This window comes from Cryptomeria japonica, chromosome 11, assembly GCF_030272615.1.
Source record: "Cryptomeria japonica chromosome 11, Sugi_1.0, whole genome shotgun sequence".
NCBI classification, from domain to species: Eukaryota; Viridiplantae; Streptophyta; class Pinopsida; order Cupressales; family Cupressaceae; genus Cryptomeria; species Cryptomeria japonica.
In genome coordinates, this window is record NC_081415.1 from 592,205,450 (window position 1) to 592,277,538 (window position 72,089).

The following is a 72,089-nucleotide window of genomic DNA, read 5'->3' on the forward strand; positions in this document are numbered from 1 at the left end:
TTACACCTCTATTAACTAATGCTTCCAAATATTTTTTAATGGATACAATTTTCTTGGAGGTTTTTAAGAATTCAAGAAATCTATCATGGTGAAGTTTGATTATGAGACTTTTGGAGAGTCGCAACAGGTATGGAGCCTCCATGCTTCAACACTCCTCTACAAACAATCTTTTTGATCTTCCATACTCTTCAACACTCTTCTCCAAGTATTTTAGGATTTGTCATATTTTTTCCTAGTGAAAATTCTACCTTTTCAGAATCTTCCATTCTTCATTTCAAATTTCTTTCCCTTTTTCTTTCTTGGAAGCACCTACCTTGGCATGCTCAATAGCACCCTCATTGACACACTCATTCCTTTTCTTGTCCACATTTCCCATCCCCTACGATGTCTTCTTTCCTCACCATTTGGGCTTGTCATGTTAACTATCTTTGCCAATTCAATGTTTTCCTTAATATCTCTTGATCTCTTCTTATTGTTGGATTATTGTCATTGGTGTCAAAGGAGATAGTTGTTGAAGAAAAAAAAAAAGGAAAAATGTATTCTATCAAAAGGTAGTATAGCTTATTTAATCAATGGAAGAAATAATATTAAACAAAGTTCCTTATTTTATGCTTCCTATCCTAATTGACCCCACTCTACATTGGCACCCAAATTATTATTTTTTTATTGCATTGAAATAAAATGTTTTGGGTCAATCTTCCCCATTTATAATGCCCATTCCATTGATGCATTTTAAATAAAATAGATTTTTTCTTGCTCAACCCTCTAGGTTTGAGCACCCTCCTTATGCATGCAAACAACAAAAATAATTAAAAATATGTAATATTTTTCTTGGCCAACCTACTTGAAGAAGTGTACCTATATGGTGAAGGAGTGTATTAGTTGGTATAAATAAGAGTCCATTTGGAGATCTTTCAATCAAGAAATTAATTGAATATCATTCCTATTCAATTTAGATTTGAGAAAAACTTAGAGAAGATCTAAGGAGCATACTTGAGAAAATATTATCGACGAATTACCGCAAACCTTATGAGCAAAAATTATCAAAAAATATGAGCAGATTCTGAATTTCATTATTGTAGACCTATAACGAAAAGTATTGAAGTTTGTGAGTATATTTCAAGAAGCCTTTTGAGCAAACTTGTGGAGGTGGATCATATCTAATTCAAGAAGATTAAACAAATCACTTTATCCTTTTGGAGGTTGGTGCCTCATCATCAAAGAGATTGGTGTCTCTTGTTGAATTAGTGCTCAATTGTGGGGACTAGTGTCTCTAGTTGGTTGGTGGATATGATTCATCAAAAGGGGATTGGTGTCTCCTATGGGTTGGTGCCTACAAATATTGTAACAAGTTTTTAATATTTTATTGCAGTTTTCTCATGCAAGGGTCTCCACAAAAAATGTGTGTTCTTCTTGTCCATCTACTTTCTTGATCTTGTATTTGTGGTTGATTAAGTTTTGAAGTATTGCTACTGTGATCAATTAATTTTTTTAGAAGTAAAATTTTGTTATCATACTGATTCATCCCCCATCTTAGTATAATCTTGTGCTCTTCAATTGGTATTAGAGCACTAACAACTACTAAAAAAGGACATGATTCTCATCAAACATGGCACCATTATTTAATGGGAAAAACTATGCCTTTTAGATCATAAGGATGGAAGCCTACTTGAACGCTTTAGGATATTTTTTTGGCAATGGTGGTAAAGGGCTATACACCCCCGTCAACTCCCCCAATAGATCAAGCTAGGAAGAAAGAAAGTGAGAACAATGTCAAATCCAAGCATGCAATTTTGTGTGGATTATTTGAATTTGAGTTCATGGCATTTATGCATTGCAAATCAGCTAAGGACATGTGCGATAAGTTGAATAAAATCTATGAAGGATATGTTAAAGTGAAGAAGGTGAATCTTCAAACCCATTAAAAAATAATTTGGAAGCCTTGAGATGAAAGAAGAAGAAAACATAGCCTCTTATTTTCTTTGTGTTTATGAGATTGTGAAAAAAATAAGAAGACTTAGTAAAGAAGTTGATTAAATCGTAATTGTTCAAAAGGTACTAAGGCCTTTGCTCTTAAGACTTTATTCAAAAGTTTCAGCAATTGAAGAAATGAAAGATATAGATACATTGACAAAGGATGAATTACATGAAATCCTTAATGCTTATGGAATGAGGATTTATGACAAGCCATCAAAAAGAGAGGCAACCTTTAAATGATCAAGAAAGGGAACTTGAACAAAGTATGTGAAACCAAGTGAGAGTTCATGAAATGAAATAGATGAAGAAGAAGCTCACTTAATGATAAAGTTGAAGAAAGGATCCAGAAAATATCATGGTAAGTTACCATTCAAATGCTTTACTTGTGGTAAAATATGACCTTTCGCTTCTAAATTTCCATAGGATAAGAATGAAGGTAGCTAATATGAAGAGGACCACTACATAAAGAAAGGAAGAAACATCATAAAAAGAAGAACCACAAGAAAGGTCGATATAAAAAGAACTTTTACAAATATAAAAATATTGTTTATTCAAAGAAGGCCAATAGCTCATTAGAGAGAAACATCAAAGAGAGTTCAAGCAATGATGGAGAAGAAACACTCTCCGTGGCAATGGAAGTAGAGGATTATAAAGACAAAGAGAAGGGATTAAAAAAGGCATGCAATGATGATGAAGATAAAGTGGGTCTTGAGGAGGAAATCTATTATGCTTACAAAGAAAATCAGAAGCTCAAGAAAATTGTTTTGAAATAAAAGGAACAAATTCAAGAGGCTAGTAAAGCTCAAGAAAAACTAAAACAAAATCTTGACAAATTAAATAAGATAATTGTAGAGAAAAGTTCAATTAGAAGAGGTGAAATGGATTGAGGAGGTTATAAGAGATTAACTCAAGGTAAAGGAGTGTAATTGTGAAAAAGTAGAGCTCGAAATTGTTTCTTTAAGAAAGGAGTTGGCGAAATCCATTGAACAAGTGAATCAATACTTGAAGTTTTGACAAAAGCACTAAAATATTGGATTATATTATCAATTTGCAAAGGTGACTATTTATTAAGACTGGTCTTTTTTTTGTTGAAGATCAAGAGAAGACAAAAAAGGCTACAAGTTATAAGACTACAGATCAACCTTAGAAGCAAAATGAAGGAAAATCGAAAAGCTACATCAAGGCACTCAAGAGTTCCACCAAAAGGGATATCAACAAAAAGGAGATTGAGGAGGAGGAGAATAAAGTCCCACAAAAGAACAATCCACCTCCAAAGGAAAACAAGGACAACTTCAAAGGGCCCTTTCATCAAAGACAACCATATCTAACCAAGTTCTATCATTCCTTTCCTGCCTATTACTTTTTATGCAACAATTTTGGTCACAAAGCAATAGATTGTGAATTCGTACAAGAGATAATCCTAGTTTCACCAAAAGGAATTAATATTCATTTTCTCCTCTAATGGAATGCAACATTATATGTTACAAATACAAAAAATTTGGGTACACAACATATTTTTGCATAACTATTTTTGTTGAGCCTTTGAGACAAAACAAGGAGGATGTTCCCAATGAAAGGAAGGATGAATCAACTAAGGTTTAGAAGAAAAACTAGCAGAAAGAAAATAAAGAAGAATACATGTTTGTTAAAACAACTCTACATGCACAAGATAAAGGAGATATATGGTACATTGATAGAGGTTGATCAAGGCACATGACAAGTGACAAAAATAAATTTCTTACCCTCGAACAAATGGATGAAAATACAATAAAATTTGGAGACAACACTAAGATAAATATAAAAGGAAAGGGGACTATTAGGCTAGACAATGAAAAACAAAAACTAAGAATGTCCTATATGTTAAAGGGTTGAAGCACAATGTAAGTTAATTGTGTGATCAAGGTCAAACTCTTACATTTCATCATGGAGGATGTGAAATCAAGAAGGATGATAAATTGATAGCAAACACATATAGATCATCTAATAATCTCTATATCTTCAATGAAATCAAAACCAAAAAATGTGTCATGGGGCAAGAAGACAAGAACTACTTATGACATGGTAGAATGAGGCACTTGAACTTTGAAATCTTGTCAAAATCAGTCAAGCCGTGAAAGACATGCCAAGGCTCTCAAAGTCCGCAAACGTCATGTGTAAGAAATGTCAACTTGGAAAACAGACTAGAATGAGTCTTGAATCAAAGGAAAACTTTGCAGCAAAATTGTTGGAGTTTATACATATAGATCTTTGTGGTCCAACGAGAAAAAGAAGAATGAAAGGAGAAAGATATTTTATGTTATTAATTGATGATTACTCTAGAATGACTTGGGTTACATTTTTAAAAGAAAAATCTAAATCTCTTGACAAGTTTAAGTCATTAAAAGCCTTGGTGGAGAAGGAATTAGGTTTGAAAATCAAATGTCTTGGATCAAATAGAGGAGGAGAATTCACCTCTAATGGTTTTGTATATTTTTGTGAAAAGCATGGGATAAGAAAACAATTTTTCAGTTGCAAGAACTTCACAACAAATGGAGTTGTGTAAAGAAAGAACATAATATAGTCCAAGAAATGGCTAGATCTATGTCAAATGAGTCAAAGCTATTTGATAATTTTTAGAGAGATGTGGATCACATGGAAATGTTGATGATTCATGACAAAAAAAAGTACAAGTGAAGGAGCATTCTTCCTTGGTAATAGTCTTGTATATTGTGTAAGATCCCCAAAAGAGTCTTGCCCAAGTTTTTTCTTGCAATCTTCTTTTCATGGAATTTTATTTATGAAATATGCTCATAAAACTAATTCATTCAAACTGAAATTTTTTGCAGCCTAGATTCAAAACATAAATGTCTCCATACATTCACGGAAATACAGAAATAAACTAATTTGCATAGAGGGTTTATCTCACATTGTTTGCACAAATAATCAAGAGGAAACTACAAATGTTCCTATATATAAATTTGTGTTGTGTGTTTATTACAATCCTGATAATACATGAACAAAAAGATTACAAACAATATCTTAAGAAGGTTCTAACCCTAACTCTTGTTCATAACCCTATTATGTGCAACAAATGTAGAGAATGAGGTTGTATCCCTTCTGATTGTCGTAGTCATGTCAAGACTCCATGCCTAGAGAGAGGCACATTCCAATAACTCCAAAATCGCTACCCTTGCTATTGTAGAGTTGATTCAATCTCCTTTTATTGCTTGCAATGCTTCGCATGATTCCAAGTAACATTCTATAATCCTTCAACAATGATTATTATTCTTACTCGCCCCTCTGAGTTTGTATGAAAATGCAAAGTAAATCAAGAAGGTGATTTAGATTTAATCCAGCTCTATTGTTGATAAAACAACTCTACATGCTATTTAATCCACTCAATAGTCTTCATCTCTAGTTAGATTTCAATATGTGGCATCCATGAAGTGAAAACCAAGGACCAATGAAAGATTGAGTCATGTCAAAGGAAGGATTCCTTCAATATTATCGCATGTGTTTATATTAGAGAGCTACACCAAATCACCATCCCAAAATATAGTAACCTCACCTTATGAAAGAAACTCATGCAGCCAGCCTTAAACCACATACACTAAGCAACATATTAACTCTAGAGAATGTCAGTCAACTTTGAGTGTTTAACACTTTTAAGCCTAAAAATCAAAGCTTAATGTGTATGCTTTAAATCGTCCGAACCCATGCTCGCACCCATCAAATATGAATCCCGTAACAATATAACTTCTCTACCTTAGGGATATATGCCATGAAATTGCACCATCAACATTCTCACATCATAAAGACAAAGCTGTGCCAAAGGAGTAACTCGCACCAGCAAATAAACCCATTTACAATCACAGGAGATGAGAGCCGCTACACAGAGGAAATCATGCCCACCCTAGCTTACGATTTGAGTGTAGAAATAGCGAGTCTTTCTTTTAAGAGTCAAGGCCAACGATATCAAATCCGATAATATATGAGTGTAGAAATCGATTTGTATAAAGAAAATGATATTCTTTGTACAAAACTCTTCATAACAACAGGAGTCTTTATCATAGTTTCCTTGGCCACAAACAATGACCATGTCTTCCTTCAATTAATACTCAATTTCAATGCTTATTGTCTTCTACTCTCCAATCGACACAGTTGAAATACTCTTAACGCCAAGCTAAGAAAAAGAGTTGAGCCAGATTAGAAAGAATCAAACCTTATGATGTTCATGCCAAATGAAAGGGAGAATCAATCGGGAATATTAAAAGCCCACGCCAACAAAGTATAATATCAATATCTAACCTCCAATATGAATAGGTGTCTATAATGTACTAACCTTCATAATTAATACAGGTATTGATATATATCATAAGGGCGAATGAAAATTAAAGGCAACTTAGTTATTTTTCTTTAATATATTCCTCTTTCCTCATGCCAGAATATAATTAGCCACTCCTATAAACTATTATCAATTAAATAAACCTTTTAAGTGATGTTATTCGGAATTAATCCATAATGTTTTCAAATATTTGAATAACATTTAAATTTCAATATTAAAGTATCAATACTTTTTTAAATGAAGCACACAAGCACCCAACTCAAAAAACTTTCATAAATTGAATTGCAAATACGATAAACTCAAAAAATTGTCTTCGCTGAAAACTTCACAATTTTCAAAACCAACCTTTAGACTCTAATGTGAAATCTAAGTGACTCCAACCAAACACCAACTAGGGAGGAATCTTTCACCCCTAAAATTGATCTTCCTAGGAGGGTTTGCCTCTTGAAGAGGCTAAGCCAGATCAAATCCAAACTCCAGTACAAAAAGGGTTACAATCACAAAAAAATAATAAACTCAACATGCTTCCAAATGAGCCTCTCGCTACTCTTTTACAACCCATTCAAGAAATTTTTCAAATTCTCCTTTTCGCATTTCCTCTATTTTCCATGTTTTCCTTTCTTTTTAATTGTATACTTTAACTTGGGAAATAATAAAGTGCCCCCCTTATAGTTTCTCATTGACATAAAAGTGGTCACTCAAAACTTAGAAATTAATGACCTTATTAAATAATTAAAACATAATTTTAATTATTTCATTATATTTCTAGACTAGATAGAAGAGGACATTACATACTAGTTGAGTAAGAAACAAGCTACAGTTATTTTATCTACAATAGAGGTGGAATACATTGCAACAACAACTTGTTGCACATAGGTTCTCTAGATGAAATGAACATTGAAGGATATTAAGGTTTAGTATGAGCATCCCATCTCCATATTCTATGACAATACAAGGGCAATAAATATTTCAAATAATCTGGTTATAAACTCCAGGACTAAGCATATTCCAATCAAGTACCATTTTTTAAGAGAGCAGGTGGTTGATCAACAAATGAAGTTGGAGTACATTGCTACAAAGGAACATGTTGTGGACATCTTCACAAACTTTCTTAAGAAAGAGACTTTTGACTATTTAAGGGAGAAATTGGGAGTGATATCACTCGTCTATTCACTAAGTTCTTTGATGCAAGCATATGTTCAGGGAGAGCTATTCATTGTCTTATATTTTGACCCCAGAAAGCCTTTGTCATTGATTTGGTGTTGCATTACTCCTTTATCTCATCTCATGGTAGTTATTTGGTATCTTCTTTCTACTAATCACATCCATTCAGAGAACCCTTACCTTTCCATTCTCCATCCCTTTGGTGCCTAACCCCTTCTCACAAGGCTAACACCAAGGAGATAGTGCCATAAATTATGAGAAAACTTTCATCTCTTCTTTCAATTCTTCTATCCAAATTGAGTTTTGAGTTTTTTGTTTTTTCCCTAACTTTCCTCTGGCATAACCTAACCAAGGTCCTGGAAATGGAACCAATGTTAGCAAGTAAATGGGGGAACACAAACCAAAGTAGTGAGCCCTAAATAATTTGTGTTGTATTTATACTACAAACACATTTATGTGAGAGGAGTAAGGAGGTAGTCTAGATTATACAATAGCTAATTAATAAAATGAAATAAACAACACATATTGCCATAAATAATAGCACATGATAGATATAACTCCAAATATACGTATATTATTGTATGTCATATCAATGTGCATATGTTCAAAGATTCACATTTCTTATAATACTTATATATCTCTTCTATATCTTTCTATCTTTTTTGTCTATGTTCTCATGTCACCCACATGGATATTTCATATATCTTCTCTCATACTATATTACAATGTATGTTCTCCTATACAAATATGTATTCGAAGGGACATAGTCCTTATATACTACTAATATGGATGACGCCTCCTTAATTAGGAGATCTGCAACCTCCTTGTGGTGGTTTGAAGTGGGATGGATCTGCCTTTTCTTTGCTAATAAGCAACAAGAATCTAAATGTTCTCTAGGATTACCATTTTCATCATAGTTTTCTTTTGAATCATGTGTACTAAATGCATCTTATTATAAATCATATAAATAATGTGTGGAACCTAGTGATTAGTGAGGAGAAAGTGGGGGTTGAAGACATGTTGGTGGAGAGGTTGGTAATGTGATGATTTGAGCTATAGGATTTGGATTATCAAGAAGTGATGGGGAGAGAAGAATAAGAGAGAGATGTAGGATTGAATGCATCAAAAGAGAGGCAAAGAAGAGGGTGGTAATAAGGGATAAGTGGGGTAGACAATGGTGAAAAGGATGATGATTATGAGATCAAAAGGGTAGGAAAATTATAAGAAAGTGGAGAAAGAGGAGAATAAGTGTTAGAAATTAAGATCTTAGGATACTAAACATTATAAACAAGATATAAAATAAATGCATTAAGAACCATACAACCATAAATTAACACATTACATAAGCTATACATGGGGGAAACCCTTTCGAGGAAAAAAACCATATAATACATCATTTTATTGAAACACTTACAAATTAGTCTATCATAAAATACACTAAAACTTGGGGACACTCCTCCAATACTTCCACATGACCAATAATATCTCTTCTTTGTAGTGATACAACTCACTACAAATCTCCCAATTTGTGCACCTATCAAATGAGAGAGGTCTTGCTTAAATATAGGACGAAGGGTGACTTCACTAGTCATCCTTTTCAATAACCCTCATTCATAAATAATTATCAATCTAATAGTTATTAGATTATAATGATTTCAAATCGAATATGCTTATAAAGTATATAAAATGTAAGGTTTTATAACCCTATATTATAATATTATATACAAATGTTATAAGGGTATGACCCCTAATAATATTATGTTCTAACACTCCCCCTTAATATTGATAGGGGCTTCAAATGTCAATTTTAATAAAAGAAAAAATGAAGTACTCCAATAACTCTTCTTCTTTGACAATGATAAATAGGGACACAGATATATGCCAACATGACAATCGTGCATTTTGGACTACATGAAAGTCATCTTCTCATAATATACAATCCCAATGTTTTAAAAATGATGCTATGGTGTCTTAGAAAAAATTATATTGGACCTGCAATCTCCTAAAATTAACCTTTCCAAGTTCATTGCATAGTGCTCGTAGGTCTTAATACAATGCTTTTACATGTGGGAGATTTACAAGGAGAAGAATTTACAATATATGCCCATAGGACTTAATACAAGGTGCTTGTAGGACTTAAAACATCTGTCAAACTTACAATAATGTGCCCATAGGACTTAAAACATTTTCTCTTAGGACTTATGATAATATGCTCATAGGACTTAAAACAAATGACTTACTAATTGCCTACTCGTAGGCCTTAAGGACTTATTAATGCCTACCTACAGGCTTTAAGGACTTATTGATGTGTACCTGCAAGCTTTAAGGACTTACTAATGCCTATATAGGTCTTATTTTATGCCTATTAGGACAAACTTAATCCTCCCCATAGGGCTTTTAAGGACTTAATAATGCCTATATAGGTTTTTTATGCCTATTAGGATTTACTTACGCCTACCTCTAGAATTTAAAACAAAGGATTTAGCCACTAGGTGGTGTCATTGACATGCACACTCCCCCTCAATGTCATAACCTAAAAAACCAATGACTACGCAAAGGTTTTAATAAGGATGATAAGATTCCAATGTATAGCATGTGCCCATGATCTTCAATGTGCTTTTATGATAGAACTGGAGAGAAATTTTATGATGAAATACTTTCACTTTAGTAAGGTCTCCATGATCTTCAACATGTCTTTCCCTCATCAGAAATAATACTTTGTAAAGAGTAAAATAACTTCAAGTAAGATGGTATTTTTACATGTATCCAACTAGAATTCTTTCATAATTTTTTTAGGTCATATTGATTCTTCAAGAGATACTTTCATATTTCACCCTTTTGATTCAAAGACACATAGAAGATAGTCTTTTTATTAAAGTATTGCACATCCATGTAATAGCACCTGCACCATATGTTTTGAGGGAATAGTCTCACCGAAAAAGAACCAATATAGTTAGTAACATAGTAATAAATCAAACTTGATTCTTGGTCCAAAGAGAAAACATAATATTATGAATTTGCCATTCCCAAAAATCATGTAATATTTCTCATAAATTTAGAATATAATCCAATGATTAGTAGCAAGGAGATAAACATATATTTTCATGAGCATAAGCATGAATAATTAGAGAAGTAGATATACTACTACATATAGTAATGATCCATAAAAAAATTTAAGCAACTGGTTAGCTATCCTTTCTAGGTTTTCTCCTTGGACAATTTATAAGGGTGATAGCCACCCATTATAAATAGTATGATTAAAAAAATGGATCAAATACAAAATAGAATGACAGATCTCTTTGATCTCCAAAAAAGATGCTAGTGAGCAATCTATCAATTTTGAATTTACTTATGCATATTTACAAGCCTATACATTTCATAGAAAATAATTTATAAAACACCTTTATAAGGGAATTATGAAGTATCAACACTTATAATAGATGATCTAGGAAAGTACAAGTCTACACCATCTCTTATAACATTGTAAAAGCAAAACCCCTTAAGAATATTCTTCATATTTACATAATCTTACATTAATCACAGGCAATGTGCTTTTCTTATATTGACCACTTTTAAGGATAATATTATTTTTATGTATGTGAAGTGTGCAAGTTTGGTGGAGACTCCTAAAGTATTTGACAACATAAAGGAATGAGACATCTCATAGATTACATGGGGTTACTCGTGAGACATTCACATTACTTCATAAATAATAGGTCATAGAATTTAATAATTAATGCACAAAACTATGTTAAATATTTGTAATTTAATTTATCATTTTCTATGTTTAAAAAGGTTCAATTCCCAAAAGAGGGGGGCCATACATATTGGGTCACTATTGTTTTATAAGATATGTAAGATGATTCTCTAAAATATGATTCTCTAACATCCTTATAATAATATCCCCCTTGCTAGGAAAAGAATAATCGACCTTATTCGTGAGTTTGATTAGATCAAATATTCAAACTACTATGTATCAAGTTCTATGTATTTATAAGATTTAAATTCTAAATACAAAAAATGCTCCTAACAAGGCTTAGCTAATATAACTATTTCAATGCATATTTGTCAATAAATTTGTACTCTTTATGCATTGTCATGTTCATTACACTAGTGATTTCCGTGCCAAATGAGATTTGAGATTAAAGACCCTTGAAAGTCTATAAAAAATATTCTCATGAAAGGTTTCAAGATTGACCAACTTGTATTTGAGTTAGCAAGTGATGGTTCTTAAATCTCTTATGTTTCAATGCATAAACAATGAATCAATAATAGGCTTTCATTGACAAAATGTACAATAGTAGGTTTCATGAGCATCATTTTACAAATGTGTATGTGTCTCATCAACCCTACAAAATAGATTATTAGTAAACACCATGAAGAATTTATTGGTTCTTAAAGTGCTCAATGGAAGCATTATATACCATAAGGGAGGTAATAAAACTGGATCCCTCTACATTATATACCTATTTTTAAAAATGGGCCTATAAATATTATCTATCATTTCAAGCGTTCAATGTTATGAGCTTAGAGTGATTATGTGACCTTCCAAAACGTAAAAGGTGATCTTGTAATATGTTAAGGGAGTAAATTCAAAACAATATAAAGGCATTGTACCTAATTATTCCACAACCTTAAATTCTTGCCAATCTCCACAATATACATTTATGGGGTTTGTTTTTTTACAATGTCAATGCATATTCCAAACTCCCACAATTTATTAGTACTCTAAAAAAAAGGAGGAATAAAATTACCCTTTCTTTTTCTTTTGTGATAATAGTCCAAAAATTTATCACATGTTAGAAATATTTATAAGATAACTCAAGATTTAAAAATACATGTATAATAATAATAATTTAGATTTTAAAAATTATAATAAATTGTACTCTATGTATAGAGTGAAAATGGTTTTATCTTTATAGTGAAAAATAAATCACTTAAAAATATTTTTTTACTTTATAGTGAAAAAAGAATCACTTAAAAGTAATATTTAACTTTATAGTGAAAAAATAATTACTTGAAAGTATAGTAAAAAATAAATCACTTTAAAAATAATATTTAACTTTATAGCGAAAAGGAATCACTTAAAAGTAATACTTAGCTTTATAGTAAAAAATAATTACTTGAAAATATAGTGAAAAATCACTTATTTTTATTTGTTTTAACAATAAAAATCAACCATGAGCAGGAAGCAAAGCATAGGTACAAGGGGTAAGGTTTCGGGGGAGTTTGGTGTAGCAAAGGGTCAAGCTGAGGGTGAGGATGATCTTGAAGTGGATGGTCTTAGTGATGGCAAAATTTTATCTTTCGTTTTTTCCTCTTTTCCTTTTTGCTCATTTTGGGGTTTTTGTGGCGGTGTGGTTCCCTCTGCCAGTAGTGGTTTCTTGGTTCATCTACTGGTTGCAAAGGAGCTCACTTTTTCTCTTGCCAGACTTGGCGTAGTTGGTGAGGTGGTGGGTCAAGGGACCTTGCTTGTTAATTTGTGCCTTGTTTTTGTTTATGGCTTTGGCGGAGGTTTCGTTATGTTTGTGGCTGTGTAGGGGAAAAAGCGAGACTAGGTTAACATGCCCTAATCCTACCTTTTGACACACATTACGGAATACGAAAGAGCCTAGAGATATCGCACAATTGGCTACTTCTTTTTGTGAAAGAGAGAGCCACGGGATATCTATTAGGATTTCTATTCCCTTGTTGAAATTGGAAGATCAAATGATGCAAGTTCAATCCCTAACCCCAAAGTGCAAGTATGAACTAATAACAAGATTACAGAATTGAACTTAAAATGATGGAAAGCTGTAAATACAAGGATGAAATAAGAATGCAGGTGCGTACCCAGAGTTAAAATCTGACTGAAAATGTTCGGGACGGGGGTGCGGGCGCCACTGTCCTGATTCTGCCCCTAAAACTGCTCCGGAAACTGTTGTTTTTGCACTTTGGAAAAAGCTGTCAAAAATGCTGAAAATGCTGTCGGACCAAGGCGCCCAGCGCCCCTGTCCCAAGGACCAGGGTGCCCAGAAGGGACCAGGGCGCCCAGCGCCCCTGTCCTGGCAGGACCAGGGTGCCCCACGCCCCTGTCCTGGTCTTTTGTTCTGAAATTTGGTGGGAAGGTCGGTCTCAGTCTGCTTCTTCCGGATCTGCAACCTGCGGCGTCGTCCGAGTCCCGAAACCTGCAATAATATCTGAAAAGGGGAAGGGGCGGCTATATAGGGTTTTGCCTTAGTCAAACCCCCGCTTCGGTGATTTCCACCTCCACGAATAGCCAAGTTGTTTTGTAAAATGTATTGTGTGTGCAGACCTAGTGTGTGTGCAAGGTCCAAAATGCAAGAAAGCGAACTAGAGCAACCTAGAAAGTAAACCCTAATTGCTTGTAAATGATAATGTAAATGCTCTAAATCAAGATACAAAGTGATCTAAAGCATGAATAAAGGATATATTGAAGCTTATGCAAAGACATGAAAACAACATGAAATCATACCCAACCCTCAAGGGAGGAGTACAAGCCAATCTTCAGTCGGTAATCTCCTATTGTTCTTCAATGTCTTCCAAGCCCTAATTGGATGATTGATAGATGCTTGATAGAATGATGTTGAGTGTTGTTGAAGTCTTCAAAGATCTGCTCTTTCGCTGCATAGAAGGTCCTTTAAAGCCAAATCCGATCCTTTCCAATGAGGAAAGAGAGCTTTTATGTATGAAACCCTAGGTTGTAAATTCGTATTTTGGCCGACCTAGAGATTGAATGTCCCGAAGTTACAGGTGATTTCGAGATGTTTTGACCCCCGAAATCAAGCCCCCAAGTTCAAAATAGGATCTAATTAGGGTTTTTGATTAAATGATGTATAGGAGGAATAAAATGAAAAGGGCACACTTTAATGAAAGGGCCCAACTTTATGATATGGGAGATGATAAAATAGGACCTTAGACCTAATTAATTTAATTAATTAAGTGCTAAAGGGGAAATGCAATGCAAAATGCAAAATGCGCCAAGGCGGGTGCTAAACTAGGTGTGAAATTGTACCACCCTAGCAAGTGCGTACAATTTACGACGCTACAGTGGCCTTTGCATTGGGTTTGTTCTCTCCCTCTTGTGTTTTTGTGTTTGTCTTGATCATTGCTTATGTGGGGGTGGTGTTTTTTGAGGAGGGTCAACATTTGACTCGGGTTTTCTTTGCTCTTAACCTTCATGTTGTGCCTCGTCTTCTCTCTACTAATGTTTTGGTTGGTGTAAGAGTTGGAATATATGTTGAGGGGAAGGATGTTGGCTTCAAAGTAGAAGTGTTATGCTTTCCTTTGTGTTGGGGGTTGTTGATGAGGTTGTCAATACCTGGGTTCTTATTGGTGATTTTTTTGTGTTTTGTGTGGTGGAGGGATTTCTTGTCCTTGGTTCTCCCTGGTCTAAATTCTCCTTAGGGTGGTTTGGGTGTGGGAGGGTTTTTGCGGTGGTGAGTTTGTTCCTCTTTTCTTTCGTGATGCCCTCATTACGGTTTTCAATCCTTTTCTATTGTTGGGAGGATGCTTTGGTTTGTTGTTGCAGAGCTGGTGTTTGGGACATCCTTGGGTTTCTCCTTTGTTTTTTGGTTGCCCCTAAGTTTGTAGAGATTTTTTCTATTGTTCTTTGGAGTTTTTGGTTAGGGGCTTCCTCCTATGTCTAGGGTATGAAGTTTGTTCTTGCAGGTTTTGAGCAGGCCTTGTTTATGGATGCTCTTATGTTGAGGCACTTTGTTTATTTCCTCCTGGCTTCCTATCATGTGGCTCCTATCGATGAGGAGTGATCTCCTATGTCCTATGGAGGTGGAGATCTTTGATATGGATAAGAGGGAGGCTCTCCACTTTTTTCTTCCCTTTTTGACCCTATAAAGATGGGTACATCTTCTTTTAGGGTGGAGAATGGTAGTTTGGAAGTTGTTGTTGTGGATACAAGTGTGGCTTGTTTTAGCTCTTTGTTTTGTTGGTTTCTTCCATTACTGACCCTATTGATGTGGGGACATCTTCTATTGAGGTGGAGATGGACTTTGTTAGTGTGGTGGGGACAGGTTTTTCAGGGGTTGTTGTTGAGTCTTCCCTATTGGTTATGGTAGCCACTCTAAAACCCATTTTGTTGGTTGGGGGAGCCTATCAAAACCCTCATATGTTGTTATTCAAAAGGTTTTGGGAGCCTTTTCAAAACCCAGTTACACAAGTTTATCTTTCGTGTTTTGTCTCTTTTTTCTAGGTCTTTGCCTATGGGAGTTTTCTCATAGGTTACAGGAGCCTTGCAAAACCCATTTTTCAGGTTATGGGAGCCTAGAAAAACCCTTTGTCTTTGTACCTCTGAGGTCTCCTATTTGATGGTTTTAGCCTTGTGGATGTTTCAGCCAGATCTTTGATTCTTAGTTTCTGATGCTTGGTTGATGGTTGGTTGTTGCTAGTCTTTGTTGTATTTTTGCAGCGTTCTGTTTTTGGGTTTCAGATTCCAGCTAATTCTGTGGGGTTTTAGGTCCCTTCAAACCCAATGGGTTTGAGGTCCCCTCAAAACTTGTTTGACCCTTAATCAAAAACTTTATAGTGAAAAAAAATCACTTAAAAGTGATACCTAGCTTTATAGTGAAAAAGGAATTACTTGAAAGTAGAGAAAGTGAATAATGTACAGACGTTATTGTACACTTACCTGCATATTCAAAACAGAATTTGATTTAGTTAACATTCATCTATATCTTTATTAATTTCAATTTACATTAACAACCCAAGCTAACAGTCATGCTCCACAACATATAAAATGGCAAGAGCCTCCATCAAATTGTTAGTATGAAGACCCTTATAAACAGAAAAGATAAACTGAATAGTGTCAGAACTATCCCGACCAACTCCGCCAATACCAGCATGACCAGGTTTCCCACGAGAAGAACCATCCATGTTGAGTTTCAAAACTCCCTAAGGAGGGGGAGACCAACGCCCCTCCCTATTTATCTTCTGAAGAGGATGTCAACATCTATTTCTCATAACCTGGCCTTGCTGAGGGGGAAGATAAAGACAATTGCAACAATCAATGTCTCGAGGATCCACTGTTTTTGGCAGATCGCATTTTGCCAAAACAAATTCTCTCAAAGAATGAAGAATTTTCCACCACAAACGAGGAGCCACCAAGATCACATCTTGAAAAATCTGACGGTTCCTCTGCAACCAAACTTTATAGATAATAAAGGAGGGGCCAAGAGCCCAAGAAACTTGAAGAAATGAGGTTGTAACAAGGGCCTTGCCCCAACGATGAAAGAACTCAGCCAAAGAAGAGACATGCCAACAGACCTTGTTCCACACACCCCACCAAAAATGTCAAATCTCCCTAGAGAAAGAACATTGAAAAAAGAGATGAGAAACACTCTCCTCACTATTACGGCACAACACACACATGGAGGGGCCCTGAAAACCATGCTTGCACAAATTATCCCACGTAAGACAGCGATTTTGAACCACCAACCACATGAAGAAATTGCACTTGGGCCATGAAAAATTGTGCCAAACATGTTTCCACCAAGGGACCTCAGTGTCACCGTACATCTGCCAACCAAGTTGCCCATATCCAATAGAAATAGAGAACTTCCCAGACAAATCATTGTTAGCCCAAGACAAAAATGTCCCACCAAAGCATTGCAGGCACGAGCAGCAAGAATCTGAGCCAACTCACGCCTATCCACCTCTAACCCTCTAGGAGGCCATTCAAAAGAGTGCTTTCATCTAAAACTAACAGCCAACCCACAATTTTGAGGTGAGGATATGAAGAAAAATATCACAAAGGGACTAGAGGTGAGGATAGGAAGAAAGAATAGAAGGGTGACCGTCCCCATAATCAAACCAAAAAAGAGCCTGTGACCCTGAGTGACAGATCCAAAAAAGTTGGCTCTTAACCAACTGAGCCCCCACTTTCAAAGTATGTTAGACCATAGAACCTCTCCCCTCCAAAGGAAAGCACAGAACATCAAAAGAAATAACACCTTGAAGATACTTATGGGTGAGAATACGGGCCCACAACTGATGTTGACTGGTACACTGGTACACCAACACCAATATAGCTTAGCTGCAAGAACTTGCCCATTCAAAATAGCAGAGTGTAATCCAAGACCGCCCTCTTTCTTTGGCCTGCACATTATTTCTCACTTAACAAGGCTCCACTTAGCAGACGACTTCTTTCCACTCCAAATAAATTGTCATGAGAGAGCATCAAATTCCTTAAGGAAATACAAAGGGGCAGCCTGAACAAAACACTTGTAAATAGGAAGAGCCTGAATAATAGACCGAAGAAGAGTCACTCTAGCAACAAAAGATAACCAACGATGAGTCCAATGAGTGACCTTCTTACGCAACTTATCAAGCAATATCTTCCAAGAAGACCTTGTTTGTCTACCAATAGCAAGAGGGATACCCAATATAACAAAGGGAAGAGACCCAATCTGAAACCTCAAAATAATTGCAATCTACCTTTGAATAGCTGGAGGAGTATTTAAAAAGAAAATAGAAGACTTCTGCTCATTGACCTTCTGACCTGAAGCAGCAAGGTAGGTATCCAAAGCTTACCTAAATGACTCAACTTCCCAAATACGATCCATCCTTATAAGAGTCATGTCATCCACAAACTAAAGATGAGAAAGCTTTGGCGAGCCATTGCCCCAGTGCCAACCATGAAGAAAGCCCTGAGAAAGCCGCAACTTAAGAAATCGGCCCAACCCCTCAACCATAATAATAAATAGTAAGGAGATAGAGGGTCCCCTTGTCAGAGGCCCCTAGTGATGCCAAAAGGCTCTAAAGGTTCTCCATTCACAATAACTGAAAAAGACGAAGAAGTAACACAACTCATAGTCCAACTTACCCAATCTGGACAAAAACCAAAAGCTAAAAGAACCTTCTCAAGAAAGCGCCACTTGACTTTGTCATAAGCTTTGGCCATGTCCAACTTAATGAAGATAGATTTTTCCTTAGAAGTCGCCATAGAATGAATGACTTTAGAGGCGACCACCACCCCATCCAGAATTTGTCTACTAGCTACAAAACCCCCTTGCTCCTCAGAAATAACAACAAGACAAGTTTTGAGCCTCTCGGCAATCAATTTAGTAATAATCTTGTACACCACATTACAAAGAGAAATAGGTCGAAAGAATTCAAGCTTATTAGCACCTTCCTTTTTAGGAATGAGAACTAGAAAAGTAGTATTCAAGGCTCGCAGCATCTGTTTATTGTGAAGAGTTTCTCGAACAACCTCCAACAAATCCACATTAATAATGTCCCAAAATACCTAGAAAATTTCAATTGGAAAACCATCGGGACTTGGAGCTTTACCCTTGTTCATCCCAAAGACAACCTCTTCCAATTCGGGCAAAGAGATCGGATGAATGAGAGAATAATTCATCATTGGCAATCAACGAGGGAATGCAAGCAAGGATCCTATTCTCATCATTCTCAGTCAGAGGTGAATCTTCAACAAAAAGAATAGAGTAAAACTGACGAGCTTCTCGAGACAAAGCCGACAAAGAAGAAATTGAAAGACCCATAGAATTAACCAGAGAAGAAATATAGCTCTTATTACAACGAGCCTACACATAATGATGGAAGAAAGCAGTATTCCTGCCACCTTCCTGAAACCAGTCAATTTGAGCCTTTTATTTCCAAAAAGTCTCCTTGCGAAGCTCCCACTCCTCCACAATTCTCACAGCCTAGGATTCAGCTTTTCCAAGAGCCTCTGAAAAACCAAAATCCCGAATTTGGTGAGTAATCACATCAAGGTATGTCTGAGCTTCCCTTTTCTTGGCCTGAAGGTTGCTGAAACACAACTTGTTCCATCGCTGAAGTTGATACTTAACATATTGAAGCTTCTTAACAAATGAGTGCATAGTTGTACCATAAGCAGGGCCTCCATCTCTCCACCATTGAGCCACAAGATCATGCAAGGAAGACTCCCGAAGCCACATAAGCTGGAATTTAAAAGGAGGATTCTTTGGAATTGTAAAAGAAGAAGCTGAAATTTTAATTGGCCAATGATCAAAGCCCCTCCAGTCAAGAATTTCAAAGCAAGTAACCAAGCTGCCTCCCACCCAAAAACTGGAGACAATAAATCTATCCAACCTTTCAAAGATCGCATCCTGCACACTCCGTCTATTATTCCAAGTGAAAATCCCATTAGAAGGCTTAACATCAACTAAAGCAAGAGAATCCACATTTACTCGAAAAAGATCAGAAGCAGGACCAAGCCTAGGAAACCCCCCTCTTTTCTCCTTCAAACTCAACACAGAATTAAAATCCCCAGCTAAGACCCGAGGAAGATATGGAGCACATGATCAGACATACCTTAAATGAGCCCAAAGTTGAATTTTACCACGTATATCAATTGGAGCATAAACATTAGTTATCAAAATAGTCTCACTAGTTTCCAAAGCATTGGCAACCATGGAGATAGAAGAATGAAGAGAGATCCACCAAAGAGGAAAAATCTTACATGGATCCCAAAAAAGAGCCAAACCTCCAGAGTTTCCATGAGAACAAATACACTGACATTGACCGGAAAACCAAATACGAGAAGCATACTGAAGCATGAAATCAATGGAAACATTAGTCTCCTGAATACCAAAGATGTCTGGAGAATGAAGACCAACCAAATCACAAATAGCCTTTTGACGAGAGGTGTTATTCAACCCCCTGACATTCCAGGACAGAATAATCATGGAGGAGGTTGGGAGAAATGAACATCAATGGGCTTAACAACCCCAGATTCCACCATCAAATCTCCAGTAACTTTAATCTTTTCTAGATCATTCTTGCGACTAGTTTTAGAAGTAGTATCAAAGGTACCTTTCTTAAGGGGGTGTTGTCACACGCCCAAAGCCTGAGAAGACCCCCTTCCTTTAGCTGAAGTCAACACCTCCTTAGCCAAATCTGCCAAAACAATATCATTTTGCAAACTTGCACAGTCACCAAAATTTCCAACATCCCCCTACCCCTACACCATAGGTGTATCCATAACAACAGTCACTGCTCCGGCACTGTATCAATCTCCATAGCAATGGCCCCAAGAGAAACCTCTATACAAATCCCCTCCAAAACCATATTATAGATATTAGAAGGCTTGTTTTATATATTTGGGACAAAATTAGGGGAGAGAACATAGTTGATCAAGATGTTGATGACTATATTAATCTTTCATTTTTTTGGTGATAATTGGATGAAAGGACTTCACTACTCCCACCCAAGGTAGTGTAAATGTCTCAAAACCCAAGGAGGTCGGATTTCCAATGATAGTTGCAAGGAAAGGGTGACCATCAAATGGTAGTGATTATGGGTCAAGAAAAAGATCAACATGTCATATTTTAAGGGCCAAAAGAGATTATTTGTACATAGATTAGATGAAAAGATCTCATTAAATGATTTGACCAAAGATGGTAAAAATGTGGTTAGAAAGGAGGGGTTTAATGGAATGTAAAAAGAGGGAAAACCCAAGATGAAGAGAAAAAGGAAAGAGAAAATAAATCATAGAGGGAAGGGGACAAGGGTGACATAGGAAATCTATTGCTTGGCTTAGGAAAAATGAAAAAGAGGGGTAAAAACGGGTCAAAAATGCATAAATAAATTTTTTTTAAAAACTAACTAAAATCTATAAAACATGATAATGGGGAGTTGTAAAGTTCAGTCTTTTTTCATTACAATATTATGATATTCTTGCTACAAATTGTTTCTCTTTTTTACTTGAAGGTCAAGGCTAGAACATTTGAAAGTCATTCCTTTAGTGGTACGTGAATGTGCTACATTTGTTCATGAAGAATTATAAAGTCCAATCACATAGTTAAGCCACTTAAATATTATCTTGCACATACCAAAAGACACACTTACATGATCATATCTTGCAAGGTCTGTCACTTTTTTATGAAACCCCATTCATATCCCTTTGATATTTGAATATTTATTTTAAATGCATATTTATGAATGCTACATATTTTGAGAGGCATGATTACTCCAAGAATCATATGTACCTCAACTATGGCAAGGGGAGGGGACAATTCAAATATGTATTACCCATGTCATTTTCCATTTAGTTTTATGTCCATTTTGAGGAAATGTCTTGATACATGCACATATCACTAAATGATAATCTCGTGGAATGTTGGGCACATTGTCCTAACCATTTATCCATCAATATCTGCATATTCCTATACACTTAACCCCTCTCCTATCCTTACACATACTTATATACATTCTCCTTATCTACCCATTTATCACACAACCATGCACCTACCTTCATATAAATGTTAGCCACCTACATCTAACCATTTGCAAACCCAAGGACATTTTCGCAATTGTAAGATAACCCTACAATCATGTACCTATACCCTTATTTTTTTAAATCAAAAATTGATTGAATAGGCCCATTTGCCTTTTGACCTTGAGTAGACTAAACATATGTTTGGCATAATTTGATGTTAAGTCCTACTATTTTAAGATATTCAATACATTCACTTTAATCAAGTAATCGGCCAAGAGATTTCAAGCATCTTCTCTCATCTTAGAGCATGAAAAGCAATTAATTTTAACACATTTTGATTGGATGCATTAAAAGAAGTGACAGCTTTGGGTGCTAAGGCCTCTTTCTATTGTTGTTTATATTTAATACAAATTTCCAAAGGGTTGAACTAGGAGAGCTGGTCTCCTCATGATGAAATGAAAATCCTTGCAAAGTATTTGTAAATAATACCAACCACCCAAATATTAGAAAAGGCATAAGACAAAGGCATACTTGACAACAAAAGAGCAAATGTCATTATCCATATCATTTTCCAAATAGTTTTTTGTCCATTCTGAGGAAATGTCTCGATACATGTACATAACAATAAATGACAATCTTGTGAAATGTTGGGCTCATTCTCTTAACCATTTATCCATTAATATATACATGTTCCTATACACTTTACGCCTCTCCTATCCTTACACATCCTTATATACACTCTCACACATAACCATGCACCTACTTATGTATAATTGTTAGCCACATCTAACCATTTCCACACCCTAGGACATTTTTGCAATTGTAGGATAACCCTACGATCATATGCCTAACCCCTTATTTTTTAAATTCAAAATTTGATTGAATAGGCCCATTTGCCTTCCTACCTTGAGTAGACTAAACATATGTTTGGCATAATTTGATGTTAAGTTCTACTATTTTAAGACATTCAATAAATTCATTTTAATCATCAATTAACATCCATGATATTTCAAGCATCTTCTCTCATCTTAGAACATGAAAGGAAATTAATTTTAACGCATTTTGATTTGATGCATTAAAAGAAGTGTCAGTTTTGGGTACTAGGACTTCTTTCCATTGTTGTTTATATTTTATACAAATTTCCGAAGGGTTGAACTAGGAGAGCTTGTCTCCTCATGATGAAATGACAATCCTTCCAAAGTATTTGTAAATAATGCCAACCCCACAAATATTAAAGAAGGCATTAGACAAATGCACACTTTGACAACAAAAGAGCAAAATTTCATTGTACCCGAGGACAAATCAAGACTCAAAAGACTAGTCTACAACCACAAACTTATCCCAAATGTGCAAACTTCTCTAATAGAGATCTAATGCAAATTTCAAGACATTTCATTGACTAAGAGGGCATTGTATCTAAGAATACATCAACTTATTCCCAAATCTTCATTTTTTGATATACAATCTTCCATTATAGAGTTAAATACTATCTTTTTCTACATTTATTTCCTAATTTAACTACTACAAATTATCAAATTACCAATCCCTACGTACTATAAGTAATCTAGACTGCTACTTATTTAGCCTAGGTTAACCCCTAAAGACACTTCAATTCCTTTACACTAAATACATGCCACTAAGATCTATAAATGGCTACATGAGTTTAACCCCAATATAATAATATATATTTACAAGAGTTCCAATTATTCCTTCAAAAACTTGCAACTTGAAATGTGCGCAACATAAATATCACAAAGCTTGCATCTAGATATAGAAATAATAAATTGGCATTATCTATCTAATCCAACTTTGAGTTCCTTCTTGTGTATTAAAATTGGAATCAATCACAAGAGAAGGGTAGCGGCCTCACCAAGAAGCCTCTTCAGTATAGCGGAGCCCCTTTCATGTACAATGGGACGTTTCACTTCATTTGTAATTGGTTTACACTGGCATAATATAACGTTCAAGATATAAGAGAATTGTCAGAAAGATCCACTGAAGAAAAAGCAGAATGTTTTTGGAGTCATAACACTGGTAATGAAATTGGCCGGTATATTTTTCAAAACTTCAATTTTAAAGAAAAAAATTTGACACTGTCGACCAGATAAGACATTCCTTAAAGCTTTACGTTCTACCAATGCAGTACTTAAATCATAATACAGAAAATTTAGTAAAAACTTCTGAACTACAGGCTGAGAATGGATATGCCTGAGATCATGTTGAACACTCATGATGATGACCGTCTCTCAATATCTTGCAACCGCAATGTCACTGCTCTCTTATGAGCCTCTAAACCTTCTACCTCGGCCATCTTAACAACATATGGACCAAGATTTTTAAGTCCATCCTCCGTCAAGGATTGGACAGTAACATACTTCAGAAAAGAGTCCAATGAAACACCACCATACATTCTTGCATATCCATAAGTAGGAAGGACATGATTTGTACCGCTTGCATAATCCCCAACGCTCTCAGGGCTCCACCTTCCCAAGAATACAGAACCTGCAAAACATAACTCACCAGATTCGTATAAAATCATAGAAAGGTAGATTTCCAATGAATTTTGAATATGCTAAATAAATTAATCTTATGTTACTTGTCTGAGAACTAAAATATGAACGCATTACCTGCATTCTCAATGTCACCCACCCACTCATCTGCATCTTCCACGTTTATAATTAAATGTTCGGGTGCATATAGATTAGAGAATGAAATTGCCTGGCAAGAACATAGACATCATTTATATTAATATAAAGATAAAGAGCTTTGGCATATTCTGGAGAAAAAAATGCAGTGTTCCTCTGACCTCTCTCATGTCTCTAGCAATAACAGTAAAGCTATGAGCTAGTGCCTTGGCAGCAAATTCCCCACGCGGAAGTTTACTGCATTGCTGCTCCAGTTCCATTTCAATTGCATCCAGATTCACACCTTCTCCAACAACAATGAGAACCACCTGACTATCAGGCCCATGTTCTGCCTAGACAAGACATAGGTATGAAGTCAGATTTCCCCAACAAATCAGTCATGCAGTCCATGCATAACCAATGCCAATCTTTTTTGGCATGTAAAGAGGAGGCCAAAACAGGTTATCATTTGAATGCGTGTAGAAGGGATTAAAAAAATCTCAATTTGATAAATTCCACTTATTCTTGTTCTTTGTTTCTGCATTCTTCAGAAAAGAATGAAGAATTCTCAACAAGAGGGGCAATACTAACTAATTACCTGGGAGAGTAAATCTGCAGCTACATGAACGGGACTTGCAAGGTTGTCAGCAATTACAAGAACCTCTGATGGTCCTGCAGGCATGTCAATGGAAATCATCGCTTCACTGTTCTGCATGATCAGCTCCAGCATGAGAATTGTTTAATTGAAATGAAAAGAAGATTCTCTATAGAGACAAGAGAAAATTATTTTGCAACATTAAAGAGCATAAAACATCTGATCTTTTGCTTAGAAAATAGTTCCATCATAATCTCCTTGTATGGTTGCCAATATGCAGAATGCAAGTAAAACTGCAATAAAAATCTACCCCCTTCAGTTTAAGAAGAAAAATTTCATCATATAAAAAAAATTACAATGTAAGCCTAATAGAGATATTCAGAGATATAGAGAGCCAGAAATCATAGAATGCAGAATGCATTGCTAGGTAGCAGTTGAGATATTATGGTAAAAACAACTTAAGAGAGTGACCCAAAAATATACAGAAAAACCATAATATCAGTGGAAAGAGCCAAGCAAAACTTTGGTTCTAAATGTTTGAAAGATTACTAAGACATTATTTGGCAGAATTTATGTGCAATATATTAATTAATACGAATTTCATATGCAAATAACAAAGGCACTCCCAGTTTATATATCGCCAACGAAGCAACTATCAATGATGTCTGAGATCAATTTACCAATATTAACTCAAACCATAATCAAGGAAAGGAGAAAAACACAAATAAAAGAAATAATCTGTTCACAACAGCCAATTTCTTACTTCCCAATCCAAAATCATTATATGTAGCTTTGATGGATTGTTTCAAACTTCAATATTAGACATACCTGTAAAATCATCTTCGCAGCTGTCACGTATTGGTTTCCAGGGCCAAAAATTTTCTCCACCTGTTAATATTTGCAAGCATTATTGTATGATTTAGAAAAAGAAAAGTTGCCTAATTTGAGAAAACATCTGCAAACACTTTTTCTTTAAATATCATATCTACAACGAACAAAAATAAAGAACTACAAGATGATCCAAAAGAGCAAATCAACTGCCACTACCAGCACAGTCTAACCAAACCAACAAACTACTTAACAGCCCACATGGGGAAATATCCATGATACAGTTTTTTCAAACGCCATAACAAACATAAAACGACTCAGAATGTACTGTCATTCTATGCATTCATCCTTCCTCCTTTTCATCTGATTGACATTTGTGCACTTTCTTCAACGCTATCTAATAACACTACATTTAGAGTATCACACATTTGGTTATTATTCTATGGGTGTTCTAATAGCATAAAAAATAAATGATAAATGTTCACTCAATAGAAAGAATAAGATGCTAGAAATGAAAGGATTTACCATGGAAACTTAAGATATTTTATCCTGCAGCCTCTCTAAGGGAAAATCTAACTTGAAAGCAGCAATTGATTGACTATATTGATGTTCCTTGGATTGATCAAGTTAAACAGAGAAATATATATGCAAAAGCACAAATGGTGAAAATCAAGTGTTGTGTCAATATATGAGGTGCCTAACTATATAAAGAAAACCAAAAGAGAAGCTTGTGATCCTTTGGTCATGTTTCTTAACCCCCTGTCATCACGGGAAGTAACAGAAGCTGACTTCAATGGATGATTATAAGCTCCAAGCAGTAAACAAAACCTTGAAAAGGCTCCATGGTATGAATATGGAATTGTTAGTCTTGCAGGTTGAAAAATTGGAGAAAGAGATGAGAGATTGTTATGAAGACATGACAATTCAAAGGGATAAATTTTGCTTTCTTGGATAATGAACATGGATGCATGCTTTCTGCTTGAGTTCCTTCAAAAGGACTTAACTGACTCCAGCCCTGTTTTTTGCAAAGGGAGACAATCACATTAAAAGGCGAGAAATTCTAGTGGAAATTTTGAAGCTCAAAAATCAAATTCCTCTGTGTTCTAAGAAAGATCCTAGAGTTGGAACTTGGAGACGCTCGACCAGTGCCAACCTGCTTAGTGAATCACATACATTCCCTCGACTATTTTAAAGGTTACCCGTATTGCAAAAACAAAATTAATGAAGGAATAGTTGCAAGACTTATTGAAGAAGGTGCTTGTCACCTATTGGATTTATCAAGAAATGTGATTGTCAATTTTTTATTAGAATCTAGTCAGCCAGTAGATGTAGTGTTTGCAATGTTTACTCCCAGGCTTCTTCATTCGTAACTGCTACACCTTCTGCAGCTACTCCAGATGACATTCCCTCAATGCCTTCAGCCAAAAGGTTGAAAAGAGCTGGGATTTATTTGAAAGCAAGCACTGATGGAAACATCCATTTTAAATGCAGATGTTTGTGAAGGAATACATTTTTTGTCCCTCAAATGACTGTTGTCAATGACATAGAAGTGTTTTTGAGAAGTCTCTTGGCTTTTGAAGAGTGTCAAATGGACGGCAACTCTCCAATCAAGCAAGTGATTTCTCAAAACATGTGCATAGTGGATCAGTTAATTGACTCCGAAGTGGATGTTATGATGTTTCGGAGAGCCGATATTATCAAAAATTATATGGGAGGTGAAGACGAAGTAGCTAAACTATTAAATGATTTGTGCATTGGAGTCACCGACGACTATGAGGATAATTCTAAGCTTCTTTTGAAATCGATTAATGAAAATTATAAATGTCAGCCGAATGTCTGGATTAATGAATTGAGGGAACAACATTGTTCAAGGCCAGGGTATTTTGTTTCTGCTATGGCAGCCACACTACTTTTGGTGATGACCCTTGTGCAAACTATCTATACAATAAAAAGTTATCTTGGGTTTTAGGAAGATTGTTCGTAGTAGATATATTGTACTTAGAGTTTCATTGTAGACTACTAGTAGGATTCTTGTTAAAGACACCAGATTTTCACAAATTCTATAATATTGATTACTATTGGTTTTGGATTAGAGATATGTAAAAAACTCTCACACAATCTATAATAATGATATTGTTGATTCTAGATTAGACTGATGCAAAACACTCTTACACAGTCTAATCTAGAATTTTGTTGTTTGTATTAATACTGGTTAAAGACTACCAAATAATTTTTGTTTTATTTGAAAAAAAAGCTGTATATACACTTAGATATCGATACATGTTACATTGAGACTTAAATTTATTGATATATTAATATTTTAAAGTTTGGATTGCAAATTTTAAATGTTTTATAATTTTATTAATTAACTAATGAGTAAATTAATGATATTTTGAATTGATAATATAGGTTATAATATTTAATTATCCTGATAAAATGAATTTCTGGTTTAAGTTTTCATATCTATCCAATTTCAATCTCATATATGAGTTTGGATAATAACATGGAAGGCAACTTTCATTCAGAGTTTGTAGTTCAGACACTTAGGGATCTCTAGCCTTCCCAAAGAATTTAGAAAAAATTTGTTCTCTGTTTTCTTTTTTGCCATCCTTAACTTCATTACTCTGGATAACAAAGTATATCTAAGCATTTATGTTATTTATTTTTACGTGCATTAAGTGGACTTATCCTTTCTTGAGAACTGTTTTTGGATATGTTCGGTGGATTTATCCACTGTACCCTGCACTCTTTAGTCTTCTTATTAATTGTCAATTTGTTGTGACTGTTACAATCCTATAGACACACTGACCTCTGAACCTGGGATGAACTTTCATGTTGACATTGTCATTCATTAACTGATTGTCCTTTTAGTATTGTCCTCACCCTTTATGGCCCATGCCACTCTAGTGTCAATTTTTCTCTTTACCACCATTCAATGCCTTATTACATTACATAGGACTATGTGACATACAGACCAGGATGTGATCAATGTGTTACCTTTATAAGCAATGACCAGTCAATGAGGAATGAACATTCAATAAACAATGACCATTCAAAAAAAATGAAATCTGCCCTTCTAATAATGATTTATGCCCTTTGATATGTTTCAACAAATTCTTTGCTATGCTTGTGTCTGCAATTTAGTCTTCAAAAGCTCAATTTGCCCCCTTATACTATCCTCTTGGCAGTGTTTGCATTCTCAGATATGAATGATCTCCATTAGACCTCTGTTGTATAAGAGATATGTCTTTCACAATACTACTTTCTCACTTACTGTCATCTGCTTTTTGATGTTCTTTCTGTCATAAGTAGCACAATGTCCTCATAGATACCCATGTTATCCATTACTCAACAATACCTATAACCATCATATATGATATCATTTGCTTCATGAACTGTAGCTTTGAAGGACAGCCCCTTTGAATGTACTCCTGCATGTCAGTTTGCTGTCTCACAACTTCACATTCAATGCGCACACTTTCAATCTCTTGAGCATTTTGTGTATGGCATTTTGTTTAAGTGTCTGAACTAAAAACTCTAAATGAAAGTGGCCTTCCATGTTATTATCGAAACTCAATTATAAGATTGAAATTGGACAGAGATGTGAAAACTTAAACCAGAAATTCATTCTATCTGGATAAATAAATATTATAGCCTATCGGATAATATATATTCTAATATCTAATTATTATCAATTCAAAGTATCACTAGTATACTCATAAGTTAATCAATAAAATTATAAAACAAAAAAAAAATTAATCCAAATTTTAAAATATATCAATAAATTTAAGTCTCAATGTAGCATGCATCGGTATCTAAATGTATATATAGCTCTTTTTCAAATAAAACAAAAATTATTTGGAGTCTTCAAACAACATTAATACAAACAACAAAAATCTAGATTAGATTGTGTAAGAGTGTTTTGCATCAATCTAATTGAGAATCAACAGTGATCATTATTATAAATTGTGTGAGTTTTTAACATCTTTCTCATCCAAAACAGTGTCTTACCACAAACACAGTTTTTGGTATCTATAATGTGTATGGGTTGATCAAATCCTTGGAGAAAAAAGCCCTCTGTGAAGAGCTAAGTGAGCACATTCAATTGACAACAGACAAATTCATTATGGTCGGAGATTCAACGCAATTTTGGATGCCAGTGAAAAAATTGGGAAACTCAGACAGACTGCCCAAAGACAAAAAGACTTTGCAGCCTTTGTACAATCAAACGGAATAATTAACATTGCCCCATGTAATGGGAAATTCACTTGGACAAATCGCCAGGCGGGCTTTACGAACATAGCAGAATGCTTGGATCGTTTCCTTCTATCAGATACTTGGTTGGATTATCCTCTCCTTCCAACCTCACAAATCAAGTCGATCTCCATATCAGATCATTTCCCAGTTGAACTCCACATCCCTGATGACACCCCTTCCCAAAGTGTCCAATCTGGTTTGAAAAGATGTGGTTTAGGAGACAAGACCTAAAATACTTAATGAAAGGATAGTGGATTGAGTCTGACATTTACAGTGGAACAAAAATGCTCACTTTCAGCAAACGGTTGCAATTTTTGAAAGGGAAGCTAATGACATGGAACAAGATCTTTTTCCAAAATATCTTTGAAGAGAAACAAAGAATTGAAGATGAAATGGAATTATTAAGCAATTTGGTCATTAAACATGGAATCTCACAAACAGGGTATGTAAAAGAAAAAGAATTATTGGGTGAATATGGTGAAATACTGGCTAGGGAAGAGTGCTATTGGAGATCAAAGTCGAGAGAAGTGTGGCCAGAAGGAGGACATCTCAACACAAAGTTCTTTCATAACTCAGCCAAATTAAAGAGTTCAGAACTTAACGAAATTAAAGAGAGACTGGAATAGAATTGCAAATGTGCAGAACACTCGACAATTTGTCTCTATTGTTGAGGCCATACAAAAAAGAGTCAAATTCTTCAAAAATTTATTGGGAGGAATTGATGCACCAGAACCTATCAACAGTGAATTCGTGGATTCCATCCTGCAGTTGGTCTCAAACAAAGATAATTTTTTGATGGTCCTGGTCTTATTGGAAGAGGTCGAGACGGCTACCTTTCAGCTAAATCTCGACAAGGCACCAAGGCCTGATGGCTTCCCAACATTGGTCTTTTGAACGTGCTGAGAATTTATGGATGAGGACACTTTGGGGGTGGTTGAGAAGTCTAAAAGGAAAACCCAGGTGTTAAATGACCTCAATAACACTAGTATCACTTTGATCCCCAAAAACCCAGATCACTCTTCCTTTGCAGATTTCAGCCCCATTTCTTTATGAAACACCATCTACAAGATTATTGCAGAAATGATGGCCAATAGACTCAAACAATTTTTGCCAAAGCTGATCTCCCCAAAGCAAAGCGAATTAATTCCCGAGAGAAACATTGCAGAAGGAATTATCATAGCGCATGAAGTACTGCACTCAATCAGGAAATTCAATTTGAGAGGAATGATACTGAAATTGGATGTCAGCAAATCTTATGACTGAGTAAGATGGCACTTTCTCGGTAAAACCTTGGAAAGACCGGGCTTCTGCAAAAAGTGGATTAATTGGATTTATGGTTACATCTCTTCACTGAGGTACTCAGTGATGATAAACGGAGTTCCATGCGGATTCTTTGAGCGAGCACAAGGTCTACGGCAAGGGGACCCCTTGTCACCCTTCTTGTTTGTGCTCATGGTTGATGCCCTAAAAAGTAATATCAATACTCTTGCCATGAACCGGTCACAGAAAGGGATTAATGCCATAAACAGAATGGCTGCCTTCACCCATCAATTCTTCGCAGATGATACATTACTATATATGGATGTCCTACAATGAGTGAAGCCACAACTGTTAATAACATACTAGAAGACTATAGCAATATCTCAAGGCCAACCATAAACAGGGAGAAATCAAGGATATTTTTCTTCAATACGGCAAATCTATGTCAAAGAAGAATCTCACAACTACTCGGCTTTTGCATCAACAAACTACCTTCCTCTTACCTTGGGGTGCCATTCTTCAATGGCATGAGCAAGGACCACCTTTAGAAGGAAACAACAGACAAATGCATGAAGGAAATGCAAAACTAGAAAGGCCGATGGCTCTCCTTAGCAAGAAGATTAACAATGCTCAAAGCAACGGTAGCAGCTATCCCAATCCATATGGTATCATGCATTGAGATCACAAAAAGCATGGCGCACAAACTGTCATCTTTGCAACAAAGGTTTCTCTGGGAAGGATCAAATGAAAGAGAGAATTCCATTAATTGCTTGGGAAGTAGTCAAGAAAAGAAAAACAAAAGGTGCAAAAAGCATTCGAGACATACAGCTGCAAAACATGGCTCTGGGAGCCAAACTCATTTGGCAAATGTACAAAAATCAAAATGTGTTATGGAGCAAGGTTTTCTGAAACAAATATTTGGATGACGAGGATCCAAACAGTACATTGACTATTGCAAACCCAACAATTGGCTCCTCAATTTGGAATTTCATATTGAAATGTCGAGGGCTAATTACTGACCATCTAACGTGGAAAATAAGAAATGGCTATAGAAGCTCTTTTTGGCATGATTCATTGAACAATTAACATCCCCTAGCTTTCATTCCTGACCTCCAGGGAGTCAGTCTTTTGACAGAAACATTATATGGGTGTAATGTCCAAAATCATATGGAAATCAAATGGGACGAATCAGAAGGATCCTTTAGATGGAATAACTTGGATATGATTTGCCCAGAAGGTAGGGAAATATTAACAAACGAACTAAAGAATAGGTATCTGATCCTACCAAAAGGTGAGGATGAGATTATTTGGTGTGCTACAAATTAAGAAGAATACACTACCAGGTTAGGATATAAAGTTTCATCATTGGAGATAGAGCCAAGGCCAAATGAACTATGCAAGGGTGTGAACATTCTCCCAAAGCCTGGTGCCATCGCCTGGACGACTCTTCACTATCGCATTTTTACAAAAGAACAGCTAATGAAGCTAGGCTTTATGGGCGCCTTTTGATGTCCCCTCTACAATTCACACAAGGAAACGACCGACCACCTTTTCCTTCAATGTGAGGTACCTCAGGCATGCTGGGTCAAGTTCATAGGGTGGCTTGGCTGGAATGAGCCTCTTCCCAACAGTGAGGTGGAACTCTTCTCTAGCCGGCCCATACTACACAAGGGCTCTTTGTGGGCTGGTCTCTGGGTAGCAACCTCTACAATGATTATTTGGTAGCTCTGGAAGGAATAGAATGCCAGAATTTCCAAATAAGTCAAATCAACACTCAACAACATACCAAACAAGATTGAAAATGGTATATGTGAGCATCAAAATACCAAGGTGCTTAGTAAAAAATGCAAGTACTACTCGGCATGTGATGATCAAATGTTAAAAGTGTGGAAAAATTTGATCCCCCCCAAAGGCAATTTAATCAAAACCAAAGGCAATCGAAGTAAGGTGAAAATGGACACTTCCTCTAGCAGGCCATTTAAAACTAAATTTTGATGGTGCATCCAAGGGAAACCCTGGTGCCTCTAGCGCCAGCTACATTATCAAAAATTGTTTTGGAAAGCTCATATGGGTCAACTCAATCAAACTGCCCCACGACACCAACAATGATGCGAAGTTTGCAGCACCATTCAAAGGAGTCAAAAAGTACAGAGAATTAAAGTTAAACCATATTGACATAGAGGGGGATTCGGCAAATACAATCCGTGCAATATCAATCAATCACAGACAAAGCTAGAAAGCTAAGATGTGGACTGACAATACCCGAGCTATGTTGGATAAGATCAGTGACTACAGAGTGAGAAATTTACAGAGAAGCAAATTTGGCCGCAGATTACCTTTCCAATTGCACCATCGATCAAATTGTCTTTGCCATATCATCTGACAATTGCCCATCTTGGGACTCTCCAGAATATGATTGACAAGGAAGGGCATATGGAGAGTCCAACAAAATTGACCCTATCCGACATGATTTGAGTGAAACAGCAGAAAAACAAAATTCAGATTTGAAGTCTAGCAGATTAGACATCAATGATGGTGATATATGGTGGTGAAGTCCTAATCTAAGTACAATACTTGGCCCGAACCGATGGGATTTATGGAGGTCGAATTCAAAAAAATGAATCATGGTGATGGAGACCATTTATTTAATCTCACGCAGGTGCTTCCTCATAGCACAATATCAAGCATGACCAGCACATCTGAAGCCTCAAGCTCGAAAGAAGAGGAGTTCATCAGTATCCCAACTGCAAATGTGACTGTAATCAACAATGTGTTTAAGATCTGTTGAAGATCTTTGAAATAAAGAATGATGTTGAAGGGGGAGTGATCAGCAGGATCATGGGAGAGAATGACTGTCCAGTGCTCACATTCGCAATGCAGATACCTTGGAAAGCTTTGTCTATAACATTGTGCGAACATCCAGTAACTATGAGTGGATGGAGAAAGCAATCAGGAAACTGTTCAATCCAACATTAAGGGCGCCATCGATCGCTGCATTGCGCAGCCTCAAATGCAAACAGATGATCGGAATGGTGAGGAATGCAATCTGCATTGCTACCACGCTACAGAACAACAAACAGAGGCTATTGGGCTGTTACGCAACAGATTAGCAAGAAATAACATGGAAACATACGCTTCATGAATTTTAATAAAATCTGCTCTCTTGCTCAGGTTGAGAGAAGCCATGAGGTTATTGAGGGCATCAGAATCCTGGCTCTCTGTCTACAGCTAGGCCCTTCTGTAGATTTGTTTTTATTTTTAATATAAAGGGAGCTACCCCCATTGGTAGCAATTTGCCAAAAAAAAATTAAAAAATTATTGATATATCATATAAATATTCATAATACATATATTAAAGCATATACCCCATTAATTGGTTAGGAGATAAAGAAATAGTTCGGAAGAACACCTGTGTACAAAGCTGCCTAGTGGATTCCTGAAAATTAACTTAGATACTGCTTTGAAGGGGAATCCTAGCTGGGCTGGTGTGGATGTTGTTTTGAGAGATGATCAAGAGAAATTGGTGAGAGGATTGTTTATTGGAAGCATCCGTACCAATAATGAGGCAGAATGGTTGGCTATAGTGGAAGGTCTCAACCTGGCTAGAGAGTCAAGTTGTACAAAGTTGATTGTGGAAGGGGACTCTTCAGTTGTTATTCAAAGGTTGATTATAAGAGATTGTCCCAATTGGAAAGCAAAATCATATCTCAACGAAGCTATTTCCATTTGTGATCATTTTGAGGATGTTTTTTTCACTCACTACCTTCATGAGTGTAACAAGGCAGTGAATCTGCTAATTATGATGTTGACCCAACTTCTTTCTCATGTTTGATGCTGATCATGTTGAGGGTTGGGAAGGATTGAAAAAGTAATTATTTAGGACTTGCCACCAAAATCCATTCACTTCCTCGGGAATGAGTGACTAGGTAGGCACCCTTCCCCACCTCTAAGAATTGATATCTTTCCCCTTTTCAGCAAGGCTTTAGTACCAATTATAAGAATTGGAAAATTTCATTAGCAGAGGGGAAGATCCCACTGTACATAGAAATACAAATCTCCGTGTTCTATTAAAACTGCAATACACATTTGGTAACTACCAATTAAATTGAATAAGCTGAGGAACTGCATAAGTATAAGATTTGTTCCCATTGAGACCTCATATTTATGATATCTTAAATTTTGATATTGACTACTTAATCTGAGTTGTACGGTCCACAATAAAGGTGGTCATTCCCAATTGCATTTCCTATTAAAATTTCATTAATCATGTAAAATTATTTTGCACCATTTCTAGGATAAACTTGGCAAAATGCATGCATCTATTGGTCAATCCATCAGCATACCTTTGGACATGAAGCAGTACCCCAGCCCATGGCCGAAATTGCCTGCCACCAAAAAAAAAATTTAGATACAGAAAAAAAATCAAAGATTATTTTAATTAATAACAGACAGCAATATATCTTTCAAATGACAAGATTAGAAATAAGCACGATGCAAGCAGTGAAGCAGAATACGCAAGTAGACATGCCTGTGCACCACCAGCTTTTAGTATGTGAGTGACACCTGATTTCTTTGCACAATAAAGCACTTCCTGCATGTCGAATGGATGGTTCAGTGTAAGGCAGTTTATTAATGAAACTAAATGCCACTGAAGGTAATCATATGACTATGATGAGTCAATAAAACAATTTTCTTTTTAATAGGCAAGCATACCTTGCAAATAGAACCATCAGGTCTTGGAGGAGTTGCCAGTACAATAGTTCTACAGCCAGCAAGCTTTGCAGGCTGCCACACAAAAAAACATATAATGGAACCAAAATCTTGGGATGCCAGAAGAGTCTAGTTAAACTTAGCAAAACAATAGGTATCCAGATTGTTTGACAAGTAACAGCAAATCCAAAACCAGGCCAAAGTTTGATTCATACCACGGCCAGCATTAAAGCTGTTGAGGGTAGAACTGCAGTTCCACCTGGCACATAAAGGCCCACTGCATGTATACTCCTAGCAACTCGTTTACACTTTACTCCCTGCAGAGAATTAATGGTGCATCATATCAAGTACAGTTTGGTCATCTAAGCTACCACATATAACAACATTATTCAGCATTAGAGTATGGTATTATAAAATTGTCTACTAATAGTAAAAAGTAGTTGATTTTCATAACAAAGATCTCACTTTCATGTTCTCAACAACTTGTTCAGGAATCCGTTGAGCATCATGGAAGGCCCATATATTTTCATAAGCTACGTCAAATGCTTCTTGTATGGCTGGGTCAAGCTACAGATAGTGACAAATTTCACACATTAGATATTTGAAAAGTACAGAAGATGAACAAATGAAGTTCAATCTGTTATATTGTTAAAGATTTTCATAAAATAAGCAGTTTTTAAGAGTACATTAACTCTGGCTTCTTTAAGCCTTGAGCCATATCTTTAGCCCACAAACTTCTGCCAAATTGGAAATACTTATGCAGTTTGTCAAGATAAACTTACCTGTTTATTAAACAAGCAATCCAATAAATAGACCGAAAATGTAATCTCTTGGCAGTGCCGCAGTAGAATACCAATTTAAACTCATTTCAACCAATGAAATTAAAAGCAGCCCAATGACTTCATCTGCCAGCTTTTGTTAAATAGCTATGACACATCATAGTTTCTTTTAAGGCTTTCTCATAGCACATGATGTGATTATGTAAGGATTTCCAGTTAGTGATATGCATTAAACAAGGCAGTAGCTCAAGATACATCAGTTCTAAGAACCAGCCATGTATTTAACACTAATTTACAACCATACATCACATTTTGTTATTCACAATAGAAGCCATTGCAATCCAAACTCAAGTTGTCTTATGCAGGAAAATAAAATTTAGTTTATAGAGTATCTGGTTTTTCTGGCGAAATTTTAAAGAAATACAGCTTAAAGCCTCTTTCAACAAACACTGGTCAATCAATACAAGAAAAAACCCTTGCTTTCATGACAACAAGGTGCACACAGAAGACCCTTTCACCTAACCTTCTTAAACTTTTTATTAACCATCATTATTGTTCAAACATACCCTAAACAATAATACAAAAGATTTAATTAATAAAGCATTATCTTTTTAATTTTGAGAAGCACCAATACATGCAATTCAATTATGACCTACAATTGATCAATTAAATTGTTTATTTAATTATTTTAATGATGAAGGTTGCAATACTTAACTCTCTATTATCATACTTATATATGGTATCAAACATTTACTATTCTTTTTTCTGATAAAACTAATACTTGAAATAATAAACAAATAGAGTAATACAATATAATTTATTCACACATGAAATTCTTACAGAATAGAACAAAGATGCTCAAGCCAAGCATTAGAATACTTTCCCTAACTATGGAAAGTTTATTTAAAGAGCCCAATGGTTGCCACGCAAAACATAACCATCTATCAACTAATTCCAATAACTACATGTTAACATATTAACATTAACAATAAGCAATGAATAAATATCGAATGAGGGTAGTTGCCACCGGTCACACCCCTTCTTGTCATCGGACTGGGTTAAACGATTTATCATAAATCGCGATCAGTCAAGCAAATAATATGTTTGTTAACGTGCGGTGATATGATGAGTGGTACGTAGGAAGAGATGTGTCTTCCCACGTGGGAAGACATATCTCTTCTCTATGTACCCTCTCATTCATATATATAACATGCATACAATGGGAGGAGGACAATACCGAAATTAATAAGTGTTGTGCTTCCGTTCCATTCACACTACTGCAGTTTGAAGTAAATTTCAGACTATATCTTCATCTGTTCTAGCCTCTTGATCACAGAATTTAAATAAACTTAACATGGTATCAAAGCTAAGTTAAGGAAGATCAAATTAAATTCTGTAACGATCTTATAGACCTTCACCCGGCTCTTAGTAGATCACATTCCTATAATCCTAATGGCAACCGGAGTTAGGTTTGAAGATCGACTAGATGGAGCATCAAATTTTGTATCTTGGAAATTCAGGATCATGCATATTTTGAAAGAAATTTAATTGACTCCCATGTCAAAAGTGAAATTCCTGAACCCTCTGATGATACGGAGAAAATTCAGTGGAGCAAGGACAGTGAGAAGGCTCTTAAGATAATTGTGGATTCAGTGAGAGACCACATTGTGCCAGTTATTTCTAAATATGAGACGGTTTTTCAGATGTTCAAAGCCCTAGCTGACATTTATGAAATCAACAACACTAGTAGGGCTCTCACCTTGAAGAATCAACTACACCATATAAAGATGAATAAAGGAGAGACAATTACATCCTATTTTTGAGGATCACTGAGCTTAGGGATCAACTATCCACTATTGGACATCTAGTAGACAACAAAGAACTTGCTATGATGGCCCTAAATGGACTTCCTACCTTGTGGGAATCGTTCATTCAAGGAATCAGTGCTCGTTCTAAATTTCCTAAGTTTGATAGATTGAAAACCGATTGCATTCAAGAGGAATCTCGGCTTGTCACAAGAGGAATAAAACAAAACAATGGTAATGAGGACATTCAAGTTCTAAACTCTAATTCCCACAAGAGAGGAAAGAAGAAGAACTTTAAGAGAAAGAGGGACAACGGCTCAAATGGAAAGGGGTCTTGAAAGAAGACGAGAGACTTTTCTGAAGTACAATGTTTCAAATGTGACCGATATGGGCACTATGCAATGAAGTGTCCAGACAGGATCAAGCAACAGGCTTCAATGGTAGAAGTTAAGACAGGGAGTGATTCCGAGAGACTAGTCTTCTACTCAGACCTCTTTAGTCAAGTCACCTCCAGTTCCAACACATGGGTGATTGACAACGGAGCATCTCGACACATCACTGGATTTCGTGAGCACCTAGATACACTTGTGGAAAATTCAAATGAAGAAGTGACAATTGGTGATACCTCAAATTATCTAGTTATGGGAATAGGAACTTGCAATATCAACCTAAAGTCAAGCATATCCCTACAGCTGACTGGAGTTCTATTTGTACCTGGTATAAAGAGAAACCTTGTCTCAGTTTCTGCACTTGAAGATAAGGGTTACAGATTAACCTTTATGGAAGGAAAGGTACTTGCTTGGCCAAAGAACTCCACCATCAAGAAAGTCCACACCATTAGAGTAAGACAAGGGAGCCTCTATAGACTTTGCACCACTCCACCTCGAGCCTTGATTCATGAGACTCCAAATTCGAATGAACTTTGGCACAGAAGATTAGGGCACCTTCATTTCCATGCCCTACCTAAGATAGAGAAGATGGTGATTGGCTTACCCAAGCTAAGTCACAGTTCTGAAGGAGCATGCAAGGGGTGTGCCTTGGGAAAGAATACTAAAGGGTCTTTCAATTCTAGCAACAGCAAATCCAAAAATGTATTAGAATTAGTTCATTCTGATTTATGTGGACCCATGTTTGTGTTAAGTTATTTCAAAATTTTGTGATCAAAATAGAAGAGATGGAGATATGATCTAAAAGTTGTATTTTATCTGCTATAGCATGTTTTAAAGATGCACCACACTTATCAATTTCGATGTGTACATCCTCCTCAATGTAAGCATGCTATATAAGTGGATGAGGGGTTACATAGTGAAGAGATATGTCTTCCCACGTGGGAAGACACATCTCTTCCCTATGTACCTCTCACCACAATATATAAACTAGTCACCGTTTACTTACCCGATCGGAAGGAGTGTGACTCGTTTGAGAATCACTTTACCACCCGATACCATGAACGGTGTAACCGTTGGTCAAACGCGATAAGTTAACTTTGGTTTTATTTATCATTAGTTAACGTTAACATATTAGTATATGTAATCAAATTAATATATATATATATATATATATATATATATCAGAAGCATGAAATAGTACGACCGACGTTACAAAATTAACACTCCCTCTTAACTAGGGAGGACACATTTTATGTTAGAGAAAATATCACAATTCATCCATTGATTGTGAAGAGAGAAGATATCACACCATAGTGATATTCAGAGATATGGTTCAACAATGGATATCAAGTCTCGTGATACTCACCATAACTCATAGTTATCAAGTAAGGTATGTGCACTGGCATCAAGTCACATGATGCCTACCATACTGATAATGATTGCATGGCATGTCCACGAATATTATGTTCATAATATTCACCATGAAGATCTCTATCATAATTATGGTTTATTTAATGATATCAACCAACAGATATCTACCATAATGTCTCAGAGATATATATACTATCATGACATGTCCACAGATATCAAGTCACATGATATCCATCAAGATAGTTAAATTGATAATTGTAAAATCGTCACCTTACAATATCAATTTGAAACAAGTGTTCATTATTGAAAAGTCGTCACCCTTCAATAATGTTCACATAAGGCCCATGCAGTCATGGAGTCACACACATGACAAATAAAAGAGTTTACAAACTAAACATCTTTAAATATATTAGTATATCAGAATAAATGAGACTCTATCTCAAAATTAAATAACATTTTCAACCATACCAAGTTTATCTCTAAGTGTTCAATCTTGATCCTGGAGAGAGGCTTGGTAAGAATGTCTGCAATCTGATCACCTGTACTAATATAATTTAGTCGCATCACATTCCTTTCCACCATATCTCGAGCATAGTGATAAGGAATCTCAATGTGTTTAGACCTGTCATGAAATACTGGATTCATTGAAAGCTAGATGCAACTCTGATTGTCACAGTAGATGACATTAGGATTTAAGGGCTGACCAAACAGTCCTACAAGCAATTTCGAGAGCCATACTGCTTCTCTTGCTTCCATGGAGGCTGCAATGTATTCAGCTTCTATAGAACTCTGAGCAACTGAAGACTGTTTTCTACATATCCATGAGATCATTCCTGATCCTAAACTGAAGCAACATCCTGATGTGCTTTTCCTGTCAACTATGCTTCCAGCCCAATCAGAATCAGTGAATCCATGTAGGTCAAGTTCTACATGTTTATATTTCAAACCAAAACCAATAGTTCCTCGAAGATATCTCAGAATATGCTTTGCAACAACAAGATGTATTTCCCTTGGTTCACACATGAGCTGACTTAGTGCATTTACGGCATAACATATATCAGGTCTTGTGTTTACCAAATACATCAGAGATCCAATAATCTATTTGTAGAGTGTAGGATCTACAAACTCTGATTCTGCAGCCGTTTCCTTTAGCTTGTGCAGATTTGTCTCCATAGGTGTGGTCATGGATCTACAATCCAACATTCTAAATCTCTTGAGTATATCAATGGTGTATTTTCCTTGATTAAGGAATATACCATCTGCCTGCTGCCAAACATCCAATCCAAGGAAGTAGTGAAGAATTCCTAAATCTTTCATATCAAACTCAGAGGCTAATTCTTTCTTACATCAAGAAATACAATTATCCTCTCCTGTGATTAGTAGATCATCAACATAAAGAATAAGAATTAATAATTCACCATTGATTACCTTCTAGTAGAGATTTGGATCTGCTTCATTCTTGAAAAACCCTAATTCCAAGAGAGTGATCAATTCTTTCATACCATGCTTTGGGGGCCTATTTTAGTCCATAAAGAGTTTTCTTTAATCTGCAGACATGTGATTCAGCCTTATGAATCACAAAACCTTCAGGTTGCTCCAAATAAACTTCTTCTTCAATCTTACCATTCAGAAAAGCAGTCTTGACATTGATTTGATGGACTTTCCATCCTTTAGATGCTGCAATGACAGAAGTGTATCTGGCAACAGGAGCAAATGTCTCTTCATAGTCAATACCTTCTTTCTGTGAGAAACCTCTGGCAACAAACCTTGTTTTGTGCTTCTCAATGCTGCCATCTGTTGCATGTTTGATTTTGAAGAGCCATTTAGAAGATACCACAGATTTGCCTTTAGGCCTAGGAACAATATCCTAGACATCATTTTTCAGAATTGACTGATACTCTTCTGACATAGCATCTTTCCAAACTTAATGCTTGAGCGCATCTCCAACACAGGAAGGTTCTACATCAATGATCTCACTCATCAAGGCAATATAACTGGAAAATAGGTTAGGTCTCTTACTTTCTCTAAAGGTCCCCTTTGGAGCAGCATAATTTTCTGCTTCTTGAAGCATCTTTTTAGCCCAAAGTGGTCTCTTCCTAGTTTCGGGATAATTTTCTTCTAAAGGTAAGCCTTGAACTTCATGCTCAGCATCTTCAGGGGTCTCCCTCTGAATCTCAAGGGTGGAATCCTCATCCAAGCTTGTAGGAGGATCTTGGTGTTTTAATTCATTAGAGCTTTTGGACCTCCTGAATGCTATGTCGTCCTCAAAGATGACATCTCTGCTTAGTTCAATTTGTCTTTGACCAGGTATGTATATTCTGTAGGCTTTAGAGGTTTCACTGTACCCAACAAATACTCCTTTCTTTCCAGAAGGTTCTAACTTTGACCTCTTTTCTTTGGGGACATGAATATAGACTGGACACCCAAAGATCCGGAAATGACTTATGTCAAGTTTGTTGCCAGTAAAGGCTTCTTCAGGGGTTTTATTGTCAAGAAGAGAATGAGGACATCTATTTTGAATGTACACAGCTGTCCTAAATGCTTCAGCCCAAAATGAGGTTTCTATATTTTGGTCAAACAACACAGCCCTAGCAGCTTCTACTATAGTCCTATTCTTTCTTTCAGCTACCCCATTTTGTTGTGGGTTATAAGGTACAGTTAACTCCCTCTTAATTTCAGCATTTATACAATAATCTTTAAACATATCAGAAGTGTATTCCTCCCCATTGTCTGTTCTTAAGGTTATGATTTTCTTACCTGTCATATTTTCTGCAAGAGCTTTGAATTCATTAAATTTAGAAAGGATTTCTTCAAACTCTTTGTACCTCAGAAAATATATCCAGGTCTTCCTAGAATAATCATCTACAAATATTACATAATATAAAAATCCCCATAATGAGGGTACAGACATGGGTCCACATAAATCAGAATGAACTAATTCTAATACATTTTTGGATTTACTGTTCCTAGAATTAAAAGACCCTTTAGTATTCTTTCCCAAGGCACACCCTTTGCAGGCTCCTTCAAATTTTTGACTTAGCTTGGCTAAGCCGATCACCATCTTCTCCATCTTAGGTAGGGCATGGAAATGAAGGTGCCCTAATCTTTTGTGCCAAAGTTCATTCGAATCTGGAGTCTCATGAATCAAGGCTAGAGGTAGAGTGGTGCAAAGTCTTTAGAGGCTCCCTTGTCTTACTCCAATGGTGTGGGCTTTCTTGATGGTGGAGTTCTTTGGCCAAGCAAGTACCTTTCCTTCCATAAAGGTTAATCTGTAACCCTTATCTTCAAGTGTAGAAACTGAGACAAGGTTTCTCTTTATACCCGATACAAGTAGAACTCCAGTCAGCTGTAGGGATATGCCTGACTTTAGGTTGATATTGCAGGTTCCTATTCCCATAACTAGATAATTTGAGTCATCACCAATTGTCACTTCTTCATTTGAACTTTCCACAAGTGTATCTAGGTGCTCACGAAATCCAGTGATGTGTCGAGATGCTCCGCTGTCAATCATCCATGTGTTGAAACTGGAGGTGACTTGACTAGAGAGGGCTGAGTAGAAGACTAGCTTCTCAGAATTACTCTCTTTCTTAATTTCTGCCATTGAAGCTTGTTGTTTAATCTTGTCTGGACACTTCATTGCATAGTGCCCATATTGGTCACATCTGAAGCATTGTACGTCAGAAATGTCTCTCTTCTTCTTTGAAGACCTCTTCCCATTTGAGTTGTTGTCCCTCTTTCTCTTAAAGTTCTTCATCTTTCCTTTCTTGTGGGAATTAGAGTGTAGAACTTGAATGTCTTCATTACCTTTGTTTTGTTTTATTCCTCTTGTGACAAGCCGAGATTCCTCTTGAATGCAATCAGTTTTCAATCTATCAAACTTAGGAAATTTAGAACGAGCACTGATTCCTTGAATGAACGATTCCCATGAGGTAGGAAGTCCATTTAGGGTCATCATAGCAAGTTCTTTGTTGTCTACTAGATGTCCAATAGTGGATAGTTGATCCCTAAGCTCAGTAATCCTCAAGAAATAGGATGTAACTGTTTCTCCTTTATTCATCTTTATATGGTGTAGTCGATTCTTTAGGGTGAGAGCCCTGCTAGTGTTGTTGATTTCACAAATGTCAGCTAGTGCTTTGAACATCTGAAAGGCCGTCTCATATTTAGAAATAACTGGTACAATGTGGTCTCTTACTGAATCCACAATTACCTTAAGGGCCTTCTCACTGTCCTTGCTCCACTTAATTTTCTCTGTATCATCAGAAGGTTCAGGAATTTCACTTTTGACATGGGAGTCAATTTTATTTTTCTTTCAAAACAAGCATGATCCTGAATTTCCAAGATACAAAATTTGATGCTCCATCTAATCTATCTTCAAACCTAACCCCAGTTGCCATTAGGATTATGGGAATGTGATCTTAGTAAGAGCCTGGTATAAGTTTATGAGATCGTTACAGAATTTTAATATGATCTTCCTTAACTTCGCTATGATACCACATTAAGTTCTTTCAAAATTCTGTGATCAAAATAGAAGAGATGGAGATATGATCTGAAAGTTGTATTTTATCTGCTATAGCGTGTTTTAAAGATGCACCACAATTATCAATTTCGGTGTGTACATCCCCCTCAATGTAAGCATGCTATATAAGTGGGTGAGGGGTTACTTAGTGAAGAGATATGTCTTCCCACGTGGGAAGACAGATCTCTAACCTACGTACCTCTCACCACAGTATATAAACTACTCACCTTTTACTTACCTGATCGGAAGAAGTGCGACTTGTTTGAGAATCGCTTTACCACCAGATACCATGAACAGTGTAACCGTTGGTCAAACGCGATAAGTTAACTTTGGTTTTATTTATCATTAGTTAACGTTAACATATTAGTATATGTAATCAAATATATATATATATGAAACAATACGACCGACGTTACAAAATTAACAGTTTGTACCCTCCTTCGGAGGATTTTTATATTATGTAATATTTGTAGATGATTATTCTAGGAAGACTTGGATATATTTTCTAAGGTACAAAGAGTCTAAAGAAATCCTTTCTAAATTTAAGGAATTCAAAGCTCTTGCAGAAAACATGACAGGTAAGAAAATCATAACCTTGAGAACAAACAATGGGGGGGAATACACTTTTGATATGTTTAAAAATTATTGTATAAATGTTGGGATTAAGAGGGAGTTAATTGTACCTTATAACCCACAACAAAATGGGGTAGCTGAAAGAAAGAATAGGACTATAGTAGAAGCTGCTAGGGCTATGTTGTTTGACCAAAATATAGAAACCTCATTTTGGGCTGAAGCATCTAGGACATCTGTGTACATCCAAAATAGATGTCCTCATTCTCTTCTTGATAATAAAACCCTTGAAGAAGCCTTTACTGGTAACAAACCTGACATAAGTCATCTCCGGATCTTTGGGTGTCCAGTCTATATTCATGTTCCCAAAGAAAAAAGATCAAAATTAGAACCTTCTGGAAAGAAAGGGGTATTTGTTGGGTACAGTGAAACCTCTAAGGATTACAGAGTATACATACCTGGACAAAGGCAAATTGAACTAGCAAAGATGTTATCTTTGAAGAAGACATAGCATTCAAAAGGTCCAAAAGCTCTAATGAATTAGAACACCAAGATCCTACTACAAGCATGGATGAGGATCCCAACCCTGAGATTCAGAGGGAGACCCCTGAAAACGCTGAGCATGAAGTTCAAGACTTACCTTTGGAAGAAGATTATCCCGAAACTAGGAAGAGATCACTTTGGGCTAAAAAGATGCTTCAAGAAGCAGAAAATTATGCTTCAAGAAGCAGACCTTCAGAGAAAGTAAGAGACCTAAACTATTTTCCAGTTATGTTGCCTTGATGAGTGAGACCATTGATGCAAAACCTTCCTGTGTTGAGATGCTCTCAAACATCAAGTTTGCAAAGATGCTATGTCAGAAGAGTATCAGTCAATTCTGAAAAATGATGTCTAGGATATTGTGCCTAGGCCTAAAGGCAAATCTGTGGTATCTTCAAAATGGCCCTTCAAAATCAAACATGCAGCAGATGGCAGCATTGAGAAGCACAAAGCAAGGTTTGTTGCCAGAGGTTTCTCACAGAAAGAAGGCATTGACTATGAAGAGACATTTGCTCCTGTTGCCAGATACACTTCTGTCCGAGCAATTTTGGCTATTGCAGCGTCTAAAGGATGGAAAGTCCATCAAATGGATGTTAAGACTGCTTTTCTGAATGGTAAGATTGAAGAAGAAGTTTATTTGGAGCAACCTGAAGGTTTTTTGATTCATAAAGCTGAATCACATGTCTGCAAATTAAAGAAAGCCCCATATGGACTTAAACATGTCTGTTGAATCTCTTGGAATTAGGGTTTTCCAAGAATGAAGCAGATCCAAATCTCTACTACAAAGTAATCAATGGTGAATTATTAATTCTTATTCTTTATGTTGATGATCTACTAATCACAGGAGAGGATAATCGTATTTCTTGGTGTAAGAAAGAATTAGCCTCTGAGTTTGATATGAAGGATTTAGGAATTCTTCACTACTTCCTTGGATTGGAAGTTTGGCAGCAGGCAGATGGTATAATCCTTAATCAAGGAAAATACACCATTGATATACTCAAGAGATTTGGAATGATGGATTGTAGATCCATGACGACACCTATGGAGACAAATCTGCACAAGCTAAAGGAAGCAGCTGCAGAATCAGAATTTGCAGATCGTACCCTCTACAGACAGATTATTGGATCTCTGATGTATTTGGTAAACACAAGACCTGATATATGTTATGTTGTTAATACACTAAGTCAGTTCATGTGTGAACCGAGGGAAATACATCTTGTTGCTGCAAAGCATATTCTGAGATATCTTCGAGGAACCATTGATTTTGGTCTGAAATATAAACATGTAGACCTTGACTTACATGGATTCACTGATTATGATTGGGTTGAAAGCGTAGTTGACAGGAAAAGCACATCAGGATGTTGCTTCAGTTTAGGATCAAGAATGATCTCATGGATATGTAGAAAACAGTCTTCAGTTGCTCAGAGTTCTACAGAAGTTGAATACATTGCAGCCTCCATGGGAGCAAGAGAAGCAGTATGGCTCCGGAAATTGCTTGTAGGACTGGTTGGTTAGCCCTTAAATACTACTGTCATCTATTGTGACAATCAGAGTTGCATCAAGCTTTCAATGAACCCAGTATTTCATGACAGGTCTAAACACATTGAGATTCCTTATCACTATGTTTGAGATATGGTGTAAAGGAATGTGATCTAACTGAATTATATTAGTACAGGTGATCAGATTGCAAACATTCTTACCAAGCCTCTCTCCAGGATCAAGATTGAGCACTTTAGAGATAAACTTGGTATGGTTGAAAATGTTATTTAATTTTGAGAGAGAGTCCCATTTATTCTGATATACTAATATATTTAAGATGTTTAATGTGTAAACTCTTTTATTTGTCATGTGTGTGACTCCATGACTTCGTGGGCCCCCCTGTGAACATTATTGAAGGGTGACGACTTTTCAATAATGAACAGTTGTTTCATATTGATATTGTAAGGTGACGATTTTACAATTATCAATTTATCTATCTTGATGGATATCATGAGACTTGATATCCATGGACATGTCATGATAGTATATATCTCTGAGACATTATGGTAGATATCAGTTGGTTGATATCATTAAATAAACCATAATTATGATAGAGATCTTCATGGTGAATATTATGGACATGATATTCGTGGACATGCCATGAACCATTATCAGTATGGTAGGCATCATGTGACTTGATGCCAGTGCACATACCTTACTTGATAACTATGAGTTATGGTGAGTATCATGAGACTTGATATTCATGTTGGTGAGTATCTCTGAATATCACTATGGTGTGATATCTCTTCTCTTCACAATCAGAGAATGAATTGTGTTGTTGTCCTCTAAGATGAAATATGTCCTCCCTAGCTAAGAGGGAGTGTTAATTCTTGTAACGTCAGTTGTGTTATTTCCGATGCATGAATTAATTACATGTTAACAATAAACAATGAATAAATATCGAATGAGGGTAGTTGCCACTGGTCACACCCCTTCTTGTTATCGGGCTGGGTTAAACGATTTGTCATAAATCACGATCAACCAAGCAAATAATATGTTTGTTAACGTGCGGTGATATGATGAGTGGTACGTAGGAAGAGATGTGTCTTCCCACGTTTGTCATAAATCGCGATCAGCCAAGCAAATAATATGTTTGTTAACGTACGGTGATATGATGAGAAGAGATGTGTCTTCCCACATGGGAAGACATATCTCTTCTCTACGTACCCTCTCGTTCATATATATAACATGCATACAATGGGAGGAGGACAATACCGAAATTAATAAGTGTTGTGCTTCCGTTTCATTCACACTACTGCAGTTCGAAGTAAATTTCAGACTATATCTTCATCTGTTCTAGCCTCTTGATCACAAAATTTAAATAAACTTAACATGACCATATTACCAAAACATTATAAAGGCATTGTATGCTAACTATAGTCACGAGATCACAGTAACTGCACTCTTTGAGACAAGTATATGAGAAACGCTCATATATGTAGTACCTCCATAGGCAAGTTTATATGTTCCTTCAACCTCTTGCAATCAAAAATTCTATCACAGCTCAACATTTTTTATCTTTTAACATTCTTACCATTCTTTCACATTAATCTCTGATTTCAATAGGTTGCAAGTCCTACTTCAGCTAAGTGGAATTGGAGTACTACTCCTTTATCCACTCAATTAAGCACAACCAGTCGGCTGCAAAAAGAAAAAAGCAAAAGATTGGTCTACATCCATTCCAACTTGTACTTCCTATCATATAGAGAAGTTGACTACAAGCAAGGGGTGAGAAAAAATTGGAATATAACCCCAAAGTATACCACAACTTGGATGCATCTGTTTTAGATATTGTCAGTCATTTTAGAAGATGACAAAGCTCTTACACATTATGTATGTAGTGGGCGTGGCAATGCAGTTGCCTGAATGAAGTTGAACCATGTGCTGATGTAAATCAAAATGCTTCTGCTGGACAGAAAGATGCAAAAATTTTATTGTATTTACTATTTAGTATTTAATAATTTTGTAATGATTTGAGATCTATGATATAACATTGAAATATCAATTATCATTATCACTATAATATTATCAAGTATCAAAAAAAATTATTCTATATGGCGTTTAACATTTTTCTGAATATATATATACATACAACCATACCCATATCCTTAAACAAATTGTCATACTAGTGTACCAAAACCAATACCCATTACTCTACCAATATTGACAACTTAGATTAAAATAATGCAATCAATAATCAGCATCATATGGATCTTCATCAGGACCAGTATCATCATAATCATTGACATTAGATGATTTAGGTAGACCAGAAGAAATACAATCACTTTGAAATCTTATTATTATTCGGTTTCATTGTGTTATTGTCGTTATAATTGGACACAATGTGTGATCCCATACTTAGGGCATATCAATGGCCTTTTAAGTGGGAGGAATGAGTAGGAGTTTAAAGTGCTTGTTGGGTTGAGGCAGCCATCTTCTGCTTGATTTCAAACACCAAACAAAACAAGAACAATGTGAGTGGCCCTTCTTTTGTGCTTCTTGCGCGATGGGATAGATATGTATACAAGTGTTTGATTTTAGGCTCTTGTTTCCATCACTTCACATAATTTCTTTCAAGAGTGGCAAAATTGTTTGAATAACTTCTTTGTTAATAATGATGGGAATTTTCCTTACAGCAAGCTGCCTAAGTTCCAAAAGGGTTTATTTTGTTTTAACTCCCTTTTCCCCCTAATTCACTACAATTTTCAGCAACCTTTCCCAAGAGCTGTGACATTGGCAAGATTTGATACCCTAACCTGTTGCAACTCCTACTTTGACAAAGTGGAAATGGTAGGAAAGTGTAGCGAGGCATTGGGAAAGAGTTGAAAAAGTCAAGGGGGAATGCGAGTTGGGCAAGATTGCAAGCTTCCAATTGATTCAAAACTTAACTGCGTGATGGTGCTGGCAAACAAGGTTCATATATCTAATTCAGATTATTCAAGGGATTCGAATTGTTCTATTAGGTGTTCAAAACCCGATCCTTTGAGTTCTATAGGGAGACTAATTCAAAGAAAAGTTTTGTCAACTTGAAACAGCCTAGAATCATTTTGGAATCACCATAAAAGACCCAGAATCACCCAAGTTCAACTGCAAATAATTCCAATGTAGAAAATTTGTGCCCTACTATGAAATTAGTTTCAATTCTGATTCCAATACATTTCATACCCAAAATCATCTAGGTTTCAAGCTGATTTGGTAACCTATTAAAATTTCCTACAACATGTTTAACTTTATTGTAATCAATAACATAAATCTAAATTTATTGCACATATCCTAAGTTGATTGAAGCCCACTAAGGAAACTTGGAACATGGCTACAAGGGCACAATATCACTAATTTGACCCCTTATACTTGTTTGCTTATAGATGAGGACAGCCAAGTCACCTGAACTAAAAGTTTGGTTAGGAGTACACTATGTTTTTTCGCCCTCCCAAAATATTGGCACAATATGCCCAAGGTCCATTCAATAAGCAAAACCTTTTTATGATAATTCATTGCAAGACTTGATATCAACAAGACTTATAATTAAGAAAAGCATTGCCATTGAAAATGGCAACATTTGAGACCTTGAATGGAAAGACAGTATTACAAGATTTAATTTGAATCTCCTATACAGTTAGTAAAGGGGTTGGGTCTTGTATGAAGCTGACACTTGAGGAGAAGGCCTAGACAATCGTATTGTCCAGTTGCAGACCTCTCCAAATCTCTTTCTAATTCCTCTAGGACTTCTAGACATTTATCTACACCTTCCACAATTACCAGTCTTGAGGTGAGTGTACTGGAACTGCTTGGGAAATGAAAGCATGTAGGTTTAGCATTAGCTTCAAACTCAATTACACATTTGTTCCATGTGTAGGACAGAGAGAGTTGATGATGCCATTGGCAAATCATTTTTTGCCAGTATTATTCTACTTTTTTTGTAGATATATCAAGGGACACGCAAGGGCCCTCTCCCATTATATTAGAAATTTAGATAATAACAATTAAAAAATCCCGACTAATAGATTAGCCATGATAGCAGATTCACATGACATTGCAAATGGAAGAGCCCAAAAAAATTTGCATGAACACCATTCAAAAAACTATCAATTTTACAAACAGTTATACACTCAGAAGCGCTAAAAGAACATAAATGTATAAATATAAATAACTTACAGACTAGTGAACAAAAACTTATATATCTAGAGCATGCTAGAGTTGAGACCGGCAATCCATCTTGATACTTTACAGAAGCTGCACAATGCACCAAGAATTTTATAAATTTATAGCTTTCCCGGCTTTGCAACATTAAACCTTTCCTAGCAGGTGGGATGAATTCTCTGGTTTGCAAAGTTCTACAACCTCCAATATCAATTATTATGAGTGAAAGTCTCATCCACCACAAAGGAAACACTAGATGGCCACCACATCCTTTATAAGCAATTCCATTCTTGCCTCGATAGCTCTCACCAACTGCAAATTCATATCTTGTGCAAGGGAGAGAAGAGAGCATTGACAAGTTAACTCTGTTTATACAATCAAAGATGCCCATACAAAAGTTTTCCCAAATGTGAAATGTTCTGAGAGCTTTTGTTATCTCCAAACATGGACAAAATCTCCAAATTCACCAATGATGAATTGCATCTTCAGGAAAATCTAAGCCCAAAATCTCCTAAATTGCTATCATGGCGTCTTCGTCTTTGAAGAAAACTTTTTTCAACCAGGTCATTGTTATTTCCCCAATAAAGGCCGGCCATTTGACAGACACTAGAACCTAACAAGAATAGAGGCTGACAGCCAGAAAGAAATCAATTAATGCATTCCTACTTCCAATCAAATGAACGTAAAGACTCATGCGAGAGATTGAATTGCAAGGCTACCTTCACTGGGAAATGATTACATCCTCTTCACCGCCATCAAACAAGTACTAATAGTGACTAATGAGAAGTAAGGCTTGCCTTATTACCATTGTCCCATAATCTATCTAGCTTCCACTTTTCTGGTTTATCATAGATCCTTCAGTTGATCAATGTCATGATTGGAATGAAAATTGGCTATTCTATTGCCCTACAGATAACAATAATTGATGGGAAATGAAGTCTATCTACTAACGACCATGCTTTGTTAGGAATATTTTGTATATGTTGTGTTCGTGTATTAGACAATGCAATGAAACACATTGGGAAAATAGATTGGGTGAAAGAAGAGGTGGCAAAAGCTAGAGACATACAAATGTTCATTTGTACCCATCACACCCCACTTGCTTTGTTCAAGACTTTTTTGAGGAAGAATTTCTTCAAGCACGTGGATGCAAAATATGCCAACTTCTTCAACTTCTTAGAGAGGATGCTTAAGGTGCAAGAGCCCCTACAGTTAATGATGTATAATCCAAAGTGGGATATATGGCTAGATACAAATACAGTTTAAGGAATAAGTGTGTACACAGGATTCATGATAATGATTGATGGTCCACTGTGAGGTAAGAAATTGTGAATTTTTTTACTAAATAGATAGTTTAGTAATGATTCCAACTTGTAAATTATTATCATTCTTTGTAATACCATTCACTTTTTATCATTTGAGTCTTAATCTTTTTATTTAAATTTTATTTTTTGTAATTTATTTGCATATATGTTTGTTCTTTCATCTCACCTCTTATGTGAGTTGTAAGATATGTTGATATAGAGGGGATGACCCCATAATGCAACGGTTCATTGCAAGCCTGCCCCAAGGGAGGTCTTGGGTTTGAGACCCACCATGTTGATATGTTGTCTCGAACTTACTACGCCTGGTCCCAGGTTTCAGTGGTGGTCGGTGGCATGGAATAAACAACAGCGGATGCAGAGAAGACAAGCCAGCGCTAGCAGGCCAACAATGCAGTCAACGGTGGAGACTGTGCCCAGCAGTGATTGTCCAACAGTGATGGATGCCAACCAGCCCAAAACACAGCCACAAAGGTAGCTCACTGTGGTGAGAACAAGGGTTCAAAAAGGTGTTGGAGAGATAAGGAGGTGAGTGCTAGTGGAGAGATAAGGGGTGCGCGCCATTGGAGTGATAAGGGGAAAGAATGGAGTGATAAGGATTGGAGCGATAAGGTGTGCATGGAGTGATAAGGTACTCAAAGTGATAAGGAGCAATAAGGTGTGCATGGAGAAATAGATAGGACGGCACAAGGAAATATAAGGGTGTAAATGCCGAACAAATCTGAGGATGAGGCCCCTCAAAAATGTGGTCTCACTGGTTCATAGCTCTAGTCAAAAGCGATTCAGCTTCAACCCCTTACCGATCAAAAAAAAAGATATGTTAGCTAAGGAGAGATTTATGTGACATTTGATAGCATGCTGGGTAGAAGAAGCAAACCATTCATAGCAAGAATCCAACTCTGGGATTTTGTGAAAAGCATATAAGGCCTATTGTAACATTGGAGCAGAATACTATAAACAAGTGGCTTCATATGGCATCCTATGCTCCAAATCTCAAAAGGTATGTAGCTAGGCATGAGAGAGTGCCTCCATCTGATGATAAAGATGAAAGAAGGGCTCATAAAAGCCCTTTGAAAAATGTATACTGATGAAGAGTCTACTTTACTTTGCACAAAGTGACTAGCCTTTGTCAATCTCCATGGTCCAACAGTCAACAAACCAAAGGTGAGAACAAATAGAGCTACATTAGATCAAACCCACGCTGCTAGATGGTGGATGTGACATGAAAAGGATGCACTAGAGTTGAGGATACTCACCACTCAAGACCTTTCAAAGAGTGCCAATTCCTCTATTGCAAAGAGGAGTCAATCCACATACAATTTCCTTTTACCTCTCAACAAGTGGAGAAGTTGGTGGTTGTGTATAGTGCCTTGCAACTTCAAAATTGACAAACTCCTAAGTATTGTCAAACTCCAACCACACATTTAGATATTGATACCAAAAACGCCACACAATTTAATGAGAAGACATAGGAGGGATTGGTTGGGATTCCATTGGATAAGGCAGCTACTCATGGTGACAATAACTCAAACTCTAACTCAGATTTTCATACAATGTTACAAAATGTTAATTAGGGCAGTGACATATTGTCTATGTTTTTGGTATTTTGTAGTTGAAACATACAACCTTTGTAATGTCCCCTTTTTTGAAGAGGAATTAATTAATTTATTTAATTAGTTAAGTTGTCCAAAATATTATTATTTTTCATAGATAGCTTCATTAATTATTTCAATTAATAATATTAAGTTAATTATTTATAGAGTTATCAAATGAATTAAAAAATAAAAGATGACTTTATATTTAATTAATTAAATAAAGTGAACTAATTAAAAATTATATCATAAAGTCACTTCTAGAAGCTTCTGGATGTTGGGGTGAAAAAGTATAAAGGGAGATCAAGTTGAACTTCAAGGCAGTCAAGAGTTGATAATTGAATTGATTGGGTTTTGTAGAACCGAAGGGTTTCTGCAGATCATAGTCTTTGGGAACGAAAACTCCCATAGATTGCATAACTGAGGGAGTGGAAGAGCTCTCGAGGGGTTGCATTCAGGAGGTGATACTTCAGTCATCTCAATTGTGCTTGAATTGTGACCAAAGGCCAACTCAGCTTAAGACCGATTTGTGAATGTTATGGAAGGATTTCATTTTGTTATTGAAGACATATTTTTGATGCTATAAGGAGTTGATTGTATCTATCAAAAGTTCTGAAGCACTGTTTCAGATATTGCCATGGTTGAAGATGGACCACGATTTTTGCAGATTAAGCCCAAGGTAGCCACGATTTAATTCCCTGATTGAAGCGCTTTCTTTCTAAGGTCTGATCAATGGTTTTAGTGTGTGGAAGGAGGCCTATAACAGCTTCTGTTCGAGTCAGTGTAGTCTGAAACAAAGTGGGTGCCCTTCATGTATCGATTTGCATTGAAGAAGGGAGGCGAATTTATTGAAGAACAAATGGTGGTGGAGATTACGAGTTAGCCGTTGCATATTGCAGGTCTGAGGCAAATCGGGTTTTTCCCCTTCAAACCACGATTTTGTTCACATTGCATCATTGAGGCCACATAACTTTCTTTGGAGGACAGCGATAGCACTGTGGGTATTAGGCGATTCATCCAATTGCATTTGGAAGGAGAAACAAGTAAGATTTGATGACTAACCAGTTCTGAAGTAAGTTGCATCAGACCCCTCCATACCCACGACTTTGCTTCTAGAAACTCATCAAGGACAGCGCTCTACTTGGGAAGGAAGGGCAATTATTTTGGAGGTAGTTTGAAGGGCTGGCAGCTGTCAAACATAAATACATCAGACCACATTGCAGCAGCAGGGGCGATTTTGCTAAGGAGGTGGAATTCATCCATTGGAGGCTCCCAATTCCAAGATATTGCTTGCTTCTTCAAGGCGATTAACTCCAGGGGATATTTCAACCTTTGAGCATTTTGTTCTAATTTTTATATTATATTATATATATATATATATGCACAATGGCAAAAGCAATTAAATGTTGTTAATTTGTTTATCGACTCTTATATGAAATCTCAAATTCAAGTCTAATATTTGTATTCTTAATGTACATGATGAATGCCTTATGTTATCATATGAATATTTAAAATTTCTTTATATTTTTGAATTTTTCCTTTTTTCAATCAGTGCCCCATAAAAATGGCCTCCCAAAAAATTCATCCTAAAAAACATCCCCTATCGTCCCCATCCCAAAAAGTTGGTGTCCGTGTAACATAGCATATAATAGGTCAGCATGACAACAGTAAATAAGGTTTACTTCTTTGGTGTTAAAACCAAAATACTGCCGTACCGCTTGCAAAGAGAAAACATCGAAAGATAGATTGCATAATTGAAGACTGCAGAAAGCAGGGGCCAAAAATTAAAATGGGTACAGCTAGTTAAGAAGCAAAACAGCACAATCCCAACATGTAACATAAAAAACACATAGACATTTGCCAATCTACCAAATAAGTGAATACATTCCATAAATCACCCTTATGGTAAGGTTTCACATAAAATTATGCAATTACCACAAAACCATACTTAAGGAAGGTTGAACTCCAGAGGATCCTTCAATAGAAAAGTACAGTTTCAGTAGCTTAATAAAATAGAATAGGATAAACTGATGACAACCCATGACTAATGAACCACCCATGTTATGAATACCACATGTCGGCAGCTCCATAACCTAATATATGTCGTCTATCAAGGCTCCATGCGACATAGAATATTCCAATATTATCAGTTTATTTTTCATAAACTCCATACATTGTAGACCATGATACCAAAGGTACAAGCAACATATAACATCTGGGAACGGTACATAACAGTTGAATAAAATTTAATCATTTCACATTGTATCACAAAAATGAAACCCAAGCTTATCACAAAAAAGAAACTCAACTGTACCAGAATCTATATCAAAAATTCCTTACCTCTGGATCTGGCAGGTCGGTAATACATTCCACGATCTTCTCCAATTTAACACCGTCAAATTTGGTAGTAAACCTGTAAATTCATGAAAGGGTACACTGTTTGGTAACATGCCCAAAAAACAACTAAAACATTCAATCGATTTTTATTCAAGGCAGACATCAGAAATAAATAAATGGGCACTGCCATTTGAAATAAATAGTCTAAAGAAATAGAAACCATACTCTCTAACAGCAGCATCCCCTCTTTTTCGAACATCCTCAACAATGGGGCTAACCTGAGTAAAATATCCAAAGTCTCGTGTAACCGAAATTGTCCATGAACACAGTTGTGAGAGCTGAGCATACTATTTGTAACAGATAGAGCCCTAGCTATGGTTTAGGGTTTAGCGTTAGGTAAGGAAAAACGTACCACGCCAAAAATTGAAGTAAAGTCGATACGAGGGCGAGCCTTGAGATCATGAAGCTCTGAAGACTGCAGATCTGAGAGCCTGTAGGTCTTCATTTTCGAGCTGAGGAGCTCAGTTTTTGTGCCTGTACACTCTAATGTATTTGTATGATTTGAACTCTTGATAGAAAACAAGCAAAGCAGATTTTTTTCATAAGAGATATTATTTACCTGCAGAAGAGCGAATACTGAGCTTGTTTTTCCTCCTTGTACTGATCAATGGATGTTTAAGTGGCAAAACTTGCTGAGCTGAAGGATAACTTCCTAGCAAGCTCTTGCCGAGGTTCATAACTCTCTACAGAGTCACTGCGGGCGGATTCAAAACCTGACAGGTGAAAAGTTTAGAAGGCATTCATGGGAAAATCTAAAAGCATACCCGTATTTTATTAAGCAGGGTTATCAAGCAAACAAAATATTAACTAAAATTTGGCATGTTGAAAGGCATTAGCAAATAACAGGTCTCCACAGGGCAAGGTAACATGGCCCTCTTTGATAGCTCCTTTCAAATTTCAAAAAGCTAGTCAATGTTTTAAATTCTAATTTATTTTATTTTAAATATAATTCAAAATTATATTTATTTTGTTAATAAGAAAAAATTTGGAAGGAAATATAAAAATGGGAGGAAAATGAAGGTGTATAGTTATGGAGTATATTTTTTATTGGATGATTATTTTATTTTCATTATTTTTTCATAACTTATTTTCAATTCTTAAATTGTGGGCTTTGGCCCTAGCTCGTCCGGTCGTGGATCGCAACTTAAGGCGTGGGTATGCTCCCCATGGTCTTGAGTTCGAGTCCCGAGCTGTGTTAACTTTGCGTGTGTTGCTACCTTGTGAGCGGGTTGTACACACTGGGGATTAATCTTGCCTCGACGAAGACACCTCCAAATTCCACGATAGTTAATATAAAAAAATTCTTAAATTGTAACAATTTTATTATTATAAAAGAAGAATTCAAATTATACTTAATATTTAAGTTAAATTTTAAGCAACAAATCTAGATAACCATTCACATAAGACCACACATTACTCCACAAATATATAGGTACTGGCTTCTATATAAAAAAATCAATTTAATATAATAATAAAAGTTGTTCCTAGAAAAATATTACAAGAGAACTTTAAAGATTTTTCTTAATTATATTAAAACTAGGTTTAATGTGTAAAGTAAGTAATACAATTCAAATAACATGATTTAGAGTTTGACAAATCATATGATAGAATTTAGAAAATTGAAAACTAAAAGGAGTGAAAATACATATACAATATCTGCAATTAATAAAAAGTTGTCCATTATTTTGATCATAATTTTTTAATCTTAGCTCAAAAATTACAAAAAAGAAATGAAATCTAAATTAGGTCACTCACAAGATTTTAACTTGAGTAGAACATGTACATGCAAAAATGAACTAGGCAGAATTGTCACTAAGAATCTATTCACCTTCATGTCTAGTACCTAGTTTGGAAGAGATTTTAATAAACAAAGTGTAGGAGTTTATATCCTTTGGTCAATCTCTTGTTGTCATTTAATAGTTTAATAAATGGAATCAAATATAACAAGCAAACATGTAGTGAATGCCTAAGTTGTTGATGTAAGTTGATGACATAATGTTGATGTTGTATGATGCTACTTAATTAATAGTGTCAATTACAATGAGAGCTTGCAGATGGATAATGATGGATTGAGATTATTCCTTTCATACAACTTTGAGTGTAATTTGAATTCTTTCACACTTTAGGTAATTCATAATAGCTAGTTGGAAAAGGAAGGAAATGGCTTAATTTTAAATTTTGGATGTCATTTTCTAAAATATATGGAACTAACCTAGGTCTATTCTGTATTTTAAAATTTTGACCTGGTATGGTGAATGGATAAAGTGAGGAACAAGATTGATCCTTATGAATGAATGAATATCAAATTAAGTAAATATTGCCCATTATTTACCTGCTTTCATTAAAGGACACATCAATTTGCATATTAGTTGTTGCCTTAGAAACAACCTTGTCAAAAATAGGCACAAAACAAAGGGGAGAGTAAAGGATATACATTTTGCACCATTACAATAATATACCTTTTTAGTTGACAAGAAGTAAGATAAGTGTGATCTATTGGCCAGGAATGGCGGACCGAAACGGTAGGTCTAGGTTCAGGAAACATGAGGGTTTCCTCTATAGAGGCGGTGTAGGATCCAGATGACCGTTATGCAGGAGCTTCAACAATGGCTGGAACAATGGTTTTCGGAAGTAGAATAGCCAAAATAGATGGACATGGAAGGCTCTGGTAACGTCTAAATGATGGAATTATTTTGGGGATCATGGTGTCATCTCTTCAAAGGCTCGTAAATCTGGTGGTTTTGGTGGTTATTGGGACCTCTACTCTGGCCCGAAAGTGGATTTTTGAACAGTTCAGGAGAAGTTTTGGTGACCAAAACCCTCTTCTGATGCAGTAAAGGTGTTAGAGGTAAACCCTAACGTTGAATAAGTAGGGTTCTTTCTTTAGAAATTGCAAATGAAGAATGGAGGGAGTCGATTAGTTTTATGTCTAATAAAGCTCTTTTTGTTAAATGGGGAGGAGCTTGGCCGACTTTTTCTAAGTTCAAGGACTGGTGTAATAAAAACTGGGGTGAGGGGATGGAACTCAAAACCCTAAAAAATGAATACTATCAAGTTGTATGCCCAATAGTTCAAGATAGAGACTGGATTATAGAGAATGGGCCATTTTTTTTTTCTGGAAGGGAAAGGACTCACCATTTCAACTTGGAAACCCTAAAACAAATAGGCAGCAAACTGGGTGAGTTTGTGATGGCAGAGGAATATGTAGATTCCTCTGATTTTAGCATGGTCTCTAGGTTGTGTATTAACTGGCAACCGATTCACAATCTCCCTGACACCTTAGAGATCAAAACAGGGTCGGGGTTTTGGAAGCAAAAAATACTTCTAAAGGAAGAGATGGAATCTTGTTCCAAATGTAACACCAAAATTCATCCTCCGGGTTTCTGTACAAAAGATGAAAAACGCAAAATAGTGATGCAGAATCAACTAGTGGAGGAAACCATTCGACTGTCAGAGGGTAACTATTGGGAACAACACTGGAATGAAAAGGGTTGGGCGATTCAGTCTTCTTCTAAGAGTGGAAATTATTTGGTTTATGATCTCAAGACTAAGAATTCTAAATCTCAGAAGGGTGCTATTGATGAATCTTTTGTTAATGAATCAAACTCCTTTGGTTTAACTAGAGGCGACTCTTTGAGGCTGGATAAAGAAGTGCCCCTTTTTTTTAATAGATTCGGTTATGCAGTAACTCCCCAGGGAAGGAGTGCGAAGGATGCCTTTTTGAGCCTAGAGGAGACTAGCTCAGAGGGTAGGAGAAATTTTCAAAGGGAGATCATTGTAGATCAAGAAGTAGAAAAAATCCCTACAATCCTGGAATGTATGATTTCTGGTTAGGGTGTCTCCCATGAGGAGGAAAAGGATGAACCCTCAACAACATTAGTGAAACCTGTAGAGGATCTTATAGACATGACTCAAAAAGAGACCACCATGATCCTAGACCCGAAAAGTTTTCAGATCGTTTCAGATATGCAGATTGATAACCCTGTTCCAAATTTGGAGGAACCTATTTTTAAGGACATTCAAATATCCCCGATAAGAAACTTGGAAAGTTCTTTTGAAGGAGTAAAGGACAATGGAGGGGACTTCCTAGATTTAGACTTTGAGGGCAAGTCTTCCTTCTCGCAGGATGGAGATGATGAACTGAGATTAACAGCCCTTGCTGGAACCCAAGATAAGAGAACACTAGAGATGACACTTTCCCTCCAAACAAAAGCCAAGGTGGGAGAAAAAAAGAAAAGGGGAGCCAAATCTAACAAGGCCAAATTGGAGATGGCAAGTAATGCAGTAGGCCAAAGCAAATTGAATGAGGACCCTATCATGGAATGCCAGGGGTTGCAATGCCCCTGACAAGATCCGCTTGATCAAAAGGTGTCTTGATCAAGTGAGATCGGACATTGTTTTTTTGCAAGAAACAAAGATTGAAGAAGATTTTGGTGTTTTTTCTAGGAAGTTTCAATCTTGGTGTAGCGTCCTAAAATTGCGACACTTGCAATTTCGATTGCATTTGGGTCTTCACGATGGCGGCGCAACGTTGAACCTGAATGGAGACCCCGAAACTTGTTCATGACATCAAAAACTGCATTTTTCAACACCCTGGCCTGATCCTCCTTGCACCTTGCTGTCCCGGGAGGTGGGACCATGGCGCCCAACGCCCTGGTCCTTCAAGACTAGGGCGCCCAGCGCCCTGGTCCCCCAAGACCATGGCGCCTAGCGCCCTGGTCCCTAGCCCTATTTTGGGCCCGGTCTCTTATGGGGCTTCGGGTCTTTAAGTTTGCAAATTGGAAAATAATGTTTCCTGGTCGGCCTAAGGTCAGGAAAATCAGTCTATTAGCCCTAATTGACAAATATATAAACTACATTTCCTCTCCCATTTTGAGGAGGAGGGAAATATATGCAAGCAAGAGGCGAAAGCGATATTCAAACATTCAAACATTCAAACATTCAAGCATTCAAGCATTCCTTCAAGCAATTGAGCATTCTAAGTCTCCATTCAAGGCTAAGTGTTGCATTCAAGACAAGGATTCAACCATTGAAGAGGAGATCACATACAACATACTACATACATTACACCTTCGCATGTAAGAATACAAACATTCTTACAACAAGGTTGCAAGTACGCGGCTGTAATTGAAGATTTGGAATCCTTGTGCAGAGACGAACAGATCCCCCTTCGTTTCGCGGATTTTTCGGAGGACCGTGTGCACGCCGGGCGCCATCGTCCCGTCAACTTTCACTCAAATTTGCAGAACAGCACCGTCTCGACATTTTACTGCTAATTCCAGGTCCGCAGCTTCATCCCATATCCCTATCTCTGTTTATAAGTGAATCTTTCTTGCTTCTACATGCATTCCTAGTTCAATCTTTCTATCTACATTCTTTACAAAAGAGGGTATCCTTGATGTCACAACCCTTGAAACTCATATAGAATCCAATCTTGCATTGCGTGGGATTGGATCTTGTGGGTTTCAACCCCTCTTTTGAATGTAAAGTCTCTCCTAAGTGAAAACCATCAACCCTAGTGACTCTCCCTTCTCTCTCCTTGGGGTTGGGGAGGGGAGAACGACTAGGGTTCGATTTTTCCGCTTTACATTTTGGTGAACCCGACGTGAACATCCTCATTCTAATTATTCATGGTTAGATTTGAAAAATTTGCTTCCTTAATTACATTTCCATGTTTGATCTTTTGCAAATTTTAGAGGCTAATTGCATAAAAACCCTAAAATTTTCTTTTTAGTAATTAAGCTTGTGGAATGTTTAATTGTTAATGCTTGTTTCAGATTTACCCTTCTATTGCAAATTGTCAATTCATATTTGTGCTTTAATTCTGAAAATTAAGTGGTTAAATGTCAAAACCCTAATTTTTAAGACCTTCTTGATTCAACCTTTGACTGATAATTTCACTAATCAAAACACTTCCAAATCGGCTGTAACTTTGGATTCCGCAATAAAATCACAATATCTCTCATCCCTGAAAATTTGGAAAAAAGTTGCGAGGACCGTGTGCACCCCGAGCACCATCGTCCCCGACATTTTTTCCGAAATTTCAAGAGCTAGATCTTACTGTATTTTTCTGCTAAAATCCAGAATTTTGGCTGATTTTATCAATTTTAACACTTTCAAAATTAAAGTCAAAGTTGGTCTAGCGATTGCTTGGATTGAGGCTTCTAATCATTCAAAAATTGTTGAAATTAAAATTCATATCAAAATTGTGTTTCTTACAGTCCTAAATCTGAAAAGTGTGTTAGCATTCATTCGAAATTTCAGTGTTTTGTTCAAATTTTTACAATTTGTGACTTTTGAAATTAAGTGTTTAATTGCAACAACTCTGATTTCCACTTTCAAAATCGAATTTTGCATGAAATCAAGTCAACTTTTAAATTTCGAAACTTGCATTGCTTTTAGCATTCCCTCTAAAATCATAAAATTCAAAATTTCAGTTTCCTTCTCTTTTTCAAAATTCAAATTTTGCATTTTTTTCAACAATCTTGGTAGGGTTCAATTTTGAGATTGCAACTTTAATTTGGCCTATCTACAGATCGTAAAATCACTCAATTTTTTCAGATTAGCTTTAAAATCATCATAACTTTCATCCCTGAAAATTTCGAAAAAAGTTGCGAGGACCGTGTGCACTCCGTTCGCCACGGTCCCGGACATTTTTTCCGAAATTTCGGGAGATTGTCCTGATTGTATTTAACAGCTTAACTCTAGGAGATTGGTTGATTTTATTGAAATTTGCTACCTCTAAAGTTCAAAATCTTCTCTCTCTCTTTAGTGCATGAGTTTTACAACAATAAGTCCTGCTTACACTATTCCCGTTAGACGAAGCCTTAGAATTAAGTCTTTCCAAGGTGTAATTACCGAGGAGATGGAACCTAATTTGAATGGCCTTTTTAACAAGGACATGGGTAATTCCTCTAATCCTCTTAATGATGAAGAAAATCTCCATGAGGTTTTTGTAGAACAACTTTCGAAATTGGATAACCAATTTGATGATTTTCGATAATGGATGTCTCAAGAATACCCCGATAGTGAAGCTCTTTCATTAATTGAGGGTCTAAAGCGTATGGTTCAAAGTGATAAGAATGGAATTGATATTTTGCGTGGTATTGCACACATTGTGGATTCGAATGTGATGCCTATGAAGAGTTGTGCTGAAACCTTAGGTTATACACAACCTCCTACTCAAGTTAATCATTCTATTCCTTTGACGACTCCTATTGCTAGTATACCTACTTTTACATCAAACATAATGACTACTTCAATACAAGACATTCCTCCTATGATCACTAATCATGGGGGCAATCCTTCTTCTTCAATCAACCCGCTTCCTTCATTCAATCCGACTTCTTCATTCATTCCTTCAATGAGTGTTCCTATTATATCTCCACAAATGAACATGACGTAAGGGGGCAATTCATTTAACCCTTCCATTCCTCCTTGTAGTGTTCCTTCTTTCCAATCATCTCCTATGACTAACTATCATAGTGTCCCACCACCTTACTCTCTACCTTCTTTCAATAACATAACACCTCCATCACAATCTAACACGTCTAATATGAACTCTTCGACTGAAGCGACCATTAACAATCTTGCACAAACTGTCTCTTCTTTACAGCAACAAATTGCCTCTATGAATCAATCTAAGTTTAGTGTGCCCACATTTGATGTTGCGAGCCCACTTTCTCTTGACATTGTTCGAGCTATCCCCCCTAAACATGTTGAAATTCCGCATTTGGAGCTTTATAAAGGTAAGGGTGATCCTCTAACACATGTTAAGACCTTTCAAACAATATGTACTGATTTTGCTTATGACCAAAGGTTGCTTGCAAAACTGTTTACTAGAAAATTAAGAGATAAAGCCCTACAATGGTATTGCTCGTTGCCTTCTTATTCTATTACTTCTTTCGAACAACTTGCAAATGCTTTCATTCAACAATTTCAAAACAATATAAGTCCTAAAGTTACTTTGATTGATTTAATGCATTGTAAACAAGGTGTTAAAGAAAAAGTGACTGATTTCATTGGTAGATATAAGCATTTGTATGCTCAAATTTCTTTTCCAGTGCCTGACAATGACATTCAAAGAATCTTTATTTCTAATTTACAAAAAGATATTAGAGAAAAACTCCTGTTTTCTGAGTTTACTTCTTTCCAACAGTTGTGCGCAACTCTTCATAATTATCAACTGACTGTGAGTCAAATGGAACAAGCAAATCCTATGGCTCCGAGTGATAAGGGTGATAGTAGTCAACAACCATTTGGGAAGTTTAAACCGAACAGAGAGTCCATTAAATTCAAGGAAAACATCATCAACAACAATGTGAATGTGGCATCAGGTGTGCCTCCTATTTCTAAGTTTTTCAAGAAAGAAAGAAAGTTTACTCCTTTGAATGAATCATTGCATAGTATTATGAATAAGTTATTGGAGCAAAATGTGCTTACTCTTCCTCCTATAAGGCAAATAGATCCTGCAAAGATTAATTCACCCTATTTTGATAACAAATCTTTTTGTCAATTTCATCGTCATCCTGGGCATGATACTGAAAAATGTTTTGCTTTAAAAGGTAAAATTCAAGATTTGATTGATAATAATACTATCTCTGTTTCTGGTGTGAATGATAAAGGCAACACATCTGTAGCTCCTCCTAACCAAAATCTTCAGATTTTTACTGATCCATTACCTTCTCATACCTCTAATGCAATCGATACTACTGATTCCTCTGTCTCACCTGATGATCTTGTGTCCATGAATCCGAATGTGATTAACTTTGTAGAGCAGCAGAAAATCCCTAAAGAACCTTCCATCACCTTTGATTCTAGTGAAACTATCAGGGCACCTGATGGTCCTTTATATATAGTTGCAAAAGTCAAAAATACACCTTGTCGTGGAGTGCTTATTGATCCTTCTTGTATGGTTAATATCATTACTGAAGAATTTCTTTTTACTTTGCAATTGAATCAAGTGATCTATGATGAAACAAATGTGGTTGTGAAACTATTTGATGCATTTTCTTCTCCTGCAATTGGTTCTATTACATTACCTATTGAGGTCCATAACAAATCCCTTGATGTGGACTTTGCTATTATTCCATCATCCGAACAATTTTGTGTGAAGCTAGGCTATCCTTGGCTATCTTCCATGAAAGCTATTGCTTCTCCTATTCACAAGTGTTTGAAATTTCCCCATAATGGTGAAGTTGTTACTACCAATCATAGTCTCTTTAAACCAGCTGAAATAACTTCTAGCGTTCCTATTGATTATTTTTGGCCTAAACAATTCCAATCTCTTCCTCCGCGAAGTGATCATCTTTTTAAATCTTATCAAAAGTGGAAAAAAGATATGATCCTATCTCTAAGTGAACCTAGAACACCCAAACTTGACATTCCTATCATTCTTGAGAAGGAAGAACTTGAAAGATAAAACTAATGTCTTTCCTCAAGAAGATTCCCAACCCATCCCTATGAATGTGACTATGCCTATGACTAATAAACTTCCTAAAAGTAGACCTATACCTCCTCGTCATGAGGGGCTTGGTCTCCTTCCTAAACCAAATATTCCTCCCTTATATGGAGTAGTTCCTCCTTCTTCCTCTTATGGAGAGAATAGACCTTCCTCTTCTCCTATTGTTCAACCTAAGAGACCACAACCTAAACACCCAAGTGATAAGGATGAGAACATTCCTCCTCCTCAATCTTCTCAACTTCCTACTAAGACTAGACGAAATCGTTCTGCACGTGAACGCCGACGAAAGCGTCGTCTTAGAGCTCAGGCAGCTGCTTCTCAAACTTTGCAATCCCCCAAAACACCTTCAACTAGTATTATTCCATTTTCTCCTCAGCCGACGATTGAGCCGAAATCTCCTAAACATAAGATGCATGATGATCTTGATCCTGTGCGAGTTAAAGATCCTATTTTTATAAATCTTGATGATGATATAGATGCAAATGTTATTCATGATGAAAATGTTACTCCTATTCATTCTGATAGTGAGTATGAATATGTTGATGTTGATAACCATCTATCTAACGAATTTTCTAAAGCACTTATCCTAGCTCCTAGACAAGAACACCGTGGCTTGGGATATGAACATAGCCCTTGTTTGGATCTTGTGATAGCTCCATCTGCTGTGTTGGATGTTCCTCCTCTAGTGTGTTTCCTACCTTCCCAAAATGTTGATCAGCAAGATCGGGGGGTAGATGACGTGCTAGACTAGTTCATTAGCATAGCAGACTCTCTCCTCCTCTCTTTTGTTACTTCTTCTATGTGTTATTCTCATTCTTCTATTTGTTGTCCTTAGTGTTGTCTACTTGAGGACGATGCAAAACATTGAGATCTCTTTTGGTCTCTCTCATGTTGACTCAAAAGACACATGTGTTCCCTTCTTCTAGGTGACCTTCCTTGATTGGGGAATGAAGAACAATTATGCATACATACATATGATATACATGAATTATCATACAGCATACTGACCTCGAGGAAAGCGAAGTCACCTTGTGCTTTGTGTTTTGTGTCTATTATCCTTGGGCTTATCTCACACTTGGGGGCTAAATCCTTATGATAACGTGCTCCTTTCCCATTTCTTATATGTATCACTACCTTAAAGCAATCACCCCCGATGAGGCGTGTGCGATCGCTTTAACGTAGGGGGGCATACATCCCGTCCATATCTTTTCAAGATACTTGAAAATTTCTTGACAAATTTAGCTTTGCCTTGAAAATTTTTGATATCTTTCTTGCATGACTCATAGTGAGGGAACCTTACTACTGACAGTCATGGTTCTCCCTCGTGATCTTCCCTTTTACTTTGTCAATCGAAGTCGTAAGATCCTTAGTCCACTGGGGGCTTGGTGTATCTTGCCTCCTTGACATGGTGAAAGTTTTTCAATGTTGTTTCCTTGTACTTTACCGGAAGTATCAGCGTACGCTTATACTCTCGCTAAAGTGGGGGCTAAATGTAGCGTCCTAAAATTGTGACACTTGCAATTTCGACTGCATTTGGGTCTTCACGATGGCGACGCAACGTTGAACCTGAATGGAGACCCCGAAACTTGTTCATGACATCAAAAACTGCATTTTTCAGCACCCTGGCTTGATCCTCCTTGCACCTTGTTGTCCCAGGAGGTGGGACCATTGCGCCCAACGCCCTGGTCCTTCAGGACTAGGGCGCCCAGCGCCCTGGTCCCCCAAGACCATGGCGCCCAGCGCCCTGGTCCCTGGCCCTATTTTGGGCCCGGTCTCTTATGGGGCTTCGGGTCTTTAAGTTTGCAAATTGGAAAATAATGTTTCCTGGTCGGCCTAAGGTCGGGAAAATCAGTCTATTAGCCCTAATTGACAAATATATAAACTACATTTCCTCTCCCATTTTGAGGAGGAGGGAAATATATGCAAGCAAGAGGCGAAAGCGATATTCAAACATTCAAACATTCAAACATTCAAGCATTCAAGCATTCCTTCAAGCAATTGAGCATTCTAAGTCTCCATTCAAGGCTAAGTGTTGCATTCAAGACAAGGATTCAACCATTGAAGAGGAGATCACATACAACATACAACATACTACATACATTACACCTTCGCATGTAAGAATACAAACATTCTTACAACAAGGTTGCAAGTACGCGGCTGTAATTGAAGATTTGGAATCCTTGTGCAGAGACGAACAGATCCCCCTTCGTTTCGCGGATTTTTCGGAGGACCGTGTGCATGCCGGGCGCCATCGTCCCGTCAACTTTCACTCAAATTTGCAGAACAACACCGTCTCGACATTTTACTGCTAATTCCAGGTCCGCAGCTTCATCCCATATCCCTATCTCTGTTTATAAGTGAATCTTTCTTGCTTCTACATGCATTCCTAGTTCAATCTTTCTATCTACATTCTTTACAAAAGAGGGTATCCTTGATGTCTTAACCCTTGAAACTCATTTAGAATCCAATCTTGCATTGCATGGGATTGGATCTCGTGGGTTTCAACCCCTCTTTTGAATGTAAAGTCTCCCCTAAGTGAAAACCATCAACCCTAGTGACTCTCCCTTCTCTCTCCTTGGAGTTGGGGAGGGGAGAACAACTAGGGTTCGATTTTTCCGCTTTACACTTGGAAATTTAGTCTTGTGGGAGCTCAAGATGCTTCTGGAGGCCTTGTTTCTCTTTGGCGGGACTCGGTTGTTGAAGTGGATGTCATTAGGACAAATAGATGGTGGTAGTGGCTGAAAGTCAGATTGAAGCAGCTACACACCAACTTTTTCCTTATCAATATTTATGGGCCTAATAATTCAAATTTGAAAATGTAGCTATGGTCTGAGTTATCTGACATTTTGAGGCTTGATAGGGAAAGTTTATTTATTCTTGGTGGATATTTTAATGCTCTACTACGTCCTTTAGATAAGATGGGTGGTGTGGGTTGGAATAGACAGAGTCATAGAGACTTTAGTGCATTTGTAATGGATTTTGGGCTTCTTGAAATTCCCTTTAGGAAGGGGGACTTTACCTGGACTAATAGGAGGAGTGGATTTCTGAATATATCTGAGTGGTTAGATAGGTTTTTAATTGTTGGGGATTGGTCAGAAAGTCATTGGAACTGTGTTGTTGAAATTCTACCTATAAAAGGCTCATATCATTATCCAATATGCCTTAGAATTCAGGATGACAGTGCTACGGAGAGGTGCCCTTTTAAGTTTGAAGCTATGTGGTTAAGGGACAGTAACATCAAAAACTTAGTGGAGCAGTGGTGGCATCATATCCCAGAAAGACCAGGTAATAAAGCCTTTATTTTTTTCAAGAAGCTACAGTTTTTAAAGGAGCAATTCAAGAAATGGAATAGAGAATCCTTTAGTAATATTTTCAATGAAAAGTTATGGATTGAAGAAGAGTTAAAAATACTTCATGAGAAGATCATTAGTCAAGGAATGGATGGATATGTATTTGATAAAGAACTTTTTTAAATAAACGCTACTCGGAGGTATTAGCTAGAGAGGAAATCTTTTGGAGACATAAATCAAGGGAAACATGGTTGAAGGATGGAGATAGAAACACAAAATTCTACCATACTTTAGTAAAGGTTAGGAGGTCTTAGAACAAGATATTTTCAATTAAGAACAAAGATGGGGTGACTGCTTTAGATTGGAATCAGATTAACTTGGAGGCGGTTAAACATTTTTCTAATATTTTTAATGGTGAAGTGAACCCTGGAGGGGATATTCATCAGATTTTGGAGGTTATTCCTTCACGTGTTAAGGAAGAACAAAACAAAATATTAATGGACCCGGTGTCTTTGGAGGAGGTGAAAAGAGTAGTTTTTGGGCTAGGGTCAGACAAATCCCCAGGGCCAGATGGCTTCCCTGCCATATTTTATCAAAAAAATTGGGACATTCTTGCAAATGATATCTTGGATGTGGTAGAGGAATCAAGGAAAGGGGGCTTTATTTTAAAGGATTTCAATAACACTTTTATTGCCTTGATTCCAAAGAAGGTGGACTACACATCCTTTGATGATTTCCGTCTGAACTCTTTATGTAACACCATATACAAGGTGGTATCCAAAGTAATGGCAAATAGATTAAAACTTGTTCTAGAATCGGTGATATCAAGTGAACATAGTAGATTTGCCCCTGGTAGATCAATATATGAAGGTATAATTCTTGCACATGAAGTTGTTCACTCTATTTGGAAGGCAAGGACAAAAAAGATGATGGTTAAAGTGGATATAAGGAAAGCTTATGATGAGGTAAATAGGAACTTTATTATGCAAGTCCTCTCGAAATTTGGTTTCAGTAAGGAATGGATTGCTTGGGTGCAAAGTTGCATCAGCTCCCCTCATTTTTTTGTTATTGTAAATGGTAACCCTCTGAGTTTTTTTGAGTCCAAGAAAGGCATTCGGCAAGGAGATCCTCTCTCCCCCTTTCTTCTCATCATAATGGCAGAGGTTCTTGGGAGACTAATTACTAAGAAGTGGTGTGAAGGGTTATAGAAAGGTGTTCAAATTGCAGAAGGTGTGAATCCCCTAACCCACCTGCAATTTGCAGATGACACGTTCTTGGTGGGTGATGTGTTAGATAGGGAAGCTCGAGTTATCAAGAGAACTTTGGATGTCTATGAAAATGCTTCAAGATAGTGGGTTAATTGGTTCAAATCTGAAATTTTATTTTTTAACACCAAATTGTGTAAACAGAGGGAGATTTGTAAAATTTTGGGCATGAAGACGGGGATCCTTTCCAGTAAATATCTAGGCATCCTTTTCTTTGGTGGTGTGAATAAGTCTGATTTATGGAAAAATCTGATTGATTGTTGTCTTAACAAAATGAATGGATGGAAAAGTAGATGGCTTACTTTAGCTGGAAGGATTCTAATGTTAAGATTAGTTGTATCTGCAGTTCCAATCTTCTCAATGATGTGTCTAAAGATTCCAAAAAATGTGACCAATGTGACTCAACAAAGAATGAAAAAAATCATTTGGAATGGAGCAAATGATCAAGATAAAATCCCTTTATTGGCATGGGATAAAATTTGTCAAGCAAAGTTTAAGAGCGGTGCATGTTTGAGAGATTGGCACAAGATGAATATAGCTCTAGGGGCTAAGTTGGTTTGGAATATCTATACTAATCTAGACCAAATGTGGGTAAAAGTGTTACGAGCTAAGTATTTGGACTCTTTAGAAGATCATAGAATTTTCACAATTTGTAACCCTCCCAAAGGGTCGGCTATATGGAATTTCATAGTAGGTTGCAGAGGGGTGGTCACTGATCATCTATCTTGGCATATTGGTAAAGGATCGAAAGCTAAGTTTTGGGATGACTCGTGGGCAGGGTTTTCAACCATCAAAGACATTGCAGATTTCTCTGCAATTAAGGATTACCTGGTGCCTATTTGGGGTGATCGTGTAAAAGACTATATGGTAGCTATAGATGGGAACTTTGGAAAGGAATGGGTGTGGAAATATTTGTCGACAACAGGTCTCTCAGATCAGTCTCAGTGGCGTCTCATGGATGTTCTGGATCAAAGGAATATTTTTCTCACAGGATTAGAGGACAAGGTGATTTGATGTGGTGCTCGGGATGGGAACTACTCTGTTAAACTAGGTTATCAATTTTTGGAAGGCAAGGAGGAGGTTCATTCTAGGTTTTGGGATTTGTTTTGGAGCAAAGATTACCTTCCGAAAGCTGGTGCTTTTACATGGTTAGTGGT

The 72,089-nt window shown here is 36.5% G+C and overlaps 1 protein-coding gene across 2 annotated transcripts; it reads right to left on the minus strand.

Annotated features, from left to right (window-relative positions):
- Positions 1-23,451: 23,451 nt before the first annotated feature.
- LOC131076326 (histidinol dehydrogenase, chloroplastic) lies at positions 23,452-57,762 on the minus strand. Of its 2 annotated transcripts, none has more exons than XM_058013459.2 (14): positions 57,474-57,762; positions 57,267-57,397; positions 57,080-57,132; positions 56,858-56,930; positions 36,420-36,521; positions 36,170-36,271; positions 35,958-36,029; positions 35,773-35,835; positions 35,588-35,629; positions 25,728-25,787; positions 24,903-25,013; positions 24,487-24,657; positions 24,308-24,398; positions 23,452-24,182 (listed from the first exon to the last, which is right to left on the minus strand). In XM_058013459.2, exons 1-14 carry the CDS (start codon positions 57,589-57,591, stop codon positions 23,908-23,910), a joined length of 1,464 nt encoding a protein of 487 aa, XP_057869442.2. In that variant the 5' UTR covers positions 57,592-57,762; the 3' UTR covers positions 23,452-23,907. The 2 variants fall into 2 exon arrangements, with proteins under 2 accessions (XP_057869442.2, XP_057869444.2); XM_058013461.2 differs by having other exon boundaries at positions 57,267-57,388; positions 57,474-57,760.
- Between the last annotated feature and the right edge of the window lie 14,327 nt (positions 57,763-72,089).

Excerpts from the sequence above, each read along its gene's own strand:
- LOC131076326 (XM_058013459.2), bottom strand. The coding sequence starts at position 57,591 with ATGAACCTCGGCAAGAGCTTGCTAGGAAGTTATCCTTCAGCTCAGCAA. Across the intron at positions 36,272-36,419 it reads AAGTTGTTGAGAACATGAAA|GGAGTAAAGTGTAAACGAGT; the intron begins GTGAGATCTTTG and ends AATTCTCTGCAG. Across the intron at positions 24,658-24,902 it reads CTGCAGATTTACTCTCCCAG|GCAGAACATGGGCCTGATAG; the intron begins GTAATTAGTTAG and ends TGTCTTGTCTAG.